The 60948-nt window shown below is 32.5% G+C and overlaps 1 protein-coding gene across 4 annotated transcripts; it reads right to left on the bottom strand.

Annotated features, from left to right (window-relative positions):
* Positions 1-231: 231 nt before the first annotated feature.
* LOC139497265 (sperm microtubule associated protein 2-like) lies at positions 232-57038 on the bottom strand. Of its 4 annotated transcripts, XR_011657732.1 has the most exons (9): positions 56944-57022; positions 56062-56114; positions 54299-54352; positions 50372-50452; positions 12656-12719; positions 9123-9187; positions 5475-5538; positions 966-3852; positions 232-803 (listed from the first exon to the last, which is right to left on the bottom strand). XR_011657732.1 is itself a non-coding variant. In XM_071285446.1 (8 exons), exons 1-8 carry the CDS (start codon positions 56958-56960, stop codon positions 3303-3305), a joined length of 948 nt encoding a protein of 315 aa, XP_071141547.1. In that variant the 5' UTR covers positions 56961-57038; the 3' UTR covers positions 232-3302. The 4 variants fall into 4 exon arrangements, 2 of the variants coding, with proteins under 2 accessions (XP_071141547.1, XP_071141549.1); XM_071285446.1 differs by having other exon boundaries at positions 232-3852; positions 56944-57038; XR_011657733.1 differs by lacking the exons at positions 50372-50452; positions 54299-54352; positions 56062-56114; positions 56944-57022 and adding an exon at positions 12808-12968.
* Positions 57039-60948: the final 3910 nt, after the last annotated feature.

Raw genomic sequence — 60948 nt, 5'->3', positions numbered from 1 at the left:
GGGTATGGGCATTGCTCCTTGTTGAAGGTCGTACGGTGACCTATAGTTGTTAATTTCAGTCTTCTGTAGTGTCGTCTCATTGTAAATCATACCAATTTTTTTTATTTTTTTTTATAGTTTAAGACCACTTGGCCATCAAGGCTCACACAGGTTAATAATATTGAAAATCAGCAAAAATTATGAAATACAATCTCCAATAATTCTATTCAGACTATAATGAATAAACTAAGGTCAACATTACATTTTATTCTGAGTTTAGCATATACAAACATACTTAAAGATAAATCTCTCTCCATGTAAAAACAAATATCACATATGTGTAGGTCATTTAGCAGTTCACATTTTACCACCAAAATAACTTCTAACCACTTTAAAAATTGAAAAATATCACAGTTATGCCCTATGGGTAGTGTTCCACATATAATGGAGGAACATACAAGAAACTATACTGGTGCAGAAAAATCCTAAATCTGGAATAAATACAAGATTGTAGGAATATCTTTAGAACCAGTTTAGTGACACTCAGTATCTACACAGGGCATATACAGGAATCTGGGATTGCAATGAAAACTGAAAGCTTCTGTGCTACTACATTAAATTAAGTCACTTTCAGAAATCTTAATTGGTGGTAAAAGTAACTACAAAAAGTATTTATCACATATAAAAATGTTCAATATCCAAAACAACTATAATAGAAATAGACTTTATAAAAAAAGAAATAATGTATAATACTGTGTGCATTGATAATACTGTGAGGTTCACACCTAATATGTATATAACACCAATGATGAACAGATTTTGACCTTATGCATCTCTTTATAGGAAAAAAAAGGGAGGTTACTCTGACAGATTAGAAATCTTGAAAAATAAAGCAGTTTTTGCCTATTAAGCAAAATTTACCTTCTTTATTTATTATGTTGATAAATTTCAAAAAGAAAATGCATAAGGTCAAAATCTTGTTAGACAATTCATTTACAAATACATAACATAATAAACAAACATTTAACAAAATATTTAATACTGAAAGAAAATATATAACTCTAAAAACATATAAACTTTCTTCTATACATACTTTTATTTTTATATAAAACATTAATAAAAAGAAACAGGAAGCGATCAGTTTTTGTTTTTTATAATACCTATAGAATTTTTCTAATAAAATTTAAATAGTAATAAATGCAAAATGAGGTTGATAGCCTACACACAAACTTGCCAAGATATTACAGTACTAATTTAAATTATGCAAAGAATAGTCCAGTTGCATTTGAATAGTTTGCAAAAAGCGAGAGCACCAATCAACATCGCTATAAAAACACTACAATCAGCCTATCTAAAATTCATTCTACAAAAAAGTAACAATAGCAAATAACAAGGCAAGAAAAAATCAAATAATACTGAAAAACTGAGAAACATGGGCAGTAAGATAAAATAATTAAATCTAAAATTCACACACATTTTAACACTTTTTGATTTTCTAATATATATATTATAATCAACATTTTTCTTAACTGTGTAAATTTTGAAGAAATCAATATGTATTAATATGAAATTATAACTTGTTATTTTGACATAGTTTTGAAAGTTAAGATTCTAAATAAAGAAATGTTATGTACAAACTTTGAGCAAGTCTCAGGTTAACCGATAGCACACCAAATCACTGCAAATTAAGATATTTAAAAAGATTTTTCTACTTTACATAATAAACATGGTTAATACTTTTATTGTATAGCAAAATTTCTTTTTTGTTTATCATATAAGTTTGGTTGGCCTTATTTTCTTGTGAATTGTCGAAATACGAAAAGTTTAAAAGACAAGAAAATTCGTCTATATATTTAAATGACAATAGTTTAAAATGTCAATAAAATTATGTTTTGGTATATTATGTTGTATGCATCATCAAATTGGTAAAATCTGAAAGTTAAATACATTAAAAAAAGATAATACAATCATTTTGTTTACCCTAATATTAAACTTAAATATAATAAATAAACAAACGAGTTTACAATAAAATCTTATTATGCTTAAAGTTTCTACACATTTTCTTATCTATAATTTGTTTTCTTAACTCAAGAAGTTTCATATGTATACATACTGTTTACTATACAAAGATATATTTTACAGCTAATTCCTAATGCATGTAGTTTAAAGATTTAGTTGACTTGCTTGGTTTATTTTTATAACTGCTTGCTCAAACATTGTAGTTTTACAGTTGCAATATCCACAGATATGTTAAGCTTCAGCTTGTATGGATAATATTCTTGAATACTTGAGCAAACATTTAAACAAGCAAAACAAGCAAGCCAACCAAACCTTTAAACTACATGCATTAGGAAAATAGCCGTAATAATAACATATCTTAAACTGCATTAAATGCAAGATGACTAAGGACTATAACTACTTTAAATAGTAAATGCTTTTTTTTATTATAAAACTGTAAAATCTTTCCATGTAAAAGCACCAACAGTTGCAGTTTTGATCTTAAAATAACCAGTATCTCTAACAAGTTAGATAAGTTGAAAATTTATCAAAAACATACCACTTTGAACAGAAAATCAAACAAAATACTAAAATAGCAACAAAGGTTCACTTATACTTCATAAGAGAACATTATAACATATGATAATTTTTTAGCTTTCTTTTATGCTGGAAATCTCCCCCTTCATTTTTAAAGCTCTTCACTGATTATATTGAGAGTGCAAATTATAGCCTAGAAATATTTTTATACGTTTCCAGCATTTTACACTTTCAATGATTACAAATACTTATTGAAAATTTGGCAAAATATGAATGCTTTTAATAATATAAAGTTCATGCTGTTTTTAACAATGCAATATAAATTTTTTGACAAATAAATAAACATTCTTAAAAAACAAATTATATATAACTGATAATTAAATTCAACTCTTACTGTAGATGAAATATTACTTGTCATATATATGCATCAAACATTGGTTTTCATGAATTTTCTGTTATGTATAAGTCAGGATGTAAACCTTCCAATAACATAATATATACATTAATAAATACACAAATTGTGTATCCTAGCCAAAACAACTTCTTCATAACTTGTTGAAACTGGCACCATAAACATAACAAAATTAACATTTACATGTAATAAGATGAAAATTAAGTACAACTCATCATGAGAAATATATGCCAAATTTCACCAATAACTGGCTTACTTTATAAGCTTCACACTTGTTCTAACACTTAAAAAATAAATAAATGCACATTATGAACTAATGACTTCATTCTTACAAGATGATTAGAAAAAAAACATTTTGATTAAAAACTAGCTAAAATTAAGCAGCTTTCTTCGCTCTAGATTTTCTTGGCAGAGGTACACAAAGTTCGTCAAGCCTGGGTGTTGCCCTAGCTCGTCTAGCAGCCATGGGAACTTTATAAGGATCATAATCGTCTTTAATCATAGTACGACTCCGGGGACGAGCTAATTTTTGTATTTCAAGGCTAGCAATTGCTTTCATGGCCCCATCATCAACAGGCCATTGAACTGGTTTCTCGTTCTGAAACATTGCATGATATCTTTTAGATTCCGCTAAACTTTCAATCCTTCCAGATGCTGTTGCTTTTTTGGCTGCATCGGATACGGGAAAATACTGACCCCATTCTGTCTCATCCATACCGAAACGATCTTGTCGCATCTTTGGTCGGCTAAGCATTTCTATGCGTTCGGTTGATGCTGCCCTCTTGGCTCCTGGTGACACTTCAATATAGGCTGTCCTGTCATAAGCATGCTGTGGATGAGCATTTTTATGCATGGATAACTGGTTAATTCTCTCGGAGGCTTCTTGTTCTAATGCTGTCTGTCTGACTGGCCATATTGGTGATGGTCTGAAATACGAGAAAAAAAATAATATCATCTATTTCTTTAAAGGGATTTGTTTTCTTTATTTTAACATCTATGAATTAACCAGTGTGGATATAAAAATGTCATGTTACACCTACACAGTTTACCAACAATTGTTTACAGGAAAATATAGTATATTTTTTTAGCAAAGGTAAGAACACTTAATCAGGTTTTTTGTTGTTGTGCTTTTTTGAAATATAGATATAAAATGTTCTGACAATGGAAAGGGAGTATTCAGAATTGTAATCTTAACTCTGATTAAAATAAACAGTAACCAAGTGTCATCTGTGAAAGATATTTTATAATAGTCAAACAACTCTTGATGGCACAGATTTTTACCACAACTGTGGTATTATTAGCTGTATTTGGCAAAAGGTTTTTGGACTTTGGAGTCTGATGTGCTCTTCAACTTCATATTTTTTTTTGCCATTTTAACCTTTTTGATTTGATTTTGAATGTAACTTACTAGTCCTTTGTAAATAAAACATTTGCCTACTGTTTAAAATTTGACCATGAGTATTTATAATGAGTGTATTTATTGGCTCATCATAGTCATGGTCAAGGTGTAATACCACCAAATCATGGTACGTCACATCCGGTTGTATACCAAAGTAGGTCGAAAAAAATATTCCCTAGAATTTGACAGTTGTAGGTAATTAATCCTACGTTTTATTGCAGTAAAACCATTTCTGTGTCATAAACATATGTCTTGGGTATTTCAAAACACCATTATTTTTTATTTGGGATTTCTATAGAAAATTTTGTAATCTTGAGGTTACATGGTGACTAAACCTTGTACACAGATAAAATAAGGGGAGAAATTTGATTGGTTAACTTCCAATGATGGTTATATTCTTATATGCAATGAAATGTTATGTGAATTTTTTTCTATAGAACTAGACAGGATAAAACTTTACTCATGCCAAGTATTTCTTTATTTGAAACAAGGATAAATTCTGCACATTTTTTTGAACAGTGCAAATTTAACAAAGACTAATAGGGGAAAATCAATGGTGGTATTACACCTATTCAAAATTAAGGCAGGAATGTATGTATAATTATTTTGATAAAGGAAATGGTATCCACTATAGAGTGATATGTTTTGCACTTAAGGTGGTACCTAACACTACAGGGAGATAACTCTGTAAAATCAGCTTAACGTTTTAATTACATTGTGTTGTAAAGGGAATATTAAGCTTCTCAATGATCAAAATTGGTGTTTGTCAAACTGTTATATAACCAGTGTAATTTTTCTGACAAAACAGTTGGTTCAAAATTATTGAAATTTTTATATTTTTGTTAAAAGGTCAAAGTAAATACTTTGTCAAAATTTTAAGAAAATTAAACGAGCCAATTTAATTTTAGTTAAAGTGTTAGGTACCACCTTAAGGCAGGAATGTATGTATAATTATTTTGATAAAGGAAATGTTATCAACTATAGAGTGATATGTTTTGCACTTAAACAGTGTTTACCTACAAATGTAAATGTTTCATAAATTAGTAAGGGTTTATATGACAATTTGGAGTATGTCATCGATGCAAGAAACAGAATTATACTTTTTTACCCCAAGCTTAAATCTATTCTACCATATATTATGTTAGTTACCTATCATGTTTATACTGGTGAGGTACTCTGTGTTGTGCCAATTCTGATACTCTTTTTGTAGCCACTAAAAAGATACAATTTAAGCTTTATAATACAAACATACAAAACAGATTTATGAATTCTTATATGTACACTTTTGTTGTATTCTAGAAGAAAAGATGGATTTATGTAAGACCACTGATATTAGCTTCAGGTAAAAGGTGTAAAAGGAGTTGACTCTCTGAAGTGTTAGTTACTTTAAATTATAAAATTTTGATGCCAAAATCACAGGTCTTAATTATACCTTGTATTTTCAATCTACCAATTCTTTCATGTCTTGAAAAACTTGTTAAATCATCTTTATGGATGGATACGTTTCATATGGGTGCCCATCAAAAATGCTAATTTTTGCTATTTTTAAGATTTGAATAATTCATTGGTCACCGACTGTTTGATTTCAAGCTACTGAATGACAACATGCTGATATTTAAGATGGATGGGGTAGGAGAAGATGTCATCCTGAATTCACAGCAAATAAACACTGAATAAAAAATAAGCCATTCTTTCCTTGATACCGAAATAAATAAGTCAAGTTCTGATATCCTACATCCTACAAAAATAAAGGCCTATAATCCTGACAGTCTTAAATGCTCCATCTGCCCATTATTTATATAAACATGTATCTGGGTTAACAATTACATAAACTCCCTATTTTTCCCTTTTCACTTTGTTAACATGGCAACCACATTGACAAACTGACGAAAATTGATAAAACCCAATCTAGGATTTATGAGGTAATTTTATGTACAGAAAATGTTTAACTGTCATTCAGTGCGAATAAAGACCATTTACTATTTGTTCACCTTAAAGTCTGTAGCATATACATGTACATAATATAGAATTTGAGATAATTTCATGCACAGCAAAAGAATATTAATTAGTCCTTATTTAGATAAAATAAAATGATATATTGTTCAAACATAACTTACTTTTTGATCATTAATGTCCCTAGCAACTTCTTAATCATCAAATATAGACAAAAAATGTTTACATTGACTTCACCTGAAGTAAGTCAACAAATGTATCCATATTATTTTATTGGTTTAACTTTTAATCAAGTCTTCCTATTTCAAATGGCCATAATTGGAGATTTAAAAGGTTTCCATTTCATGCCCTAGTGAATTTTAATATAGATATGTTGCCTTTCATTATATACTTAGGATGATGTACATGTATAAACATATTTTAATGATAGTTTTAAGTCAATATATATATTGTTTAATTAATCCCATAAAATATTTTAATAGCTTTTAAATACCAGAATTTTAATTTGTATCCAACTGAAAAATGCTTATGGATAGACTAATCAAATGAAAAACATTGACTGAATCAGTTCAATTAAATTTATTATAACTTTTTTGTATGTCAACAAAAGATGCCTCAACTATTTCCCACTGGACACTTCATAATCAATTAATATCATGAGTTCTAAATTTCAAATTGAATTGACCTCAACTTCATCAAAAACTACCTTGACCAAAAACTTTAACCTGAAGCTGGACAGATGGACGTAATGAACTCCCTACAAAAAAATGCCCCTCAACTATCGTAGGTGATGCATAAAAAATAAGTAAAAGCTCAATATTGACAGTAATGAACAAAATATGCATCAAATATTTCCCACTGGACTTTAAGCAAACAACAATCTATAATTTGTAAGATAGTTTGCAATTATGAAGATCAAAAAATTTGTTCAGACAGGAAATTTACACTTAATTAAACATTTATTAATAAACACCTTATGGATGAAATACAACATTTTCCAACAATCCATACCCGCTAACAAAACAGCTGATTGATCAGGTGACAACTGTTTTAATTGTGTATTTAATTATTCAGTGTAATGTATTCATTCGTCTATTTCAATCAATCAACACAGATGTGTATTAGTCTCTATAATATCTGAATATTGAAATCTGAAACATGTCTATTTAAAAATATTAAATATTTTAAATATTTAATCAGCTATTGTCAACCATCAAACAGCATATTAAATATTTTAAATATTTAATCAGCTATTGTCAACCATCAAACAGCACCCAGCCAGTTATTTTTATAAAAATCAATTTCTCTGTCTGCTTTTCCATTTAATGAACATGTATGCCTTAACAGTTCAAATATTGGACCACTTAAAAAGACTTAATTTAGTAATCTTAAATGGAAAACCAATTGATATTTATCGGTACATGTATATCTAATTTTTACCTTTAATTGTACCGGTAGTAGGTATTTAAATAATTGTTTCGTATACTTATCACCTGTCTACAAATATACGAACACTGTTTTATATTTTACCAGTGTTAAAAGCTGTATCAAAACAATATATATGTATATTCAATATTAAATTAATTAAACTGTTATCATGCTACAAAGGGCATGTTTTGTATAGATCTGTATTGAGCTAAAACAGCTATGCACAGATCAAAGTCCTAACGAATATAAAATTGGACCTTAATAAAGTTTAAGTCAGAATCTATTGGCATGACTGGGAAAAAAAATAATGCAGGTTAATGTTTGTTAAAAATAAGGATATTTGTTATGATTGACAGCGAGATAAATATCCAAATGAGTCTAAATGACATGGATTTCCGTAATTATAGGTCATCAAATGGCCTTCAATAATATTTGTAGTGCAGAATGATAATTTATTTTCAGGCCCATAGCCATAATGTCTCGAAGGGGGTCAGATTTTCAGACAATATGAGCAAATAAGCTCAACTTCTTCCCACTTTAACCCACAAGGAAGATACAAATCCAAGTTAATAAGAATGTGTCCATATTACATGGATGCCCCTCTCGCACTTAATTGTCTATGTTCAGTGGACTGTGAAAAACAGGGGTTAAAACTCTAATTTGGCATTAAAATTAGAAATATCATATCATATGGAACATGTGTAATAAGTTTATTAAAGTTGATTGGACTTTAACTTCACCAAAAACTACTTAAAGGGACGCACAGACTGAAAAACATAATGCCCATAAATAGGGCATAAAATAAAATCGGAATTGCATGAACTTGAATAGAAGGAGTTCTAACTATTGCATTTAAAGGTAACCGTCACCTTTTATGTTATTTTTACATCAACAATTCTTATTTGTTCCAGTAATGGATGACATTACATGTATACTAATCATCGCAACATTTCTGACTGACCCAAGGTTTCCGCTGGCGGCTACCTGTTTTTCGCATTATGCCAAAAGGTAACATTGTCACTGACCTTTGGAATGACTTGGTTAAAGTTGCACAAACAAAAAATGTGGGAATAGCATGAACCCAAAAAAAAGTGAGACTCTAGGTCTCGGTCATTTTACTTTATTCATCAGTACCCTGAATACCAAACACGAAATCCAGTACTTTGATTTGTTGATTTTTAAGTCTGAGTGCAATAATTATTTATTTCATATATAATTATGCTCAAAACTTGGACGAAAGCAGTTACATGTAGTATCCATAAAATATCTGAAGGATAATTGGATACCTTAAGAAGAACGTATCCAATAGACATTAATATTGTGTTATCGGATTTAGTAAGTCCCTAGTTCAAATCTTTGTCTAGATCTGTTTCCCTGTTTCACATATATGTATATAACTTTGTCTGGAAAGCTTACCTATAACTGTTACTCCATTAGGACCAGGAGTTGGTGGATTACTCTCAATCCAATAAACAGACCGTCTGAAAAAGAACAAAATAGTTGTTAAAATGCATGGTGATAATTTTCTCATTAAAACTCTCAAGAACCATGAGAACAGTTAGTAGTTTTTTTTTTATATTTAATAAAGTCACTATAAAAAGTATCATGATGATAGTCAGATTCATATGTTTTGTTTGCCAAACAGCTCAGTGAGCTTAGTGGTGGCAAATATATATATATTTTCTTCAAATTCAGGATGTGAATATTTCAAAATTTATCAAAAAGTCAAGTTCTCCAATATGAATTGACTGTTTATGATGGAAAATTTGGGTATGCCATATAGCTAGGAAAGAGGAATATAGGCAAATGCAACAGGCCAAAAAAAAGCATATGATAAAAAACGATAACCAAAAATGTACATGTTTTTTTATTTGTTGTCCTTAGATGGTCGAATTTGACACCAGACAGTTGGAAGTCAAATACAAACATCCTTTTTTTTTTTATATCTTTGAGAACTAAGAAAATTTATATGATATTTAAGACGAATTTGTAAATTTAGACTTACACAAGAACTGTATGACCTTAAGATTAATATACATGTACTCTATGTATTAATATATATGTATATAAAAGATATGATTTATTCAGAATCTTACCTGGCTAAAAGTGGATTGGCATTCAGATACATGACTTTTAATCCAAAGTTTGATATAGATCTATAATTTTTTTCAATATAGTAATATTAGCCCAAGTTTAAAATTTTCCATTTCATGAACTTTTATAGTTTGAATTTAGTTGAAATGTTATGCAACATATCTGTAATTATTAAACGATCAATAAACTGTACATTTTCCCACAGTCATTAAGACCCCACTGTTAAACAATATATATATAGAAGTCCCACACATACATGTACGACATGCTAAAGTGATTATAGATTATAAATTTGCGACTGGGTGCCAAAAGAGTTTGATTTAAATTATGAAAACCAAAATGTTATCATAGACATATTTTCCTCAAATGTTATCACCTACCATCCGTAACCTATGATTTCATTGAGCAACTATAATTTTCAGACTTTTATAAAAATAAGAACTTTTTAATTGTTAAAAAGGCCCAAGTGGTGCCCCATATAAATCAATTAAAATTCAGTTACGAAATAAATCAGACACTCTAATTGCATCGTTACGATCAACAGAATGTAAAGTGTTGAACATGCTCCAACAATTATCGGTTATTTTACAATGTATATTAAGAGAACAAAAGCCTATCTCCCCCACATCACTTTATTGCTTTGATTCAGAGATAAAATTCTGCACTTGTTTATATTACAGGTAATTATATGTTAAATACCCTGGATAATACTATCTGACTAAAGGAACTCATTCAGAAAAATATCAACAGGTGTTAACAACAGTATTTAATCATAAACGATAAAGCTTGTCAATAGGAGAGCTGTTCTTTTTTTTACCTACTACTAAACATGAAAACAGAACTTTCTTCACTAAATAGGCATCCAATAGCAGCCTGCACCTTTAACTATTAGTTCAATGCCCTAGACAAGTAAAATTTTATTCGGATTAGTAAACTTTTGCAAAACTCTGTTTAGACACAAAAGGAAAATGTCTGAATATTTGTCTTGGGACTAGCTGTTGGAAAATATTTGGGGCAGACTGCAATAGAAGCAACTTCTTGGTCTTGTTGTTTGAGTGCAGGGGGTTGGTTGCATGCATGATCTGTATTCAGATGCCAGAGACAAATTATTTCATCAAATCTACTTCATAACAGGACAAATTCCAACAGATTTAGACAATTTATTAACAATCAATTTGCCAAATGCAGAGAATATCACTCAACTATTAGCAGAGTACATAGAGGAAACAAACTGTTTTAGTAAATAATTTGATACTACAAAATGTATTTTTTTTTAACTTTTTTTTTAAAATTTCACTTCATACATTGATTCTTTAATATTTTTAAAGCGCCACATACAATATCTTAGTACAAAGGAGAAACTACATTAGTGATAACAATTTAACAAGAGAAAATAACCTGTCATCACGACAAAGATTGAAGATGCATTCGTTCTTACATGTATGTTGTACTGTTATACCACTGTCCCAGGTTAGGGGAGGGATCCCGCTAACATGTTTAACCCCGCCACATAATTTATGTATGTGCCTGTCCCTTGGAAGTCAGGAGCCTGTAATTCAGTGGTTGTCATTTGTTTATGTGTTACATATTTGTTTTTCGTTCATTTTTTTACATAAATAAGGCCGTTAGTTTTCTCGTTTGAATTGTTTTACATTATCTTATTGGGGCCTATTATAGCTGACTATGTGGTATGGGCTTTGCTCATTGTTAAAGGCCGTACGGTGACCTATACTTGTTAATGTCTGTGTCATTTTGGTCTTTTGTGGATAGTTCTCACATTGGCAATTATACCACATCTTCTTTTTTATATGACTTAGGAGTAAAAGCATTAAGACTGGCTGGCTCAAGATGTTACACAATTGTGTTCCATACATTAATCAGCAGGAACAATTCGATAAGACGAGAATTCGATTAGGACAGATTGGTAACGGAGATTCCGCCAAGGTCTCCCCCCTCGTGGGTAGGCTGGAACTCATGCGCTTAATATCCGAAATACTCGAACAGTTATACCACTATACGATCACGTGCTCGTGTGAGATATTGAACATTCGAACAATTCAACTTTAAAGACAGTTTGTGAACATTCGAACATTTGAACCTTTCTTGACTTTGTACTTACATAATTAAATTATTTAATCACCGACTACGTATACATGCTATATTTCAGAGTCAAAATAATGTGTATAGGTACATTGTACATATAATAATTTCAAGTTTATTGACTCAGTGTGCATATGTAAGTATGAGGAGGGGATGGGACCTTAATCAGGACTCCGGGATCGGGTGTTTTTAAGCTCTGGATTTCAGGATCCGGAAATTCTTTTTTACGGGACCTCTGGATTTTGTGTTTTTAAGCCCAGGGTTTCGGGATCAGGACCCCTCCTACCCCCACTTAAGTATGTTCAAATGAATATATTTTACCATAGTTTAGGACTTAATTGATTATAGCTTTGAAAAATAAAGGCAAAGTTTAGATGTAAACTTAGGAAGTGTCCTATATTTTGACTTTATTGGAACCTTATGTTAAATTTATCCCTGGCTGATAATGATATCTAAATTCTATAGATATTATAAGGTGTACAATAGAAAGGCTTGTTCATACCAACATTGCAAGGTATGTACAATGCAAAAAAAGGTCTACCCATAGCATGTTGAAGTACGGTAACTACAGACCATTTATACATCACCTTGTCTGCAAATTCAGAAAATCGAATCTGTGTTTTATAATACGAAAACAGACACTATCTACAACTATCTTTAGATCTAAGGTGACATTATTGTGGTTTGAGACCGTCAACAAACACGTGGCTTACCTCCCCCTTTTTTTGCCATGTTTACATCTTACGATTTCTTACCTGTCATCTTGAAATTCACTTGGTACACGTTTAGGCTTTGCCAAGGTTTCTATCCGCCGTTCTTCTAAAAATAAATAAAATCTTCCATTTAAAATCGATATCTTATTGATGATTTTAAGAATAATTTGACATTAAAATTTGTATTTACAAACCTTTCGCTGTATCCGACATCTTTTCCCGCGTTGTTGTCAAGCCTCACGTTGTCAATGACTCGCTTTCAATTGTTTTCATTGGCTAATTTCACTTCATTATCACTAAGCCGTTTTATCCCACAATCAATCAATCAGCTGATCAAGTGACACAAGCGTACAATGATTAAAGCCCTTTCAATGTTTAAAAGGACCCATAATCTTTAACAAGTTTAATAAGAATTTATTTCCATTGTGTAAATAGTAGTTTTGCGTAGACATTTAGCTAATATTGAAAGTATTGATCTACATAATCTTTATAAATTGACGCGAAAATATGGATTGTTTATAATAAATAGCCCGTCACAGTTAGAATAATATCGGTAGTAATACAATCGTATTATATTTCTTAGGCGAGATAGATGAAGAATACAATATTTCTGGAAAAAACTCGCTCCCCCTCCCCCAAAACAAGGAAAGAATAAAAGAAAAGAAAATGAAAGAAGAAGAAGAAGAAGAAGAAGAAGAAGAAGAAGAAGAAGAAGAAGAAGAAGAAGAAGAAGAAGAAGAAGAAGAAGAAGAGGAAATCAAATAATAGTAGATACATTTGTAGAAGCAGAGACATATAATATTATATGTCTCTGGTAGAAGTAAAACAATAGTATTGAAGCGTTGAAAACTAGAGTTACTATATATCACTTAGATAATTGTATTTGTATAACATGGTTTTTTTTTTGTGCAATATATCTAAAAAACAATAATAAGTTCAGGCGAACCTTTACAGACGATATAACATTTGTTTATAAGTAGTGTAAATATTGCCCCATGTTGAAATATTCATCGAGAGACTGAGCATATTTCAGCGGAAAGTCATCTCAGGCGAGAACCAGGTTTCCACAGAACACTTTACGAATATTCATAATACACCATAACATCTATAACATCTGGGTAACATCTTTGAAAATTAATTATTTCATGTCCATAAACGAAATTTGCACAAAAAAGGAATTTTGATCGATTGATTGCTTTACCCCACGGCTCCTTTTACATATTTTAAAGTAACTTGTTTGGACATTTTATCTTAATCCAATGACCATTAGATTCCAAATCAACACAATGAATAAATTAAACATAAAAGATAAACAAATTAGACTCTAACATGTCTAAAGTATGTTGCTATTGATGAGTTTTTAATGACAGAAACGGTATCTCATTCTCGATAACTCGTTAGCTTCCGGTGGCTTCGCCCCGGCTCTCAAACCCCTTGCCGAGGTTTGGGCGTACACTTAAAAATAGTCTAGCTACGCCACTGACAGTATTTTAAATTATCCAATCAAAAACATTTATTTTCAAAGCAAATTCACATGTTTCAAAAAGGAATAAGTTTGAAATCAAGAAAAGGCCGTATTGGCATCTAGTATTCAAATCAGACCCGCTATGTTCATGTTTCATTTTTAAGTTCTAATATCGGTTGTTAAATTTTGGATAAAAAGGAGAGTTTGGAATAAAAATAAATTGCTTATAAAAATAATATGGGTCTTTGCAATATTATGGTTGCCCCTGCCTAGTTTGAGAATCCTATATTATATCAGCCGTAGAATGCTTAAATTTGCTTTAAGTTTTTTCCCATTTTGTTGTAAAATCACTTCTTTTCGATGTGGTACCGAGGTTTTATTGATTTTTTCAACCCTCTAACATTAAAGGTATGCTACCATCAGATGGGCAATGCATATAAAATGACTGATATGAATAGATCACGACACAAAATCAAATTAAAAACAATGGATGAGACTATAAAGGGAAGGCATTTCGACTCGGCCACAAGAAAACAGTTTACCTACTTTATTCTGACGTCAAGCACTCCAGCTCTTACTCTTAAATATCGCGCGTTTTAAGCTGGCGATGAAGCAGCAAATCATTGTGACATATTGTCAAGTCTTCCGTTTGACTCTATCGGTAAGTGAAAAAACCCAATCGCATTCAAGACAAGCATATGCATGCTGCCAGGATCTGCCACGAGACAACCAAGGCGGCTGTATATATATGAGATTATAAATAATATATAGTCCCAAATGTATACATTTTCCAACAAGATGTATAGATAAATGCCTACTCATTAAGCGAAATTATGAACATCAGTCATGCAATGTAATAAAATGTTAATTCAAGGCATATTGCGTCTTTATCATGTGTATTATATTCATTTTCTTCAAAGGTTTTCACTCATAGCATACTATACACTAAAAAACCTTCCACAAAAGGAAAACAGTAGTAATAACAAAAAGATACATTTGGTTATGTCGTCAGAATATAAAAAAAGTCATTGTTTTTTCACATATAAAAGTTTAAAAAAAGAGTTAAAGCCTGTCAATAAAAATGTGGATTTCAATTGTTTTTTTTTTATATTTTATATTAAGTTACTTTATATTAATTTTCATTTTTTATTTTGGTGACGGATATGATATTATTGCATAGCAATATAATATTTCCCACAGAAAGTAACCAAAAGTTAGCGTGCAATAAATCTTCAAAATTCATGACGTCAGCAAGGACAAAATCTTAGTTTAAATCAATTTTGACTTTCAAATATTATATTGCTATACAATAAAAGGGTTATTGAATGAAAATTGGGGCATATTGTCCCTCGTAGAACATATATTGCACTCGCAAGCTCGTGCAATATAAAATTCTACTCGGGACAACATTCCCTAATATTCATGCAATAACCCTATACATGTATTATAGGCAGTATCGACAGTGGTTGGGTCACTAAACGTTATGAAGAAATATCAAACATTTAACATTTTTCGAAAATAATGAGGACTCTAAGCTGCTTTATATTTTTAGATTAACTTCATAATTCATCAAATATCGACCATCATTTTGAACATATAACTCATCATGCAGACATCTTATACGTTCAGATATTTCACATCCAATCTTTTATTGTAATATTCTTTACAAAGCACAAAAATGTCAGTATTCACCTCAAAAGCTTGCAAAACCTTTAAACAGACTTATAAAGAAGGGATATAGTTACGATACTGTTGTCAGGTCATTAAAGATTGCATATTTTGGCTTTAATATTGATTCACTTATAGGGTCTTTGCATCGGAACTAAACACATTTATTTAAAAAAAAAAAACAGTTGTTGGCATGACACGGGTTATGTTCTTCTCACATATTTTATGATAGTATGATAATAAACCCCTAACGGGAGGGATTGTGCCTGATATTCATATGATGAAGACATAATCTTTCAATCAGTTAATTGAGGTCTGGAGCTGGCATGTCACTTAACTGCTAGTAGTCGGTTGTTATTTATGTATGATTGTCATTTTATTTATTTTCTTTTGTTACATCTTCTGACATCGGACTCGGACTTCTCTTGAACTGAATTTTAATGTGCGTATTGTTATGCGTTTACTTTTCTACATTGGCTAGAGGTATAGGGGGAGGGTTGAGATATCATAAACATGTTTAACCCCGCCGCAATTTTGCGCCTGTCCCAAGTCAGGAGCCTCTGGCCTTTGTTAGTCTTGTATGATTTTTAATATAAGTTTCTTGTGTATAATTCGGAGTTTAGTATGACGATCATTATCACTTTCTAGTGTACTAGTATACATATTTTTTAAGGGGCCAACAGAAGGACGCCTACAAGTGCGCGGGAGTTTCTCGCTACATTGAAGACCCATTGGTGGCCTTCGGCTGTTGTCTGCTCTATGGTCGGGTTGTTGTCGCTTTGACACATTTACCATTTCCTTTCTCAATTTTATCTTTTAAGAATTTTCGAACGTTTAAAAATCAATTTGTTGTCAGGGGTTTTAACTATAGCTGTTCTATTTTATTTGTAATTTCCATATACCAGCATTATATTCAAGCAATCTTTTATTTAGTTTTAAGGAGTTGCGGAATGATCGCCTATGAGACAACTCAATTATACAAACAACGTTGGTATTAGCATCTAAAGGTAACCGTACAACCTTCAGCAATGAGCAAAACATTTACCGTATGCGGCCGGTTTGATTCCACACATTATTTCTTGAATTATTTTAATCTTTAATTAATAATGTTTATCGGTTTACTGATAATACAGGTTTAATAAAAGTTATAATTCCGTATCAATTCTCGAGTTCCCCCTTGTATCTTTGCATTCTGAACTTTGACCGTGTCTGTCATGTGACTTTAGCGTATTGTGACGTCACTTCCAAATTTTCTAACGTTTGAACGGGAAGCTTGTTCAATCCCACCCACCTACCCCGACAATCTCCTATTTTGGAATATTTTTTCTGCTGTTGTTTGTTAATGTTTTTCAAGTATATGCCTAGTGAGTTTAGGAAGACCGGAAACTGATCCAGCTGGAGACAATTGATTTTCGGACTAAATGGAGTATGGCAATTAGTGTAGAGGATGAACTTTTCTACTTGTCTAGAATAAAATAATATTGCAGTGGTTGTATCCAGTTTTATCGTGAACTGTTATTACAATTTCACGTTTTTCCGAATGCTTTTAAATTGAGGATGGAAAATTTTTATATAAATACCTGCATGATACTGATTTCAAACAGACAGTGCTAGTTTTTACGCATCTTATAATCTGCTGATGTCTTGATGGGGGACGTTTACTAAGAAAGGAGAAAACTTTAATTTCTAGAATTCAACTGTATAAACATATAGATGTGTGCGTTTCAAAAAAAGGATTTCTTTTTAATGCATTTTGATATTTTTCATTGTTTTTTTATTATTATCTTTAATAAAACAGTTGTCGCACTATTAGTGCAGAGGCGGGATCTGGCAAGATGACAGGGGGTCATGACCCTATAATTCTACGTTAGACCATATGTTGCAATATTCTCCTGTGGTACCACAGGAAAGTTGTGTTTTTTATAAACGGCTTTCTCTTGTTTACCAGAGCGGCCAATTCATCACTGTTACTAGTTTTGAATTTTATCCTCCGAGTACCGAGGAAGCGTTATTCAAGTTATGGCCTAGCGTCAGTGTGGGGTCGTGCTCCTCGTTTACTCTAATTTTCCTTAGAGGAACTTTTGTTACTTCTATTACCAGAAGAACACCTACTTGCCAATATTAAAAATGACGGCGGTATGTATCGTCTTGCCAGAAATTCGTTTACTGTTTTTTTTTAAATTATTTAGTTTTAAGGAGTTGCGGAATGATTGCCTATGAGACAACTCAATTGTACAAACAACGTTGGTATTAGCATCTTAAGGTAACCGTACAACCTTCAACCATGAGCAAAACATTTACCATATGCGGCCGGTTTTATTCCATACAACATTGATTTTAAGACAACAGAAGGCTCGCAGGATACCAGGATACTCTTATAAGTTATATGGTTCGTTACTGACCCCTACGGGTTCATAGAGGGTTAATAAAATCCATAGGGGGTGAGGCCGGAGGCGGAATCCCCTATGGATTTTATTCATCCTCTATGGATCCGTTGGGGGTCAGTAGTTAACTGTATAACGAATTTATCGCACGCTGGACATTTTCCGTAACTCGAATAATTCAAGCCCTTTCCGTGTCCGATTTTCTCCCACACGAGGGCTTGAACTCCTTGTGATCATTGGCCGCGTCGCCTGCTCTCTGTGAGAGAGAGCCAATCAGCGGCGATCAGGATACGAGTCTGCGCAACTCTCTTGAAATTGTCTTACCAAACACGTGTGTTCAATTAACACAAATCCGATAATAATTAATTAACATCAATTAACATCAGTTTACATCATTTATCATCAATTAACATCCGGAACTCCTCCTTCTTTAGCTGCCAATTTTAATCAAAATTCCCATATTGCAAAGCGGTGTGAATTTTCCGGTTGACGGTCTTGATCGAGGAAGACGTTCAGGCGTTAATGTAGCCTTCGTAGATCAGCGGAATATAACGACTGAATTATTCGGGTTACATTTTCCGCTGCATTCTGTTGAAAAATAAACAATGAAATACAACAAAATGAATAGATGACGTCACCCTTAACGCGTCATGAACCCCCTATGAAATTTACTTACCCCCAACGGTGTCATAGGGTATCACCACGTGACGGCGTTAAACCAGTCACAGCGTGATAATATAATCCGCTTTGCGATAAAAACTTTTAGATAATCAATGGTGTTCCAAACAAGAGGATGTTTCTTGGCTTCAATCTCATTTGAGGGTGACAGCCCTAAGTTGACTGCGATGCAGCTAGCAAACACACCGAGTTCGAAGGACCATTGATATCTTACATAGCTGTGGTTAATGACGTAAGCAAATGACGTCATACATTTTATGTCTCTCGACCGAGAAAAGACCTACAAAACTACGCTGTTACTAATGAGCCTTATATGCTAACTATATCTTTCTATCTCAAACAAATAGCATGATTTGAAAAATTACCATAAAATATATCAAAGGTAAAACATGTAAAATACACCAAACAGCGATAATAAATGTTTATAGCTTCAATTAACTTTATAACAGAAAGGTCGATTCAGAACAAATACTGTTATCTGTACCCTTTTACCTGATGATACATTTCACCGCGATCAAAAATAAAATAATTTTATCCAACGTTTTATATGGATCAACTTTCTTTTGATCAAATATACTTTGTACGGATGAAACGCTCGCGGAAATAGTTATTTGCACCGTTTGAACATACTCAGAAACAAACACTAATATGGCATAACTTTGCAATGACACACAATAAAAATTGCGAATGCAATAAACCAAAATAGATTTATATATGTTATAGTACGGACAAAGTTATATATTAAAAATAAGATTTATTTTTCTATAGATAAGGACGCATAGTAACAAAACAATACAATAATCACGTGACTTTAACACTTGCACACATACAGTCAAGTAATAGGAATGGCGCATAGAAAATCTCTTGAAGCAGAGTTTTGCGGAATATGCAAATCTGCTTATATATCTCCTAGACTTTTGGACTGTTTTCATGTATTTTGTACACCTTGTTTGGAAAAGCTAATAGAAAATAAACAAACTTTCCGATGTCCGATTTGTAGGAAGGATCTACCTGTTTCAAAAGAAGGTATTGAAAAATTTCCATTGTGTCCATTCATGGAAATACGTAATGAGGCACACACACCTGATTGTGAATTAAATTGTCAAATGTGCGACGAAATCGTAGTTCATTCAAAATGTGTTGATTGCGATCAGAATATGTGCAGGATGTGCCACGATTATCATTTGAGAAATAAAACTTTCCGGAATCATAAAATAATTGAGAAAGTGAATTCTGACATACTCGCAGATCAACATCAAATGACACAAGAAGACGAACAATGCGGCACGCATGGAAAGAAATTTTCATTTTACTGTAAGTCATGCAATTTGCCTATTTGTGACGCATGTACAAAATCCAAACATGCTTGGCACAAAATTGAACATTTCGAGTATACGGTGAAAAACATGACATCAACTTTGACCTCGTTGGTTATTAATCTTAAATCAAAAATACCTTTTATGGACAATATAATACAAAATGCAAAGGAGGAAGAAAAGAAATACTGTACACATATTAAACAAACAAAAACTGAACTACAGAGTGTTGCTTCGAACTTAAAAGATTTGATGTGTAAGTCAATTGATATTATATTATCGGAGAGCATAAATAACTTAGAATCTTTATCGAAATCCGATAAGAAAATTATCCGAACGGACATCGAAGAATCTGAACTAAATCGTATTGCTATGATTGAATTAATAAAGACAATGGAAGGAACTATCAGGAGTGGCGTACCGTCCAAACTAATTAGATATAGTGGTGCATTAAACCGAAGGTCAATCATGTACGATAAACATTTTTCGATGTTTGAGATGATGATAAGTATTCCAAAATTTCATGCAGGCACGTTTTCCCATCCCCAAATGAAAGATATTTTTGGAAAGATAAAGCGAGAACAAAGAACAACGGTTTTAACAAAAACACAATTGCCATCCTTTCAAAATCACGTATTTGGAAACACCTTGAAAATGAAGAAAGTGACGATTTTTCAATGTGAATCTGAAATTAGAAGGGGTATGAGTGGATTTGGCATGAAAAGTGATATAAGTGAATTTGGCACGAGAAGTGATATGAGTAAATTTGGCACGAGAAGTATTATGTCTATAGGCGATTCGTATGTGTATGCTATTCATCTTAGGTATATCCAACGCCCCAGTAAAAGTAACAGTTCTCCATATGATGCTAGCGTTTTGAAATTTGATCTTAATGGAAAAATCAACCAGGAGTCGAGCACTTTTCAAACGAATGGCACCAGATTTACAATAATTGGAATGAATACTAAAGGACTCTTTTTTTGGTGTGACAATAAAATCAAATCAGTACCGATGGAATTTGGAAAGACAATAGGAAAGCGAACAAATCCATGGGAACATGATGTACCAGGTTATTTTCAAGAAAGTGCATGCTTTATGGATAACGGAAATATGATTATTATTAGCAACGGCAAATTTTATGAAGTCAATGAATCTGGTAAAACAATCCGAACTTTTATTAGTGAGGAGATTTCGAAAAAAATGGGTATTTATCCGGCAAATTTTGTTTTATATACTCAGACGAAAGTTTTTCTTATTGCATATTCAAAAGAAATATACACAATTTCATTAACTGGGGACCTTAAACATTTGCATAGAAATGAAAGCTCTGATTTTGTAGCAATGTGCGAAGATCGTCATGAAAACGTGTTCGTGGCTGATAAGAAAAATAATAGCGTTGCGCTTTTAACATCAGACGGTCATTACATTCGTGACATACTGACTTCAAATGACGAAATTAATGGACCAAAGTCTCTGGCCATTGACGGGAGAGGTAACTTCTGGGTTCTCATGAATGATGACATAATTACGGTGTACACATATTTGTAATGAATTTTGACTTTAAATTGTGATAATAAATTGAACAATTGTATAGTATTGAATCAACGTGTACACTCAATGTTTTCTCCTGGTAACTTGTTGGTAATTAATTTATCGAATTTTAAGTGACAATGTTACATTAAATATTTGAGGATCTGTCATATATTAGTATTTCTATTTTTAATAGATTAATATATCTGCATCAATTTTGCATTTAAAGCTGCAAAAGCTGCAAAAATAAGCTTCTATAGAGTTCCTTCTATTTCTATTGAGATATAAGCCTCAAAAAGCCAACGGTAGTTTACCGATGTCGATATCTCATTATCGATTAAGAAGAGAAATCACAGTATCATACAAAAATAAGGGAAAAACAAAAGGAACGAGATCAGGTGTAATCATCTCCTGCTATGCATCACCCGACATGCAAATTTACACACTGTTAAAATGTCACAGTCGGTACAATAACAGATTGGACGGTTCTTCTAGTATCTTAAAAAAGATTTAAGATAGCATTAAGGATGTTCGCTGCTTAGTTTCAAAATAAATAACTTTTCATCAAACTAGTATGTATTGATAGGGAATAAACTCAGGAATCAAAAAAGCCCCAAAAATATAGGGGTCAATGTGCTTGTTTTCGAGATATTAGCCATTGGACTTTTGGCGGGAAAATGTTCTCTCTTGATTTTTCATAGCTTTATCATTGACCAGTTAAAGTTCTCAAATACTATTAAAAAATAAATAAAATTTTATAAGACTTTTACAAATGACTAATAATTATACATGTAAAATATTTATAAAATGAAAAATGGGGGTTCATGGGGAAATTTTTTTAAAACATTCAAATGGATAAAAACAGAGGATTCCGAAAATCTGACAAAAATTACAAAACATGACAAGCAGACATCCTTAACATGCCGCCAGTGATATGAGAATTATACAAATAGTTATCTACTTTGCGATGTAGACCGTAAAGGTTATAAAGTGTCCATTAAAGTTTTTATACCTCATAGTTACACAAAGCCTTAACAAATGTATCAATCTAAAGATGTTCATGACATCATAGTGTTTTATGATCAAAGTTTACTTACTATATTATCATATTCATTCATCAGTTATACTCGATTTTTGAAAAGATTAGATAATTATACTACTTTCAGAATTTAAGAATATGGAAGCTTATTACTATAATTATTGACTCTTTACAGAGATTATGTAGTTATTTTGTATGTTGTTGGATCATCTGATTTTGTGTTGATGGCTCATAGTTGTTCAACCCTGTTAATTTTGTTGGCATCAAGTGAAGAAGGCTTTTTTTTATCGGATACAGGGGGACGTTACCGAAGGGACATTAACACCATTAATATGTTTTATTGGTTCTTTTTATATAGATTCTACCACTGCATCGAGTGTAATACGATATTTAACCACTCGAGACAGTTAAATTTTCAAATTTAAAACGCGAGGCTTGCTCGAGTGTTTTAAATATTTAAAATTTAACTGTCGAGAGTGGATAAATATCGTATTACACGAGATTTGGTGGTGGAATCTGTTTCTCTAATGATTTTCTAACATTATGCAGGTAAACTTATTCCTTCTTTCCGAATGATCTGAAAAAAGATGTGTTCTTTCTATGTGACGTCATCAGGCATGGTCGCCTTTTTTCATGCCGTCACAATAGGAAATTCAGAGGAAAGCAAGAAAATTCGACGTCATAATCGGATTTTAACCAATGAAGTACTGAGATCAAACGAACCACACGTTGATTAATTTTTTTTTTATACAATGGGTGCAGAAAGGGATAAATTGACGAAGAATTAGAGAAACTTTTGTATCGGTATCATGTTCATATGTTATTAAATATTAATTTGATAAAATAAAATTTAGCCTTTTTACGAATACCAATTCTTTTGTATATCAGATTATACTGATAACTTAGGAATGACGTATCGTATGAATACCAATTAATGAAAGATAATAATACTTTGTAAGAATGCAGATTTGGCAAAATGTTTGGAAGAAGACAATGCATTTATATATATTTATGCTTCTCGTGTTAATATGAAAGCCTAGCAACCGTACACAGCAATGTTCACGTGACAATCATATTGCTATTGCAAATCAAGAGTAAAGATTAAATATGGCGAAAAATATACCGACTGCAGAAGAGAATTTTTGTGAAATTTGCAACTCGGCATATACATCGCCAAGACTTTTGGACTGTTTTCATATATTTTGTACACCTTGTTTGGAAAAACTTATAGAGGGTGAGCAAACATTCCGATGTCCGCTTTGTAGAAGAGATCTTCTAGTTCCAATTGAAGGCATTAAAAGTGTTCCATTTTTTCCATATATGACTAAGACCAACAGTGTTAAGAAAAAAGAAAATGAGAGAACATGCGAAATGTGTGATGAAATTGAAATTTCTTCCAGATGTATAGATTGCGATCAAAACATGTGCAAAGGTTGTCATGACTACCATTTGAGAAATAAAACTTTAAGGAAACACATAATAGTTGAAAACACAGAACTTCCTACAAAACAGGACGAAATACGACCGGAATACATGCAATGCGGTGAGCACGCGAAGGAATTTTCATTTTACTGTAAGTCATGCAATTGTCTTATCTGCGACGAGTGTAAAAATTCCAAACATGTTTGTCACAAGGTTGAAGATTTAAATTATGCTGCAAAAAACATGATCTTATCTTTGACCTCCGTAGTAACGAGTCTTAGTTCAAAAATACCTTTTTTGAACAACACAATAGAAAATGCAAAAACGGAAAAAAAGAAATACCAGACACATATAGACATAACAAAAACTGAATTGCAGAGAGCGGCATCTAATTTGAAAGAATGGATGTGTACATCTGTTGATATGATTTTATCCGATTCTATGCAAAACCTAGAATCACTTTCGAATTCAGACAAGAAAACTCTGCAAACATACACAGAAGAAGCAGAACTCCGTCGTATTGCTATTATTAAATTTAGAAAGACCATTGAAGCAATAGTTAATTGTGGTATCAAATGTAAAATAGTCGAATTTGGCAGTGCCGTTTGCACACAATCAAAAATATACGATGAAAATTATTCACTCTCCGGGATGACGTTAAAGTTCCCTAAATATAATCCAGGGACGTTGTCTTTTGACCATATAAAAGATTTTTTTGGATCAGTAAAAGCAGACGAAAACATAACAGTTTTGCCTACAGTGCGTTTCCCATGTCTTCAAACTATTGGTTTTGTGAATATAAAATCATTTGCACAAGAAATTCAATTTGAGGTCGAATATGATGTTAAAAAGATAACGGCAGCAGGCAGGTATCACGTCTGTGTCGCACACGAAAATATTTCAAGTGATTACAGCAAACATCTAAGCAAAGTCACAGCTTACGACTTAATTGGCAAATCAAAAGTTATTTCGACCCCTTGTAAACTTATAGGAAACAATCTTGAATTTATTGGTACTGACAACAGCAAATGTTTTATATGGTTAGGATCCAGTATTGGAACTTTACAAATGGAAACTGACGATGAGACAAATTCAAGAAATTTTCTTCAATGGGAAAATGAAATGCCGCATCTTTCTGAACAAGGTCGTGCGTGTATATTAGACAATGGAAACATACTAGTATTTATAAACAACAATTTCTATGAAATGGAAGAAACTGGCAAAACTGTCCGAACGTTTTCAAGTACGCACATTTTCGAAAATCACAGTCGGAGGCATGCAAATTGCATTTTATTTACTAAGACAAAAACAATTTTAATTGCTTTTCGTGATGAAATAATTGCGATATCTTTAAGTGGTGATCTTTTACATTCGCATAAACATGAAAAAAGTTCTTGTAACTTTGTTTCAATGTGTGAAGATCGTCATGGAAATGTTTTCGTTGCTGACTCATACAATTGTCGTATATGTTTGATAAGTTCGGATGGCAATTTTATTCGTAATGTTTTAACATTTTCTTTATTAACAGTCAGGATGAAAAGAAACACTACTCCGATGTCTGTAACTATTGATGGGAATGGGAACTTATGGGTTCTTAAGGATAGAACTATTACAGTTTGTTCTTACTTGTAGTTAATAAGAAATTTATGTACAAGTTCTGTGTAATGAAAAAATAAATATTTCATACTAAAACATAAATCAACTTTTAAATCTTTAATGTCATGCCCGTCGACTGTCATATCAACCTCGAAATCTGTCATGTCATTCTTAAAAACTGTAATACTATAACCGTGGAGTATCCTATCATTCTCTGCAATAGTTATCAAAGGTACCAGGATTATAATTTAGTACGCCCGACGCGCGTTTCGTCTACATAAGACTCATCAGTGACGTTCATATCTAAATATTTATAAAGCCAAACAACTGTCATGTCATTCTCAAAAACTGTAATACCATAATCGTCGACTATCATAGCATTTGCGACAACTGTCATGTCATTCCAAACAACTTTGATGTTATTTCTGTCAACTGTCAAATCATTCCCGACAACTGTCATGCCATTCCCTTCAACTTTCATCTTATTTCCGACAACTGTCAAGACATGCCCAACTGCACCATCCACCCAGCGGTCAATGATTAAAAAATATCTGTATCTTTAACATACGCCTAAATATGAGGTAATTTTACTACAGCCGTCTTCAATCTAATAACATAATATCAAGTATTAAACAGGGCTATCTTCACAATTTGTATACATATATACTTCGTTAGACATTTAGCCTATTTATATTGAATTTTTTGCATTTTTCCCATCTAAGCGGGGGTTTTATACATCTGATAGTGATTCGGGAAGATGCCATGTGTTCGTTCGAACTACTGTCTCACATTTGTACCAAAAACCGATCATAAAACGCCTGATTTAACTTTACGACATGATGCCCTTTTGACCCTTCTATTGTGTTTATTTGTCTGAACATGTGAAAGAATTTTTGGTGTTAAATTTGGATCAATATGGACTTCGTTATATATGCGCACTGTCATTGGCATGGTGGTGGAAAAGAGGTGCGGGTACACTTTGTATCCGCAACTACTCATAAATCTTTTTTTGACAATTTACAAGTACTCATATGGTCTATAAAATATACATTATATTTTGTTATTATAGAATGTGTTCTTGTGTGTGTTACCAAGGCATGGATTTTTATTTAAAAATATTTCTTTACATAGGAATAACCACTCTATATTTGCAATTATCCTAAACTCCTTACGACATTTTATTGAAACGTTCTCACAACCGTATCCATATATTTATGCTCCTAATCTTTTTAGAATGATTTTTTTGCGGTATCGTTCAATACAAAATGTTCACACTAAAGTACATATTTATATCCATTTATCCAATTTATCATCTGTTTAGAATTGAATTAAATCTTTCACAATATCCATCAAACAATAGGATATTGCAGTTGATATGTTGTTCTTATCTCAAAATTGTTTTGTTTCTCCCTTACTCGGAATGGATTTTGATGTGAGTGTATCATCAGCTTTTAACACAGCACAATGATCCGAGCATACTTGTTAAGTTATTAGATTATTGTTTGAGCATGGTTTGACTCCCAAAATTACACAAAACCAGTCATTGTTGGAACCCGTGACCCGTGGCACAGTTAGACATCATTCTACAAACTGAGCAAAAGAAGTAAAGACTGTTCAGTGCTAGTCCAGTATATGACGGTAAGATATCTACAAACATTTGAGCTTTTGATTTAGCCATTTCATTCTGGCTTTTCAGTTTTCAATTTCCACGGATTTCGATATTTTGTTATGTTTTACCTTTTTCATAATAAAATATGTAAAATTGAGAATGGAAATGGGGAATGTGCCAAAGAGACAACAACCCGACCATAGAAAAAAAACAACAGCAGAAGGTCACCAACAGGTCTTCAATGTAGCGAGAAATTCCCGCACCCGGAGGCGTCCTTCAACTGGCCCCTAATAATAGAATAAATAGAATAAATTCATTGCAACTAAATTGCACATCTTTTGTCGTAAATGGAAATTTTGTTGACAATTGCAATATTTCTATTAACAGAAGTGCAACCTCCAGTCAAGAAAATCAGAAATCAGCCAAAATTTAAGTACCAACAAACCTTATTTAACTGTCCCTCTGGTATCTTTTGTCCCTCTCTTTAAGAACCTATCATGTCATGAATCGAATATAATAACAATAAAAACCAAGGAGTAAACAAAGACTCACAGAACCAAAGGACATTTACAGCAACAGTTATAAATAATAATTAAGAAACAAAACGAACTCCACTTAAGACCGGGAGTGAAATAAGGTGCTCCGGAAGGGTAAGCATTTCGCACCGTATACGGCATCCGTCGTATTATTTCTTTGTTCAATTCGGTAATGATGGAAGGTTATTATGACTGAGGAAGAATATCAGATATGATTTCTGACACACTTTTGTCTTAATGACCAATCAGCTCATGATGGCGACCGTAAAATGTCTTGAGTGATGACCTTGATTTGATTGATTCATAGCCCTGTCCTAGCAACTTTTGAGAAAGCAGTATTCCTCGTTCAACAAAATCAACGTACTTTGAGCTTTTGTCATAATGGCCACGCATAGAACTGTTTTAGAGTTTGAGAACTTTGACAAGTAGGCATTATTCAAGAGTATAAATGTGGTTGCATTTAGCAAAATACAAAATAGACCATGGCGATGTTAGAAACTATCAACATTTAGACACAAATTCTACAAATTGACCACATGAACATCGTTATCGTCTTCAAATTGTTTGCAGGATATATATAGTGAGCGATAAAAACATTCACGTGCAACAACAGGTGAAAAACGACTACAGGGATTTGCAATGATGCAGGTACATTATAATTTCGACTTTTATGAGATGGTTTTCCATTTTGCTTGCAGACAGAAAGGACAAATATGGATGATGATGATGGTGGAAATCTTTTTTACGTCCAGTGGCAAATTTAATGCATATTCAGGACGAATACATGTGATATGCATTTTAACACTACATTGTATTATAAACCAACATATAGAGTCAGGCGCTTGTTTACAGAGAATTAGGCCACACGAAGACAGGCTACCCATTATTGATACTTGTTATTTTACTTTCTTATTGAAAAAAAGTTTCAATGGAAATGGCAATATTTCCGTAAAAGAAATGACTAGAATTTCTTATACATTGATGTTATGCAAGTTAAATCTAATTTGCAAACAATAACTTTATATTTAATGTAGGCAATGTTTATGAACAATAAGTGGCATTTACCCAAGGTATTAGAATTAAATATCAATATAAATCTATTTTTCTATCTCCTAGCTAAACTTCAGCAAATGTGTTGCAAGATAAAAAATAAACTTAAATGTTTGAATTAGTATTATTTTATATGCCTCGGTTTTCATGTATGAATAAAGATAAAATTATATGCAAGGCAAAAGAGGAACCGTAAAGTGCAAATTGAAAAAAAATTAATGGAAATGGAATTTGTGTGCAGTATTTTGCCAGTAATTCGCCGTTTCAAAATCAAATGTATTCTCGGTAATATTTTCTAAAGCCTACACCAAAACGTTGCGATTGTTTGAAAACTTTCTAAGCAATGGAAATTGAGCCAATGACGTAACGTAATTTTCATTTTGGTGTACAAACAATGAGATTACCTATTGTCCTTATCATTTTGAAAAGGCGAATTGTTTTTCATTATCCATCAACAGCAAAAAAGATGATAATAATCGAACAATACTTTCCTTATTTTAAGTCATTTTGGATATTATTCATACAGATCTAGTTTGAAGATGAAATGCACATAATGACAAGTTAGTATAAAAGATAAACATGATAAATACAGAATGAATAAGTCACGGCTGGTAATCTACACACGCAGAACATTTGGTTCTGCAATGAAAACCGTGAGGGGATTTTCCGGTTGTGCTTGAGTGGAGTAATTGTCACCGCTTCAAAAGGTATGTACATTTCTAAATCGCAATTTTCTTATTCGACTGATCAAAATATTGAAAATCGGAGAATGCTATGCTGTGGTGATTACTTTAACGAAGAGATACATGTATCATTTACTGTTGTACATGTAGTTGAACTCCTACAAAATCAGTTGCCGCACGAGAATTTGCCTAAAAAAGTGACATTTAGATTTTGAAATGGTTCTATTAACAGACCTACAAGTTCAAATTTACTTTTTATTCGGTCAATGGGTATGGATGTCGTATTGGGCGGCGTGGACGCTGTCTGGTGTTTATAGACATCTTAATAAATCTAAAAACCTCATATTTTCATTTTGTCATGCGTGAGGGAATCGGTTCTGATTGAGGACATCGTGAATGCGTGAGGGGACTTGAAATCATACATGTTTCTCTATATTCAAGCTATCAGTCGTTGAAAGTTGCCTCAATATGGTTAGATTGTTTATGAAAAAACAAATTTGTGTGCATAAATAAAAATTATGAGATAGAATTTTGAAATAACAATAAATGACCATGTTTTCTTTTCATGAATAAAAGTCTAACCAATAAATTTCAAATACTTGTCCAAATTCGTGGATTTGGGCAAATAATCGATAGTTTACTACCACAATTTGATATTAATTAATATTGTAATTTTAATTGTTATTGATAAATGTTAAATCAGTATTGCAAATCTAATCCTGAATTCTGTCTATCCTATTTTTGGGATATTGTTTAAGAAATTCATATATTACGTCACTTTGGGCGTTTATGGTTTTGGCTAGCTCGGCTGTGAATTTTTATTTGCTGGTTTAGGTAATTTTATGTATCCGTTTTTATTGTGTAGTTAGTCACCACTTCGATTTTATCATGTATATCTATTTATAGTCATTATATAAAACATCACTGGTTGCAAAATTTTGAATTATTCGAAATAATAAGGATGTTCTTATTCCAGGCGGAAACCCTAGCCGTATTAGACACAACTTTTTGGAACTTTTGGTCCTCAATGTACTTGTCTTGGCTTTCAAACTTTTTTCATCTGAGCGTCACTACTAAGCCGTGTGTTGACGAAAGACGCGTCTGACATATAAGTGTTTTTTTTTAAACCTGGTACCTTTTGTTAGCTATATTTGGAGTGTTTCTCTGTCCTATATGTTCTATCATTTATTTGTATTGCAGTCCTGTCATGTAATGTTGTCTTTAACTGATATATTTACCATTGCCGAAGAAGCGGGGGGTTTGGCATACCACAAAATCGGGTTTATCCCACCATTTTTTCTTAAAATGTACTGTGCCAAGTCCGGAAAATGGCTATTGTTAAATTGTAATTCGTTTCTGTGTGTGTTAAAGTTAAAAGTTATGTTGTTGTTGTGTCGTAGTTTTACTCTTATATCTGATGTTTCCCTCAATTTTAGTTTGTAGTCCGAATTTATTTATTTATTGGTAAGACTGTTTATTCATATACAGAAAACTTTGTGATGTATTGTATAAATCAAAATATTCAACTAAATATCAAAATTTGTGTTTTCGCGATCCATTTTTTTTAAATACGCAATACAAGGGGAGTAAAAAATATATACTGGGCTGATAAGAAATTTTTCAACTTTTATTTGTAGCTAGAAACAAATCGTTAACAAAATGTTTCCTTTTATTGTTCGTAAAACCTATCTTCCCACAATGTATTTCAAAATTCTATCTCATTAATTTTGTTTATGCACACAAATGTGTTTTTTCATGAACAATCTGACCACATTTAGGCAACTTTAAAATACTCATAGTTTGGATATAATATTATGATTTCACGTCCCCTCACGCATTTACGATGTCCTCAATCAGAACCGATCCCCTCACGCATGTCATAATGCAAATATGAGGTTTTTAGATTTATTAAGATGTCGATCAACACCGGAAAGCGTCCACGCCTTCCAAAACGACATTCATACCCATTGACCGAATAAAAAGTAAATTTGAACTTGTGGGTCTGTAATTAGAACCATTTTAAAATTTAAATGTCACTTTTTTAGACAAATTCTCGTGCGGCAACTGATTTTGTAGGAGTTCAACTCCACGTACAACAGTAAATGATACATGTATCTTTTTGTTTAAGTATTCACCACAGCATAGCATTCTCCAATTTTCAATATTTTGATCAGTCGAATAAGAAAATTGTGATATAGAAATGTATATACCTTTCGAAGCGGTGACAATTGCTCCACTCAAGCATAACCGGAAAATCCTCTCACGGTTTTCATTGCACAACCAAAGTTCTGCGTGTGTAGATTACCAGCCGTGTAAGTAGAAACACACAATAACATCACGTGGAGATGATGGGTTCCACTTTGTTAACATAAATAGATAGCCATGTAATGTATAATACACGTACCTTTACATGAAAGTATGCAAGTACAAATAGCAAGAAGATAACTTTAAAGAAACACAATACCGAATTGATATTTAATAAAAAGTTTATAAAAGTATAAGATATAATTAATATGCCTCTACATTTGTTTTATGATACATGTCAAAAGTTCTCAAAGGCCTGTAAAACAATGATAACAGCACCTGTCGGCTTAATGTATGTTTTGATAGATCAACATACTATTTATTTTTAGATATCACGTACGTGACTATCATTGTATACATAGTTCTCATTATCCATGTTATCAGGCGGAAATCCGGTTAAAATAGAACAAAAGAATCAAAGCTCTTTGTTAGAGAAGGCGATAAATGCTTACTGTAATGTTTACTATGGTGACAAAAATTTTAAAAGTTAATAGAAACAAATAAAATGACAATCTTCTTCTCAATTACGAAGTGTTTTTTTTTAAACACCATTTGCATAAGTTTTCAATTTATCTAGTACATAGTAAACATGGTTAAGCAGAACAACTAGATATCAAGTCGACGACATGCGTATCTTTCAAGTTGGATTGAGAAAATGCATAACCTCCAATTAAAAAAAAAATTACCGCGGACGGAAAACATATCAATCTATTAGTTCAGTTATTTTCGTGTCTGCCCTTCCATTATGTTACTCAAGAAAAAATTCCAAAAAATTGGTAACTATTGTATCGAAAAGAGAAAATCGAGTACACCTTTTTATGTTAGGGCGTGTTTGAGTTGAGTATTTTGTCTTAAATGCATAAAGCAAGAATATTTCATACATCGTCTTGCTTCAGATTTTATCATTTTTATATATCAAAGCTACAGATTGACTTTATAACATAAAAAAATCGCAGTACTAAAAGATGAAATATATGGGTCAAGTGAAATACCTATCACTAAATGAATCACTAAAACAGAGTAGGTGTGTTCGAATAGCTATTTTTTTTTTAAAAGTACTTGACGACAGTCTTTTAAGTTGGATGATGAAAATGCATATCTTCGAAAAATTATAAATTTTTGTAGGGGATAACTATGGTTTACAGTCTTCAACCACTAAAAAAAGCTAGTCTGCCCTTCCACCAAATATTTAATTAGAATGTTTTAAAATATTTATGAATTTTTGAAAATTCCACCTGACTACCGATCAGACAATAGTTTTAAGTTGAATCAATGCAGACAAGATCATTAACTGAAGCTCATTAGCTAGTTGATACATTTGTCTTTTAAAATACAACTGACATATAAGGATCGTAATGGTGCAATGTGGATAAATTTATTGGTTTCCAAGAGCAAAATTGGCAGCGCGTCATCCCTTCAATGGCTTCCATTTCTACAATTGTGTAAATGAACTGGCGTAATGGGGAGATCCTGAGTAGAATCCTGACTGGTATCAATGCATTAAATCTAAATGGTGGAAGAACGACGTATAGAAGATCAGGACTTTTGTGGAATATGCAAGTTGGCATACACCACTCCAAGATTTCTTGACTGTTGTCATGTTTTTTGTTCACCTTGTTTAAAAAAACTAATTGAAAAGGGGCAAATATTTCTATGTCTACTTTGCAGAAGGGAAATGCCGATACCAGAAGGAGGCGTTGACGTATTTTCGTTATTTCCATTCATAGAAATAAGCAATGACGAGAGCAAAACCGAAAAAGAGCGAACATGTGAAATGTGCGATGAAACGGAAGTCCATTCTAGATGTGAAGATTTTAACAGAGGATGTGCAAAAATTGCCATGACTACCATTTGAAACACAAGACGTTCAAAAGTCATAAAATAGTAATTGACAAAAATAAGGAAGTGTCTAACGACAAACGTTTATAAAAAAAATTCAATGTGATAAACATACAAAACAATTATCTTTATATTGGAAGTCTTGCAATTTGACTATATGTGAAGAATGTCAAACATCCGACCACGCATGTCACAAAACTGAAAAATTAGAAATTGTTATCAAAGCCATGAAATCAACCTTGCAGACTTCGATGATAAGCCTAAAATCAAAGATACCATTTCTTGACAACATTGTAGAAAATGAAAAGTCGGAAGAAAATAAATTTGGAAAGATATCAGTCAAATGCAGGCTGAAGTTCGGAGTGTAGCTTCGTCCCTTAAGGAACTGATATCAGTTGACATTGTCATGTTCGAAAACTTAGATATTTTGGAGTCATTTTCGCGTGTTGATAAAAAGGCAATTGAAACATACGTTGAAGAGGCTGAACTGAATCGATTGTCAATCATTAGATTGATCACAGCTACTAAGGCTACCATAAATAAAGGCAACAGTAGTATACCGCTGTTCAAAACTCATAAATCCATGGACAAAAAACAAAATCGGGATAACAAACTAAAACCGAGGGAAACGCATTAAATATAAGAGGAGAACAACGACATAACACTAAAATGTAACACATATAGACAAAATCCCACGAGAATAACAAATATAACATATATATATAACATCAAAACCAAATACATGAATTTGGGATAGACAAGTACCGTGACACGTCTTATCGCAATGTGAATTTACACTCAAAAATATGAGAAAACAAACGACACAACGTTATAATGTAATACACACAGAAACGAACTATAATATAACAATGACCATATTCCTGACTTGGTACAGGGCATTTTTAAAGGAAAAAATGGTGGGTTGAACCTGGTTTTGTGGCATGCCAAACCTCGCACTTTTATGGCCATGTGAAATATAACATCAAAATGACAACACAGGACTACAATATAAATAAATTGGAGAACACAATTGACAAAGAATCACACGAACAACAGCCAACAAAAGGCAACAAGTTCAAAATTTTAATACGCCAGAAGTGTATTTTGTCCACACAAGACCTATGTGTGACGCACAGATACAAAAGTTTGAAAGCCGAAACGAGTACAAAGTTGAACAGCATCGAGGACCAAAAGATCAAAAAGGTTGTGCCAAAAACGGCAAGGGTTTTCAGTTAAGTTACCAGAAAATCCCTATAATTTAGAGTAATTTATACTTTTGCAAACAGTAAATTTAATAAAATGAATATTCAAAAGATGTACATGATAAACTATGGTCACTCGAAAGAAATAGTAAGATTATGCAGTGCTTTAGGAACGGATACACGTATGTATAACGAAGAATATTCTGGCTCTGAATTGAAATTACATAGACCTATATTTAAACCAGGAACATTCTCATATAATCAAATACATGATTCTTTTGGCATAATTGAAAGAGAAAGCAACATCAATGTTTTACTAAAACCGCAATTTCCATGCCTTCAAATTCGTCGCGTTCCAAATTATAGACATTTTACGAAGAAGTCAAGTTTTCAGAGCAGCACTGGCAATACTAGTATGAAGGCAACAGGCGATTCCCACCTTTGTGTCACAAATATGCAAACAAGGCAAAATTATGGATATACTGGTACTATTAATATTTTTTATATGAACGGAAAATCAAAACAATTAATTACGCCCAATATTAGTGGAATCAGGTTTAACATCATTGGAGTAAGCAAAGGAAAAATATTTTTTTGTGGATAACTGTAAAATTGATTGCATACAAATGCAAACGGAAGAAAAATTTCGGACCACAATTGATTCATGGAAAAATTACATACAAGTTCTTTCTCCTGAGGGTCGTGCTTGTATAATGAACAATGGAAATATGTTGGTTCTTTTAAAAGACAAATTCTATGAAGTTGAAGAAACTGGAAAAACTGTACGAACGTTTAATTGTAATGAAAATTCGCAAATTACCGACTTTCAGGCAAACTGCATTTTATATACCAAGACAAAAATGATCTTGGTTGGATACAATCATAAAATTTTAGCAATTACATTGTCTGGAGACCTACGATATTCACATACGTTTAAAGGTTCAAGCGTTAATTCCATGTGCAATGACCGTCATGGAAATGTATTTGTGGCTGATTCAAATAATCATCGAATATTGATGTTGACTTCTGATGGTCATTTTATTCGTAATGTGTTAACTTCTGAAAAAGACGGTTTAACTTTTCCTTTGTACGTAGCCCTCGATGGAAGAGGAAATTTATGGATACAAACGAGTCAGTATAATAATAACAATAATATCGAAGTGTTTTCGTATTTGTAGTGACAAATATCCAAAATTCAATTATGCATTTGCAAAGAACTGCATGATATGAATGCACTAACTGTTTTAAAGAGGACAATTATCATATAAAAGAACGGGTTTTTGATAAAAAAAAAAAATATATAGAAAAAAACCTAATTGCCATACTTTTTTTTTATTATTTTTTATTATAAAATTTATGTACAAACCAACAATGTAGATCCTGTAAGTTAACGCAAAATAAGATATATGACTCCAATTGTTCTATTAGTTTGTGTCCTATATTTATGAGATAAGCTAGCAAATAAGAAAATAGAAATTAAAGGATTTGTTATTGTTGTTTGCTGAACGTTCAGTGCCAAATATATAGTTTGCATATACAAGTCGGGAGTTGATACAATACATTAGTTTAAGAGGTTTTTCAAAGTAGATTAACTGGTATAAAGCACGGTAGATTTTGAACGGCTCATACATATATGTTGATAGGTTTACGAATCTTATCAGTTGACCGATACGATGTGTTGGGGTCTTTACTCAAGTTTTCTGGTCCAAGATATTTAGATACCACTCAAGTCGTCTGATCTGCTATTTTACTGATTCATGTGCTTGTGTCCTATTCCTGAGTGTGATATTTTCACTCAGGGGAATTCTCATGTGGGTTATACGTGCACATCAGGACATACTTAATAAGCCGACACACACGATGTCGCTCTCTATAGGGTATATGTAAATCGATGAGTTTCTGTCTATCAATTAGATTTGTGTCGGTCTAATTGATTTTCGAGTGCTGACGCTTTTAGTTATATCACTTACGGATCCCTCAAAAACACCTTTCACAAAATCATTAACACACTAAGAATTGGTACTCTTCCTATACTCAAAAAGTCAATTACACGTGCATATATCGACCGCACAAGGTTACAAGAGTACACAACCTTGTCCGGTCGATATATGAAAAGTCTCTGTAGCTTATACGTCGAAATACAAAATAATACAAAATGCAATATCTTTATATTAGGACAATCTCTAAAACGTCCCAAATTTTGAATGAAGACCACCAACACCAAAGACCACAAATTACCCAACAACGAAGGAAACAAACAAAGAAATGAAAATAAAATACGAAAAAAAAACACGTGCCAACTGTCTAATCCACTAACAATGACAATTATGTTAAGACAACAAAATACCTAACAACAAACGAAACTAACGATAAAACAAAAACATAACTCAGAGGTGTGTATACACGGATATATATGGTTCTAGATATAGTTACAACAAATGCTTACTTCTAGTTTTCATAAGGTTACTTTTTTTACAAGGTCGTATGTCTACCAACCTAATCGGAAAGACCTATAGCCTAATCATGCATAGATATAAATTTCTAAAAAACAAAACACGAATCTAGAACATCAAATGCATCTTTGACCTTGACCTAGATTTCAAGGTGATAAAGTGAGGACCTCAGATAAAAAAGACCATAAGTCTCTATTTTATATGGTTGATGATTTATATCAAAGTACAGATTACAGGCAACTCCTATTAATTGTCAACGCACCCTTTCATCCAGCATATATGTGTAACGATATGTTGGAAAATATATTAGGTAAACACATTGATATATATTATATACGGTATTGAGAATAAGCAATAATAAGCCAAAATAACCTATTAAATATTAAAGACATGATCTTTACCTTTGGGTTGACCTCATTTCTATTTAGTTAACCAAGGACTTCAGAACCAATTTGGATAGGAATATGGGTCTCGTTTCAAAACGAAATGCACGTAACATTGAGCAATGGCCAGTAGATATGAGAGAAAAATAAAAAGGGTTATCCATTAGTATCAGCTATAAAACTGATATCATATTTATGTAAACATATGGAGATGAATACAAAGAGTTCGTCAAATCATATCAAGGACCAGTTAGGGACGACATCAAAACATCAATGAAGGATATATAACAAAACTTGATTCAAATAGTTTTGGGGCGGGGGTTAAAATTGATGTAAATTTTGTTTAATTATCATCGATTTGATATATATCCTTATTGGTCAATCAGTTTTTCCCAAATTAAGTCAAGAAAGGGGGAATGGGGGTCAGTGAAAAAACTATATGAATTAAGTTTTTTTTTATCCTACATTAAAGTTTTTATGTCGTCCCTAAACGAGCATATACATAAACATATAAATATATAGAAGTATAAAGTTTGAAAGTATAAACTGCAGGAAGATCAATTTTGAGGAATGACCGCAACTTTTAAACTGTAACAAACATAACATGAAAGGATATACGGGTTTTGTATTGAAAAAAATCCCGATTGTTTCATGACACAGGTCTAAAACTTTAAAAAGACTCTGAAAACAATTCGGACAATATATAAGTATATATCTGTATAAACAAAAAGTTAGATACCAGGCAAACATGTATATATAAATATCACATGTCTCACATTATCAATTGATCATTATTAGTACTTTACACGTAACAGTTGTTTGTCAATCGTTCCGTCAATTCTAACGTTTGATTTTGTCCTGTTAAGTGGCCTCCCCCTTTTTGAATTTACTTTTGAGCTCGATATTTTTGTTCATAGTTTTTTAATCATTAATGGCAGAAAGACAATTTTCTGAACGTAAAATCTCAGTTGCCGAGGACCACCAAGTCGAAGATCTAGATGTATGTGGAGTATGCAAGTCGACCTACACCACTCAAAGACTTCTTGACTGTTGTCATGTGTTTTGTTCACCTTGTATAGAAAACGTATTGAAAAAAGACAAACATTACGGTGCCCACTTTGTAGAAGGGAATTACCTATACCAGAAGAAGGCGTTGATGTGTGATGAAATGGATGTCCATTCAAGGTGTGTAGATTGTGAGCAGAGTATGTGTAAGCACTGCCATGATAACCATTTGAGAAACAAAACGTTAAGAAAACTTGAAGATGATTTTAATAATAGAGTAACCGTTGAACACCATGAACTGATATTGGCAGAGGGTAAATGCAAAGTACATTCAAAGGGATATTCAAATCTTAAGTCATGCAATTTGTCCATATGTGAAGAATGTAAAACATCCGACCATGCCTGTCACAAAATAGAAAAATTGGATATTGCTATTAAAGCAATGAAGTCAACATTGAACATTACGTTTGGAAGTCTCAATTCAAAGATAACGTTATACATAATGCAAAGTCAGAGGAAAATAATATTTGAAAGATATTCAACAAATGAAAGATGAAATTGAGAGTGTAGCTTCGAACTTTAAAGAACTCATGTGTAAACCCATTGACAAAGTCATGTTAGAAAAGTTAGAAATCTTGGAATTAATTTCATGTGCTGATAAGAACACAAGGCATTTGAAACGTACATCAAAGAGGCTAAACAAAATCGACTCTCTATAATCAGATTAATCAAAAGTATTGGAGCTACCATTAAATATGGCCAAACGGATGTAGTTAGATTATTCAGTGCTTTAGGCACAGATACACATATGTATTACAAAGAATATTCTGGCTCTGATTTTAAATTATATAGACCTATGTTTAAACCAGGAATATGGACAAATCATCAGATACATGATTCATTTGGCACAATTGAATGGGATAATAAAATCAAAGTTTTACTGAAACCTCAATTTCATCGCACTCTAGTTATTAAACATTTGACGAAAAAGTCAGTTTTCAGAGCAAAACTGGGCAAAAATATACTGGTATAGTGGCAATAGGCGATTTTCACGTGTGTGTCACAAATTGGCTTTTTATTAAAACTTCTACATATATTGGAAATATTGGCTAAATATTTATTTTTAATACGGCTGGAGAATCAAAACAAGTAATTCCACGTGGTATGGGAAGCAAGTTTTATGTTCTTGGGGTGAACGCACGTACATGCTATTTGTGGAATAGTGAAAAAATTGAAAGTATACAAATGCAAACTGAAGAAAAAAAAACGGCAATTGCACCATGGGAAAATGACATACCAGGTCTATCGCCGGAGTTTCGTATAATGGACAATGGAAATATGTTGGTTCTTTTAAAAGAAAAATTCTATGAAGTTCAAGAAACTGGGAAAGCTGTACGAACATTTTCTTGTAATGCAATTTCTCAATTAGCCAACTTTCAGCAAAGCTGCATGTTATGCACCAAGACAAAAATTATCTAAGTTGGATACAATCATACAGTTTTAGCAATAACATTGTCTGAAAATCTACGATATACACCTACGTTTAAAGGTTAATTTCATTCGTTAATTCCATGTGCAATGACCGTCACGGAAACGTATTCATGGCTGATTCAAGTAATCATCGCATATGCATGCTGACTGCTGATGGTCATTTTATTCGTAGTGTGTTGACTTCCGAAGATGGTGTCACAACACCTACGTGTTTGACCATCGATGGAAGAGGAAACCTATATATGGATACTAACGAGTCAGAATCCAGGAATAAATGATATCGCAGTGTTTTCGTATTTGTAGTGACAAATATTGAACTTTTAATTATGCATTTGCAAAGTACTGCATGAATACTCAATAATATTTAATGCACTTATCTATACTATTAAACGAGAAGACCTCATCTTGTGTGTCAATTCTCTTCCTCCCACAATAAATTAATCATCATGCCCCTCTGTGTCCTATAGGTACCATGCATAGTCGTATTTGTCATCCATTCTTATGACTATTCAGTCTGGGTTATTTCGAGAGAAAAACGAAAATTAAGGCGTCCGAATATTGCTTCCGTCATCAAAACGACTTTCATGTGACACAGATAACAAAAATGAAAAATAAACAGGCCAAAAAGCGTTGTCCATATTGTGGTTTTTATATCGTAAGAACCACTACTATTATACTTCGGTGTTAACTTACACATGATTTTCATAAGTTCTTGGACGGGGAAAGGACACTTATTTTGCGTTTATCTGCATGTATACTATGATTAATTTACTATTATAATATAAAGAGACTCTCTATACAATATACCAGTGAGTTTCCGTCATCAAACCGACTTTTAAGTCAGACATGACTACCGGTGTTAACATTGATAACCAATCGTATGATAGATAAAAAAAAAATGATAAATAAATAAGCTAATCAGAGCGTTGTCCATATCGTGGTTTTTAGATCGTAAAAACCACTACTAGTATACCTCGGTTTTAACTTACACACAATTTTCATAAGTACTCGGACGGGGAAAGGACAATTATGTTCATGTTTATCTGCATCATCCCCATGTATACTATGATACATATACCACTATAATATATAGACACTCTCTGTTTATATAATATAGCAGTGATCGCCATGGAGAAGAAACTTTATAGAAGTAATAGTAAATAGAAAATTAAATACACTTCAATATTTATAATAAAGATACTTATGTTCAAAGTATACAGAAACGCGAAAATAATGGAATATAACAGAAAACAAAATCACAATGGACTTTAAAAAAAAGAGAGGGCTTAGAAATATTGTCCTGTCTCCATGTACCTATATGACTTTTGATATCATTTCTTAAATTCTCCAGAGAAAACATAATTTTAAAAAAAATCAGCCTAAGATAGTTAACATACTTTCAACCAAGCTTAAAATGTCAGCAATTTCGCAGGACTTCTGGTTTTTAACTTGCACATGGATTTCATAAGAGTACTTGAGGACAGGACAATAATTATTGCGTTGATAGAGACTCTCCAAATAATATAGCAGTGATCGTCTAGAAGAAGATATTCATAGTAAAAAGCAAATACCCTTTATTTATTGTAAACGTATGTTCATAATATACAAAAAAGCGAAAATAATGGAATTTAACAGAAAAAATTGACGAACTTTGGAAACAATGGAGAGGACTTAATTTTTTTCCCAAAAACCTAAGAATGTTGACACCTTTTTAAAAATTCTCCACATATGAAATCTTTTTTAAACATTCTCCAGACACAAAATTTCACAAGCTCTAATGCCCGCGGGTGTGTTCTAGTTGTTATAAAAAGAAACAAACATCAAATATTAGAAAGGTTATTTTTGATAAAACAATTGCCATACTAATTTGAACAAATATTATAAAATCAATGGTAACACCAACAATACAGAACCTTTTTTTATTTTATTTACTAGTACGCAAGTAATTAAGTTGATTTTCATTGTTCTATTAAATTATTGTTGTTTGCTGAAAGTACAGTGCTTAATATTTCATGTATATCCAAATTGGGTAGTTGAAACAATAAATCAATTTGGGAGGTTTTGCAAAGTTGATTAACTGGTAAGCACGGAAGAATTGGAACAGCTCGTAAATATGTTTGATAGGTTTACGAGTTTTATTAGTTGACCGACAAGATATGTTGAAGCACACGGTGTCGCTCCGTATATGGCATATGCAAATCCATCAGTTTCTATCTATCAATTGGATTTGTCTCGGTCTAATTGATTTACGAGTGATGACGCTTTTAGTTATATCACTTACGGATCCTTTAAATATATCTAACAAAAGTCCATGAAAGCACACACAAAATAAACTCATCATAGATACCAGGATTCAAATTTTGTATATGCAGCAAACGCGCATTTGGTCTACAAAAGACTCATCAGCGATGCTCGAATACAAAAAAAAAGTTAAAAAGGTTAAAAAAAAAAGTACGAAGTCAAAGAGCATTGAGGACCAAAAATTCCCCAAAATTTTGTCAAAAACAGCTAAGGTAATCTAGAAAAGAGGTAGAAAAGCCTTAGTATTTCAAAAGTTGTGTAAACAATGAATTAATAATTAGGAACAAATGGTACTCATCTAACTCAAAAAGTTAATCTCACGTTCATATGTCGACCGGACATAGCTGCGAATTCACGGACGGACGAACTAAAAAATGGTCCAAAGTTTTTAATGGAGACTACCAACAGCAAATCCTGTATAAATCAACAAAAAAAGCTTGTATGTACCGAGTCTTTTTTATCTCCTCGCACAGAGCGTTGTCCATATCGTGGTTTGTATACCTCGGTTTTAACTTACACACAATTTTCATAAGTACTCGGACGGGGAAAGGACAATTATGTTCATGTTTATCTGCATCATCCCCATGTATACTATGATACATATACCACTATAATATATAGACACTCTCTGTTTATATAATATAGCAGTGATCGCCATGGAGAAGAAACTTTATAGAAGTAATAGTAAATAGAAAATTAAATACACTTCAATATTTATAATAAAGATACTTATGTTCAAAGTATACAGAAACGCGAAAATAATGGAATATAACAGAAAACAAAATCACAATGGACTTTAAAAAAAAGAGAGGGCTTAGAAATATTGTCCTGTCTCCATGTACCTATATGACTTTTGATATCATTTCTTAAATTCTCCAGAGAAAACATAATTTTAAAAAAAATCAGCCTAAGATAGTTAACATACTTTCAACCAAGCTTAAAATGTCAGCAATTTCGCAGGACTTCTGGTTTTTAACTTGCACATGGATTTCATAAGAGTACTTGAGGACAGGACAATAATTATTGCGTTGATAGAGACTCTCCAAATAATATAGCAGTGATCGTCTAGAAGAAGATATTCATAGTAAAAAGCAAATACCCTTTATTTATTGTAAACGTATGTTCATAATATACAAAAAAGCGAAAATAATGGAATTTAACAGAAAAAATTGACGAACTTTGGAAACAATGGAGAGGACTTAATTTTTTTCCCAAAAACCTAAGAATGTTGACACCTTTTTAAAAATTCTCCACATATGAAATCTTTTTTAAACATTCTCCAGACACAAAATTTCACAAGCTCTAATGCCCGCGGGTGTGTTCTAGTTGTTATAAAAAGAAACAAACATCAAATATTAGAAAGGTTATTTTTGATAAAACAATTGCCATACTAATTTGAACAAATATTATAAAATCAATGGTAACACCAACAATACAGAACCTTTTTTTATTTTATTTACTAGTACGCAAGTAATTAAGTTGATTTTCATTGTTCTATTAAATTATTGTTGTTTGCTGAAAGTACAGTGCTTAATATTTCATGTATATCCAAATTGGGTAGTTGAAACAATAAATCAATTTGGGAGGTTTTGCAAAGTTGATTAACTGGTAAGCACGGAAGAATTGGAACAGCTCGTAAATATGTTTGATAGGTTTACGAGTTTTATTAGTTGACCGACAAGATATGTTGAAGCACACGGTGTCGCTCCGTATATGGCATATGCAAATCCATCAGTTTCTATCTATCAATTGGATTTGTCTCGGTCTAATTGATTTACGAGTGATGACGCTTTTAGTTATATCACTTACGGATCCTTTAAATATATCTAACAAAGGTCCATGAAAGCACACACAAAATAAACTCATCATAGATACCAGGATTCAAATTTTGTATATGCAGCAAACGCGCATTTGGTCTACAAAAGACTCATCAGCGATGCTCGAATACAAAAAAAAAGTTAAAAAGGTTAAAAAAAAAAGTACGAAGTCAAAGATCATTGAGGACCAAAAATTCCCCAAAATTTTGTCAAAAACAGCTAAGGTAATCTAGAAAAGAGGTAGAAAAGCCTTAGTATTTCAAAAGTTGTGTAAACAATGAATTAATAATTAGGAACAAATGGTACTCATCTAACTCAAAAAGTTAATCTCACGTTCATATGTCGACCGGACATAGCTGCGAATTCACGGACGGACGAACTAAAAAATGGTCCAAAGTTTTTAATGGAGACTACCAACAGCAAATCCTGTATAAATCAACAAAAAAAGCTTGTATGTACCGAGTCTTTTTTATCTCCTCGCACAGAGAAATAAACGGACAAAAGAAGGACGAACGGAAAAAAATCCATTTTATGAAAATAAATTATTTTAGAAAACACTTGGTCAAGTACAAATAAGCTAGGTCCATTGTCTCGATTTGCTGATAGAGAAACCATGTATGTTGCCCTCAAAGTAAACGCAAACATGAATTTTGCGTCAATAAAAATTTGTATCCTCCTACCTTTATACAAGCTGATGAAATTTTAATAAAATAAACGGTTCAAATGTCTTGGGCAATTAAACAATAAAAGCCAAAGAAAGTACTGTTTAAAATAATTTTGGGCATTCAGTTATTTTAATTTTTCATAACTATTGGAAATAATAAGCCACTGCCAGTCATATTAAAGTCACGTCCAGTGTCAAGAAATAGCTGACTTTACTCTGATTCCAAAAATAAATGGTTTATTTCTATATTTGCTTGAAATATTAAGGGAGGCATGTTGCTACTTCCAGTTTACATAAAGATATTTTTTGGTATCATCAGATAGGTTAATTCACACTGATTTCAAATGAAACAGACACAACACATGGTTACTTCCTGTTGTCATCACGTCACTTCTTGCTGAATTTTAAAAGGTAACATGTCTACCAACCTTATGGGAAAGACACATAGCTTAATCATGTATAAATATCTCATTTTCTTGATAACCAGAATCTTAAAATTTAATTAAGATTTGACCTTTACCTACATTTCAATGTCATGGAGTAAGGACCTCAGACTAAATCTCTACTGTATATGGTTGATGATTTATATCACATATATATGTCCTGTATATGAAAAAAGTTATCAAAGGTACCAGGATTATAATTTAATACGTCAGACGCGCGTTTAGTCTACGTAAGACTCATCAGTGACGCTCCGATCAAAATAGTTATAAAGTATATATATATGAACACTTAGGATATCATATTCGACTTGTCCATCTGTTACAATAAAGATTTAAATTAACACTACATTTCAGATATTCTTTTGCTTTGAAGATGGTTGAAAACTATCAACTTGACGATTTTGAACCTTACACTCATTTTATCTATCTCCTGTTGTACTGCAAATGAACATGATCAAGAAATGAGCAGAAACGTTGCATGATTCATAAAAGAGGGGCAAAAGATACGCATAAGCTTCGATGTTCATAAAAAGTAACTGGTATACGTAATACAAAAGTAAAAAAGTCTCCTTTTTGTCGCCATAGAGTCCTCACTCTTTTAAAAGAGTAGAAAATCAGAAAGTTTACCGACAATATTTTTATTGTTTTTTCTTTTATTGTACCTAGTAAGCAATATGTAATAGGAAAATGGATCTAGTTTCAAGACGAAATGCGCGTAATGGTCAGAAGATATGGAAGATAAATAAAAAGGGTTATCAAGTAGTATAAACTACTGAAGGATGATTGTTTGTCATATTTTAAACTGATATTATAATTTATGTAAATATACGGAGATGAATACGAATTGTTTTTTTAAACCATATCAAGGACAAGTTAACGTACATTTATTAAACATATAGATATAGAAGTATAAAGTTTAAAAGTATAATATGCAGAAAGATTCATTTGGAGGAATGACCGCTACTTTAAAACTGTAATAAACAAAACATAAAAGTATATACGGAATGATTTGAATTGGAACAACTATTGTTTCATGTCATCGTTCTAAAACTTTAAACAGCCTAATTCTTATAAAACAATTCGGACAAAATGTTTGTCTGCATAAACTAAACGATAATAGATACCTCGCAAACATGTATGTAAATATCACATGTCTCTAACTATTTTTGAATCATTATCGGTACTATATAAGTATGACGGTTGTTTTCAGTTGAGAGAGTCTAACGTTTGATTTTTGTCATATATATGGGCCTCCTCCTTTTTGAATTAACTTGATATTTTTGTCCATAGTGTTTTAAGCATCAATGGCAGAAGGACAATTGTCTGAACGTAAAATCTCAGTTGCTGAGGACCAACATGTCGAAGATCATGATGTTTGTGGAGTATGTAAGTCGGCATACACAACTTCAAGACTTCTTGACTGTTGTCATGTTTTTTGTTCTCCTTGTATAGAGAAACTTATTGAAAAAGGACAAATATTACGGTGCCCACTTTGTAGAAGGGAATTACCTTTACCAAAAGAAGGCGTTGATGGACTTTCGTTATACCCATTTATTGAATTATTCAATAGCGAAAATAAAAACGTAAAACCGCGAATTTGTGATATGTGCGATGAAATGGATGTCCATTCAAGGTGTGTAGATTGTGATCAGAATATGTGTAAACATTGCCATGATAACCATTTAAGAAACAAAACGTTGAGGAAACATAAAATTGAAGATGAGTTTAATAACAGAGTGACAAAGGAACACCATGAACTGATATTGGAAGACGGTAAATGCGATGTACATTCAAAGGGACATTCTCTATACTGCAAGTCGTGCAATTTGCCTATTTGTGAACATTGTAAAACATCCGACCATGCCTGTCACAAAACAGAAAAATTGGATATGGCTATCAAAGCCATGAAGTCAACACTGAGCACTACGTTGGGAAGTCTGAATTCAAAGATACCCTTTATTGACAACGTTATACACAAAGCAAAGGCAGAGGAAAATAAATATGGGAAAGATATTCAACAAACGAAGGGTGAACTTGAGAGTGTAGCTTCGAACTTAAAAGAACTCATGTGTAAATCCGTTGATATGGTCATGGCAGAAAACTTAGAAATATTGCAGTCGTTTTCATGTGCCGATAATAACACATTTGAAACGTACATTGAAGAGGCTAAACAAAATCGGCTCTCTATAATCAGATTAATCAAAAGTATAGAAGCTACTATCAAATTTGGTCAAACAGCTGAAGTAGTAGACTATGCACTGTTTTGTGCACAAAAACACGTATGTACAACGAAAACTATTCTAGTTCTGAGTTAAAATTAAATATACCCATGTTTAAAACAGGAACCTTATCATATCATCACATGTAGGATTATTTTGGCGTAATTAAACGAGATAACTACACTAAAATTTTGCTAAAACCCCAATTTCCGTATCTACAAATTCAAAGCTTTCCAAATTTTAGACATTTCACAATGGAATCCAGTTTCCAAACAACCAGTGCTATAACAAGTACAACTATAATGGCAACAGGTGATTCTCACGTTTGTGTCACGTGTTTCGCACCAAGTAATGGCACAATTACAATATTTGATATGAATGGACAAGCAAAGCAAACAATTTCACATAAAGTACAAAATAGGTTAGCAATCATTGGCGTAAACGTTGGAAAATGTTTTATGTGGAAAGATAATAAAATTGATATAATTCAATTCCAACGAGAATACAAATTTGAGACACAAATAGATCCATGGGAAAATACGTTACCATATGTTTCCCAACATGATTGCGCATGGATTATGAACAATGGAAATATGGTGGTTCTGGGAAATAGCTCATTCTATGAACTTGAAGGAACTGGGAGGATACTAAGAACTTTTACTAGTAACGCAATATCGCAACGATATGCTACGAGTCAGGCAAAATGTATCTTATATACCAAGACAAACATACTTTTAGTAGCATATGATGATGAAATCTTCGCAATAACCTTGTCTGGTGACCTTCTACATTCATATAAACAGAACGGTTCGAAATTTACTTCCATGTGCACGGACCGACATGGAAATATATTTGTGACAGACTCGAGCAAAAACTGCTTATGCTTACTGAACTCAGATGGCTATTTCATGCGTCATGTATTGTCCTCAGAAGACTGCATTAAGCTACCGACTTCTGTAACGATTGATGGGAGAGGAAATATGTGGATTCTGATGAATGCGAATACAATCATGGTTTTTTCGTATTTTTAGTGACTAACGTCAAATTACAAATGATGTTGTGACAAAATACTGAATGTTTTATGATATATAATGGACTTCAAAAGCATTCTTTAACACCTATGTGTGTTGTATTATTCTTTTTTATGGATTTTATGAAGCTTTTAACATATACAGTATTTACTTTTTCCCTTTTCAATTGAAATATTACACAAATTGTCTCTATTTATAAAGACAGGCGAAAAATACCCAATAGGCATTCAAACTCACCAAGTCAAAATAAACTGACAACGCCATGGCAAAAAAGAAAATTGAAGCAATAGCACAACGAAACCAGGATTAATTGGTGGTTTATTAACATATATATGCTATCAATTAATATCAAACATTATTTGGTGTTTCATCAACTTGTCGTCAAAGCATACTCAAGACGGAAATACATCAATAAGAAATTCAGTCGGTGGGCATTCCAAAAAAGGCAACAGCAGTATGTCGCTTTTCGGAAGTCATAAATTAAAATATAAAAATCCATGAATGGAAGGCACATCTTTTAGCCTTCAAATGTAAGCACTGGTTTTTACAAATAGAGTCATGACATTTCTTCTTCTTACATTTCTACTTTCGTACATCATAATATGTGGTTATACAGTCATGTAGATATTCCCACTACGTCAAGTATCTGATCTAATGTCTTTAATTCGACTGGGCCATTTGTGCGTATATTGCTCTTATACATTATATAGCCAGAACCCCGCATGTGTTTTACAATCACTTTGGTCCAATTGACAGTGAAAATAGTTCTGATTGTTTCCAAGAGGTTGTACATAATAGAAACACAAACAAAGGCAAGGGTCCTGACTATGCCGGACAGGGTAGAGGTTAACTTTCAAACAGGCCGGTTCTGTTCGTTTCCCTCAATAAGTGATAAATACAAGAAGTATAAGACATAGAAAAATGTACAGTAACATTCGTTAAAAAGAACAACCCTACAACAGACAGACAACAGCACAAGTTCACGTAGACTAATACTAAATAATATAATGTCGAACATTGCTCGTTATTAATAAAAGATATCTAAACTGGTTTATTTAAACCAGGTATCATACTGATAAAATATTTTAAAGTCAAAGTACATATCACATGTTAATTTGTAGAATATATAAACATTGATAACATAAATACATGTAACGCACAAAAATATCGGGCACTATAACAGATCACATTAACCTTCGACATCCGATTCCTACGAAACAACAGCCAATGAAACAAACAAAGTGGAAAATAATGAGGACAGATATAAGGGATGTACCATTTGATTGTCAGATATGGGGGTAAGGGAAAAAGGGGGGGGGGCTAGGATAAAATTTGAAAGAAAACTGCATGTCAGCAGTTTTAGTAAAAAAGGTCAGATGACAATTTATGTAGAAGTCAGGATAAACTACGAGTAAACGAGTAATAAAAAATGCAGGACCGTATAGAGTGAAAAATAAAAAGACAGGAAAGAGATTACAACTTAAAAATCCTAGCTTTCTCCATTAAATTGAAATCAAAGTTCCCTTATCAAAATAGAAATAAAAACACCATAACAAATTCATTTAGAACTATTCCAAACTGTTCTTGGAGTCTTTAAAAGATAACTGGTATTTTCTTTAATTTGACTTACCTGCATACGAATTGATGAAAGTTGAAAATTTTTCCAATTCAGTATCTCTGTAATCTCTTTCTGGGGGCTTAAAAGTTTTATCTAAAACACAATAAAACAGATCTAACGAAACCTTAAACAATCATAAATAAAGGTAATTGTAGACTACCGCTGTTAAAAGTTATAAATCAATTGAGTGAAAACATATCCGGGTAACAAACTAAAACCGAGGGAAACACAATACCTATAAGAAGAAAAATAATCTGTCATATTTTTAAATTGCATTTATTTTATCATAGAAGGGTACCAAATACAAACGGGGTAATACAAAAATTTGCGCTTATCACATTAGCTTCAAAGACGCCTGAATATAAAAGTAAAAAGGCCAAGAAAGTACGATGTTGAAGAAAAAGGTAAAATAACAAAAATAACGAACGCCAAGGAATATTCAAAATAGATAGTCCATAATCGATTTGCAAAATCAAAAGCTCAAACACACCAAACGAATGGATAATTACTGTCTTATCCTGACGTGGTACAGGCATTTTCTTTTGTAGAAAATGGTGGATAAAAAGTAAAATCACAAAAATACTGAACTTAGAGGAAGATCAATTAGGAAAGTCCATAATCACATGGCAAAATCAAATAACAAAACGCATCAAAAACGAATGGACAAAAACTGTCATATTCCTGACTTGGTACAGGCATTTTCAAATGTAGAAAATGGTGGATTAAACCTGGTTCTATAGCGCTAACCCTCTCACTTTAATGACAGTCTCATCAATTTCCGATATTTTTACATTGATGCGTTAAATTAACAGACACAATAAATATAATAGTCAAAATATGGGTACATCAGTCATCATCGTTTAAACCCATGTTTTACAGCTAGCTTCACCTCTCACTTGTATGACAGTCGCTAACAATTTCATTATATTGACAACGATGTGTGAACAAAACAGAAAGATATAATAGATAAAAATGTCAAAAATAGGGATACAGCAGTCAATATGTTGTTATAATCATAATCACTATGAAACAAACAAATATGTAACAAAGAAAAACAAAACAGCATATAGGCAAAGCACATTAGCCAAATTGAAAGATAAGGATAAAAAAAAATACCATAGCACAAAAACACATAACAGGATGTATATAAGTACAGAGCTATTGATGCCGGCGGCTTATCCCACTGAGGTAAAATCTTTTTCTGGGGTAGAAAAGCCTTCACAATTAGAAAAAAATGAAGTGTTATTTAAACAGATCGTTTATAAATATGACCATATCAATGATAATTCATGTCAAGATATAAGTGTTGACCACTGGGCTGGTAATACCCTCGGAAAGGAAGCCTCCACTAGCAGTGGCATGAAACAATTGGTTGTAAAAACAATCATCATGGATAGCAGTATTAGAATGTAGTACGCAAGACGCGCTTTTTGTCTCCATAGCAACACATCAGAGTAATGAGCAACATATCAGCTGACCCAAATAGGGAGATAATATTTCTGGTTGTTTAACGTTTAATTTGAATTTCATATTCACACATCTCGCGCAACCATGGAGATATAATAAATGCAGCTCACTTCGAACTTATTGTCTGTGAAGATCGGGAAGAACATATATGTAAAATCAAACTTATTCATCATGTATAGACCGTGTATACTGTTACTTTACTTTTTCTAATTGAGACCATGTGCATTCAAAAGACGTAGTCGGTATTTTCGATAAGTCATTAGGGGTCAACATTTTCCCATCGGTTTGCCTACATTCATATCGCGCAGTAAAACTTTTACGTCGTATCGACCTGGTGTCGGCTGGGAATTTTACATTTCGAATAAACAAGTTTATGTTCACTTAAGAAAGTGTTTTAGTTTCAGACGGAAGAAGTCTTAGGATGGCCATGTTGCTATACCCATGTTATACATTACATTTTTTCTCGAAATCAAGAGCGGTGCATATGTTTGGCTGTTGATTATTTTTTCATGTATAGAATTGTATATTGATGTTGAGGTGAAGTATCATATACAGTTGACGTCTGCTGAAGATATTATTTGATTTAGAGTGTTATAGATGCCTTAGTGTCGGCGTCAACGCAAACAAATAGAATGACATTCAAAGATGCAAGTCAGCTTTTGTAAAAAACAAATATTCAATTAAATGTAATTGTCTCCCTTGCACCACTATTATTCATTGTATAGTTTTATCTTATTAGGCTCTTTCTGTCCTCTGCTCCAACGGTTTATTCGCGGTTTTTGGTGAGATTATATTTGTCAGTTTTTAGTTTTCTTTTCTATGTGTTGTAAACTAGTGTTCGTCGTTCGATAGTTTTCCGTTATAAATATGCCATTGTATTGTCAGTTGGTTTTCATATCTCTCGCCTCTCTTTTGCAACAGATAAAATGTAAATACGATTCATCAGGTAATATTGAGACTGCAAGAGTATGCGGTACCTCAACCAATGGAAAAGAAGATGAAGGAAACTACTTTTATATTAGTATACAAGCCCTTGAAAAAATGGGTAAATCCCAAAGCGCTGTAGTAAGCAAAGTCAGGAGCTTCTGTCCTTTGTTAATCTTGTATGATTTTAAATTTTAGTTTCTCTTATTATCTTTTATATATTTCGGAGTTGTGTAAGACGTCATTATCACCGAACTAGTACACGTTTTTGTTTCGAGGCCAGCTGAAGCACGCCTCTGGGTTAGGAATTTTCCAGCTGTATTGAAGACCCATTGTTTGTCTTCGGCTGTTTTCTGCTCTTTAGTTGGTTGGTTATCTCTTTGACACATTCCCCATTTCCATTTCCGCTCTCAATTTTATTTAGAAAGCTTTGACATGACAAAAGATTCAACAATTCATAAGAGAAAGCAAACAGGGCAGATTTATGCTTAAATAATATCAAAAAGACAAATATTCCAGACAGATACCAACGATAGGCACTGAATGACAGACTCAAAAGAAAATGTAGCGGAGATAAACGTGTTTGCGAGCGCTATAAATCTTCTCCGAACGTGGGACAGTTGTGTAATGGCACACAATGTGCTACTGTATAAAACTAGTTGTTTATTTTTGCACAGTTTAGATTTCACAATTTCTACGAGCATACCTTTCCCGAGAGTTGTTTTTGTGTTGCTTTTTTCAATGATATTCAATTCTTTATTTGAAAAAAAAAAAAAAACGCTAAAAGGAAATTTCTGCACTATCATCTACAAACATATGGAAGATTTGAGATCAAATGGCTAAATAGATAGTAAATTGGGTCAACCATTTTTGATAATAGTATAATAATACACGCAATCTGTAATTTGTACTGGTAATGGACTTTGTTCATTGTTAAACGTCTTACAGTGACCTATAGTCGTTAATTTCTTTGTCATTTGTGGTCTCTTGTCTCATCTTAAACGACTGCGTTTAGACAATGCTAGGACGTTCCAGATAATTGAGGATAGTAATCCGACTTTTTCACTTTTCGTGTCGTATCGCTGTCTGATCACTAACGGGAGCAATAATCGGCAATGTGTTAACCCCGCATTAGCTCCCTAACGTAAAAACACCTTTCAAATGAATTGATGGTGTAGAACATCTGTAAAATATTTACATTCTGTGGGTATTAAATATTTAGGATAAAATAAAACCTGAGTATTACTAATTTGCGTTACAATTTACTTGCTTTTGGTTCTATATGGCAAAACCATTCGAAACTTTGTGTTATGAATTCTTTTCAACTTCGTATTCGGCCATTTTAACTTTTTGTTTTCGAGCATCACTGGTGAGTCTGATATCTATGGTGAGCTTATTTAGTATAAACAGTATTTATTAATGAAAAATTCACAATAAAATATATATTACAATGTTATATGAAGTTCAAATATGAGATTCAGCTTATTCATTGTTTAACCGAGCTCTGTAATTGCTCAAATCACTAGTTTCTAGTTATTGATTACTTACAATGTTCGATCTGTGGAAGTTTCTTGCTCTTCGAACGCCGCTTCTTAGGTTGTTCTTAAGTAAATATAAAATAACTGATATAGAAAATGCATGTTAGTTTTTTCTACAAGTTGTGTGTTTTTCTAAAAAACATAAATTTTCATTCATTTCTATTTTAAAACTCAGTCTTTATTTTTCTGTGTACTGTTCGGTTTGTCTTTTTGGTTTTTGGTTTTTTTATTTGATTATACCTTTGGTATATTCTATCTCTTGTTTAAGAAATATTCATTAAATTTTTAATAGAGGCATATTTGAATTGGAGACATTGAAAAGAACCCATGTTTTTGTCATGGAAATATTCGCACGAATCTATTTACAGGATTTTACTGTGAAATCTTTTAATTTCGCCAACTATTATAATAGTGTCCTGTACTCAGCAATCTATTGAAAACATAATAGAATATAAACACATTTGATCATATGATTTGTATATAATGTACCTATATATTATGTACCTAGACTCTTTATATATCATGTTCGTATGGTGAGTGAGCGGTAATGTGAAATTATTTCTTGGTGACCCCGTCACACAAAACTCATCCTTACTCCTTGTTCATGCACCACTGTCAGTATAATGAAATTTGATACGACTGTCATACAAGTGAAAGGTTTATCTAGCTATAAAACTAGGTACAATCCACCTTTTTCTACACAAGAAAATGCCTTCACCAAGTTAGGCATATGACAGTTGTATTGAGCTTTTGATTTTGCCAGTTGGTAAGGGACTTTCCGTTTTGAATTTTAATTTTCCTCGGAGTTCAGTATTTTTGTAAATTTACTTCTTATTCCTTACTGCGTTCTGGAATATGACGTCAGACAGACTTAAACTGTGTGCAAACGAATTTTTCCTCTTTTTTTCCTCAAACATTTGGCACTTCTTGAGCTTGCCTGATGAAGGTTATTCCCACAAAACAGTGGTATCCGAAAGAAAACCACAGTTTTGTTTGTTTTTATATAACATAAAGAATAAGAATCGTGATAGAGGCTTTGCTTTCAAGTTTATTACTACTCAATGCTTCAATGAATATAAAATGCTATACGACACGTTGTATTTACATTTAATTAGTTTTTGACATACACTTTTTTTTATTTAGTACTTATTTGTTTCTTATGTAACGGTTTCAAAATAAAAATTCGTCTTGAAGGGAAACTGACACATTATAGATTAACCGACATACTCGTGTTGATATCCTAGCATTAAACGGATTTGTATTTTTTGGTGAAACTGACAACAAGCACTGGTAGGTTTTCCTGGTGAATGTAAATAGTCAGGCAAAAGATACTGGTATATATGTTGTGTGCAAGTTACAAATGTATCATTTTGTACGTAATTTGACTTTGTACAAAACGTGCTTGTACAAATAACTTTGTACAAAATTTGAATATAAATAACTTAACTTAAACAATAATCTATATAGTAATGATTTTGTTATAAAAAAAGACATTAATTCACACTATGGAATTTGTATGAAAAGACCACATAAAAAACCTTCTTTACAAAATACATAAATAGTTGTTTATTAATTTATTTGTTTGAGCATGTGAGTGAATTATGTCGTCGGAAATTGCACAACATCTTTTGCTTTTTACCTTTACATTTGGAAGTGCCTCTGATTGTATCCAAACTATAAATTATTGTACAAGTTATAAGTGAATTTGTACTAGAACTTTTTGTACAAAGTCAAACTACAAATTATATATATTCTATCGTAACGGTTTCTTACCAGATTCAACATGCTTATGTCCCCTGTCAATAGGCGGGAAAGTTGTCGGCGTTCTAATGAACAATAAAAAAAAGGTACACTTTAATTTCTTTATTTGGGAAATTATTGAAACTGCGTTTTTGACTCATCTGTTAAAGTCTTGAATGTTCTATTTTCCGGCTGATATTTGAATATAATGTATAAGATTATAATTAAATACATGCTGATTTGCTTTTCGGCATACATAGGTACTTGTGGATAGGTCAATTATTTTTTATCCTATTTTTTAAAATCAAACGAAATTATGATCATAGGTTTATATAGTGTAATATGCCTAATCGAACACCTTAGTATTCCAACATCCTGCTTTAACTGACACATTTTTCTGTCCCAAAAAATACACCTTTCATTGCAGAAAAGACCTCTTAAACTATTCTACGTGCTCGAAACTGACTCCAAATTTTTAGGACTTCAAGGCCTGAGTATTCCGACGCTTCTGCTTAATACATGTTTTTCTGGTCGGTGTATCGAATAACACAGTTTACACTTTATTAGGAAACTAGACTTCCGATATACGTTCAAATTATAGAAATCAAGCATACTTTTATTTTTTATGATGGAGCGATTATGAAAGTTTTTTTTTCTTCCAAGCCAGACAAGTTCCTAGGATTATAAAATGTCAGTATATTAGTCATATCTTAGACGTAGTTGCATTGTTGTAAAAAAAAAGTTTATTTGTGTATTTTTTTCGTCTAGAATCTGCATTAGCTTATAGTTTAAGCTTCCATATGTGTGCAAAGTAAGATATATCTTAAATATTTATATTTATTCCTCTGTTTATTCTTCAGATGTAAATTTATCTTTTACGTAAAATGTTAATGTGAAATATTATTGAGTACTTACGCAGCTATCTCTGACATTTTTGCTATAATTCTCTCCTCCTGGGAACATAGAATGACTCTTAAGTTGATCCACACAATATTAATTACGGACAGGGTGTCATGTGGGGAGTTAATAACCGTTGATCGAATTATAATTTAGAAAAAATAAATCAGATTTGTTCATCAATCTAATAATACCACCCAAAGATTTTTTTAATGGTAAAAGAAGAATTATTATATCGAATACACAAAGTCGGAAAGTAATTATAACTTACACCTTAAAATGTGCCTCTTAATAATATAACCAAATTAAATTTTATTAGTCTGAGGTTAATGGAACATTGTCTTATTTTATTTGGTTTTGATGTAAAAGATAATGTATTGTATTTAAAATGTTTTAATAATAAATCCACATTTAATCTATAGACCTGTTGATCTTACACAATTCTTTAAATGTACAACTAGATATTGGAGGATACGTATAAAGGTACATACAGTGAAACCTGAATAAACCGAATCATGCATAAACCGAAAACCTGTCTAAATCACACATGATCTTTATAAGCACCGTCATATCAAATTGCATGCGTTGTGAACCTGATAAAACCAAACATCGGCCAAAACCGAACAAAATCTTCAGTCCCGAAGAGGTTCGGTTTAAACAGGTTTCACTGTAATCGTATTCTCCTGCCACTTGTTATAGTGTTGCGTGCCAAATTCCAGTCTTGAAGTGTCTATCAAGTCTATGCGTGGGATTTTTGATAAAATCATTGCTTGACTGTTTCTTTACTCAATATCTTATTCCTACATGTCTCCTAATTTTAGAATACAGTCAGAGGTCGAAAGTGTTTCGGGATATGAAATTCAGTAATATATTTCATATAAAACACATTTGAATTAGCCATTATACGCACGCCCGCTATTTGTTGACCGAATTAAATGATATTTCCGCGCGTTCAATACTGAAATGCCTGCAGTTGAAATAATTAAAAGAAACACAGTTATGAGTTCATTTTTTTTTATATAAACAAGGCCTTTAGTTTTCTCGTTTACATTGTTTTTCATTGTCATATCAGGGCCTTTTATAGCTGACTAGGCGGTATGGGCTTTGCTCATTGTTGAAGGCCGTACGGTGACCTACAATTGTTAATGTCTGTGTCATTTTGGTCTCTTGTGGATAGTTGTCTCATTGGCAATCATACCACATCTTCTTTTTAATATTAACAGTAACATTCCATCAAAATCAGACCTACAATAAGCTTTTGACAATGTTTAAAAAGTTTGTTTTCATATGAAATATAAAGATTTCCGAAAGGTTAATCACCAAGGACTGTAAATAAACAAGTTACAAGTACGCACTTTAACTCTTTTTGACTACCTCACTGATTGAAAACACCTTTTGACTACCTCACTGATTGAAAACACCTTTTGACTATCTCACTGATTGAAATAACCTTTTGACTATCTCACTGATAGAAACCTCTTTTTGACTACCTCACTGATAGAAAACACCCTTTGACTATCTCACTGATTGAAAACACCTTTTGACTAACTCTCACTGATTGAAAACACCTTTTGACTATCTCACTGATAGAAACCTCTTTTTGACTACCTCACTGATTGAAAACACCTTTTGACTATCTCACTGATTGAAAACATCTTTTGACTATCTCACTGATAGAAACCTCTTTTTGACTACCTCACTGATAGAAAACACCCTTTGACTATCGCACTGATAGAAATCTCTTTTTGACTAACTCACTGATAGAAAACACCCTTTGACTAACTCACTGATAGAAAACACCCTTTGACTATCGCACTGATAGAAATCTCTTTTGGACTTACTCACTGATAGAAAACACCCTTTGACTATCGCACTGATAGAAATCTCTTTTTGACTAACTCACTGATTGAAAACACCTTTTGACTACCTCACTGATTGAAAACACCTTTTGACTATCTCACTGATTGAAATAACCTTTTGACTATCTCACTGATAGAAACCTCTTTTTGACTACCTCACTGATAGAAAACACCCTTTGACTATCTCACTGATTGAAAACACCTTTTGACTATCTCACTGATAGAAACCTCTTTTTGACTATCGCACTGATAGAAAACTCTTTTTGACTAACTCACTGATAGAAAACACCCTTTGACTATCGCAATGATAGAAATCTCTTTTTGACTAACTCACTGATAGAAAACACCCTTTGACTATCGCACTGATAGAAATCTCTTTTTGACTAACTCACTGATAGAAAACACCCTTTGACTATCGCACTGATAGAAATCTCTTTTTGACTAACTCACTGATAGAAAACACCCTTTGACTATCGCACTGATAGAAATCTCTTTTTGACTAACTCACTGATAAAAAACACCCTTTGACTATCGCACTGATAGAAAACACATTTTAACTACATGTATCTCACTTATTGAAAGTACTTTTGACAATCAACCTGATACATAAAACACATTCTGACTATCTCACGGATTGAAAACACTTTTTGGCTATCTCACTGATAGAAAACTCTTGTTGACTGTTTCACTGATAAAACAAACTCTTGTTGACTGTCTCACTGATAGAAAACTCTTTTTGACTGTCTCATTGATAGAAAACTCTTTTTGACTGTCTCACTGATAGAAAACTCTTTTTGACTGTCTCACTGATAGAAAACACCTTTTGACTATCTCACTGGTTTTAAACACATATTGACTACCTACCTCTCTGATAGAAACCACCTTTCGACTACCTCACTGATAGAAAACACCTTTTAACTACCTCACTGAAAGAAATCTCTTTTTGACTAACTCACTGATAGAAAACACCCTTTGACTAACTCACTGATAGAAAACACCCTTTGACTATCACACTGATAGAAATCTCTTTTGGACTTACTCACTGATAGAAAACACCCTTTGACTATCGCACTGATAGAATCTCTTTTTGACTAACTCACTGATAGAAAACACCCTTTGACTATCGCACTGATAGAAATTTCTTTTGACTAACTCACTGATAGAAAACACCCTTTGACTATCGCACTGATAGAAATCTCTTTTTGACTAACTCACTTATAGAAAACACCCTTTGACTATCGCACTGATAGAAAACACGTTTTGACTACATGTATCTCACTTATTGAAAGTACTTTTGACAATCAAACTGATACATAAAACACATTCTGACTAACTCACGGATTTAAAACACTTTTTGGCTATCTCACTGATAGAAAACTCTTGTTGACTGTCTCGCTGATAGAAAACTCTTTTTGACTGTCTCACTGATAGAAAACTCTTTTTGACTGTCTCACTGATAAAAAAAACTCTTTTTGACTGTCTCACTGATAGAAAACACCTTTTGACTATCTCACTGGTTTTAAACACATATTGACTACCTATCTCACTGATAGAAACCACCCTTTGACTATCGCACTGATAGAAATGTCTTTTTGACTAACTCACTGATAGAAAACACCCTTTGACTATCGCACTGATAGAAATCTCTTTTGACTAACTCACTGATAGAAAACACCCTTTGACTATCGCACTGATAGAAATCTCTTTTTGACTAACTCACTGATAGAAAACACCCTTTGACTATCGCACTGATAGAAAACACGTTTTGACTACATGTATCTCACTTATTGAAAGTACTTTTGACAATCAAACTGATACATAAAACACATTCTGACTATCTCACGGATTTAAAACACTTTTTGGCTATCTCACTGATAGAAAACTCTTGTTGACTGTCTCACTGATAGAAAACTCTTTTTGACTGTCTCACTGATAGAAAACTCTTTTTGACTGTCTCACTGATAGAAAAACACCTTTTGACTATCTTACTGGTTTTAAACATATATTGACTACCTACCTCACTGATAGAAACCACCTTTTGACTACCTCACTGATAGAAAACACCCTTTAACTATCGCACTGATAGAAATCTCTTTTTGACTAACTCACTGATAGAAAACACCCTTTGACTATCGCACTGATAGAAATCTCTTTTGGACTTACT

Source organism: Mytilus edulis, chromosome 12 (genome assembly GCF_963676685.1).
Source record: "Mytilus edulis chromosome 12, xbMytEdul2.2, whole genome shotgun sequence".
Lineage (NCBI taxonomy): Eukaryota > Metazoa > Mollusca > Bivalvia > Mytilida > Mytilidae > Mytilus > Mytilus edulis.
The sequence above is the reverse complement of the archived record's forward strand: the minus strand, read 5'-3'. Positions and strand labels throughout refer to the sequence as shown.

What these genes read in the sequence shown, in the direction of transcription:
- LOC139497265 (XM_071285446.1), bottom strand. An exon ending in ACATAAGCATGTTGAATCTG is followed by an intron (nt 54,353 to 56,061) that starts GTAAGAAACCGT and finishes TATTTACTTAAG; the next exon opens with AACAACCTAAGAAGCGGCGT. An exon ending in CACCAGTATAAACATGATAG is followed by an intron (nt 3,853 to 5,474) that starts GTAACTAACATA and finishes CTCGTATTTCAG; the next exon opens with ACCATCACCAATATGGCCAG.